Source organism: Megascapheus bottae, chromosome X (assembly GCF_031878675.1).
Source record: "Megascapheus bottae isolate mThoBot1 chromosome X, mThoBot2.hap1, whole genome shotgun sequence".
In the NCBI taxonomy this organism is placed as follows: Eukaryota; Metazoa; Chordata; class Mammalia; order Rodentia; family Geomyidae; genus Megascapheus; species Megascapheus bottae.
In genome coordinates this window covers 94,274,046-94,346,134 of record NC_143547.1, presented here as the reverse complement: position 1 = coordinate 94,346,134, position 72,089 = coordinate 94,274,046, and the positions used below count along the sequence as shown (strand labels likewise).

Genomic DNA, 72,089 nt, shown 5'->3' with positions numbered 1-72,089 from the left:
CAAGCTGGGATGCATTGTGAACTCATGTCTTCCAAACGATTCATTGAAGGTAAGGGATTGTAGGCTGTACATTGGAGCCTGTCTAAAATTGGACCAGCATCATATATTTTCTTCCACTTGCAGACAAAAATAAAACGTCAGTAATTGAGAAGAAAACTATTTTTGAGCATAGAAAGTCATTTTTCCAGCTGATTTTAAGTAGTCTAAAACAAGTGATCATTTCTCCCAGATTGTGTTGAATAAACAGAAAGCAGTAATGATGGCAATATAAGGCTGGCTAACCAATCATCAGTTAGGAACTCATTCACAGAAAATTTACACGCGCACGCACACATACACACACACATATACAGAGAGAATAAGAATATTTCACACGAGCATTTATATTATGCCTAGGTATGTTTTCTAGGGTAAGGAAATAGAGAAGAGAAAAAATTAAAGGAATTTCAGCAGAGCAGATACACAAGAAGATAATATTCTTTCAAGAAATTTTACTGAAAAACAACAATTATCCAGGAAGGAAAGGCCAGGCACCCCCTGAAGTCTACAGGACCATTTTATAAGACAGAAGCATAACTGAAAAATGTAAATGCCTCTGTGTGAATTCTCAGAAAAATGATACAACATTTTCCAAGGGGGATAAGCTAGGGAAGACCATATTTCATTGAAATTGACACTAAACACAATCAAAATGTCTAATAACAATTTGTAGATTAAAAACAAAACAACCAAGTGCAGTGGCTCTTGCCTGTAAACTTAGCTACTCAGGACTGAGATCTAAGGTTCGAGATTCAAAGCCAGCAGCAGCACTAAAGAGCATAAGTCTATTACCTCCAATTAACCACTAGAAAAAATGGGAAGTGATACTGTGGCTCCAGGGATAGGATGGTAGCCTTGAGCTGAAGAGTTCAGGGAGAGCTCCCTGGCCTAGAGTTCAACCCCACAACCAACAAAATAAAAATCACTATTTTGGCTCGTTCTGCACTACATGTGTTCATTTTAAAAAATACCATTTAGCCAGGCTCTTGTGGCCCATTCCTGTAATTCTACCTACTTGGGAAGGTGAGATCTGAGGATTGTGGTTCAAAGCCAGCCATGGCAGGAACATCCCACAGACTCATCTTCAATTAACCAGAAGAAAAAAAAAAGAGGCGAAGTAAAGCTGTGGCTCAAACTGGTAGAGCACAAGACTCTAGCAAAAGAAGCTCAGGGACAGTGCCCAGGCCCTGAGTTCAAACCCCAAGACCAAAACAAAAAAAAAAAAAAGAAAATGAAATTTCACCTGCATGTCAACAGATAACAGAAAGGTGAAAAACCAAAGGTTCCTAATTTCAACAAACTCACTAGATGAATGTGGTAAAGATTTCATCACGCCCAGTGTTATTTGGTCAAAGCACCTACATGACTAAAGAATCATCCACCACCAGCTACTATGTTTCTAAGTAAATTAACTACAACTGAGACATGAGAAAGGAGAAGAAAAATTTAAGAAAGGTAACAAAGCTAGATGATCACTGCTGGTACATATGGAAGAACGGACTGTGCATAATATCTAGTGTAAATGTGCCTGGATCTGGTTTTGAATATTTCTTTATGAAAGTGTGTTTGTGCCTGTACAAATGTTTAAAAATTTCTTCCAGGAATGTATACTTCTGAAACTACCTAAGCAAAACAAGGAAAAGTGAAAAGTAAACCACTTGAAACCCCTGTACATGTGGAATGCGGTTCCAGACTGTATCTCTGAATATACTAAATGATCGCTCTATTCATCTTCCTGCCTCAGCCACACTGGTATTTCAGTATCCTGGGAGACCCCAGCCCTTCTTTGACAGACTCCTTGCAAAGAATAGAAATCCACATGAAAATATAAAAAGCCACCTATTTTTAAATGATATATTCCCAAGCATAGCCACAAAGAATAAAATAGTGCCCTGCTTAAAGAAAACAATATGAATAAAAGGAATTACCTAAAATAGGCAACTATCCAAAGAAAAAAATATGGTGGTTGTCAAGGCCCTTCTAAGTCAACATCTCTTTCCAGGGAACTAATCCATTTTTGTGCCTGAGCTGCTTTATAGTGTATGTCCTGAATTTCACTTTTATTTGGTGGTTGCCTGGTTATGTGTTGTAAAGATATAGATAAATGAGCATATATTGAAAACACCTCCAGAAAAATCATCAAATGGCTAGCTCAATTGAGTACACAAGCATTGTACACTTTAGATGAAGGCTCACAATGACAATGAAGCCAGAATCTTGAGAGTTGGATGTGAGAAATCTACAGCACAAAAGAAAAAGGCATTGAGAGGGTGTAGGGGGAGGGAAATGGGGACAAAAACATGAGAAGGGGTATCAATGTGTGAGAAGTAATGCACCTACTACCTGACGAATGTAACTGTAACCTCTCTATACATTATCCCAACAATAAAAAGAAAAAAGAAAAAAAAGAGCCAAGTGTGCCTGTTAAACCTGAATTTTGCTGCATTGACTTTTTCTAGAAATAACTGGATCATTGGCTGTACTTTAGGTATATTTTAAATGTGTTATTACATAAAGGGTTTCCTTAGAAAGGCATTTCTTTTTTTTTTTTTTTCCAGTCCTGGGCTTGAGCTCAGGGCCTGAGCACTGTCCTTGGACTTTCTCAAGGCTAGAGCTCTACCACTTGAGCCTCAGCACCACTTCTGGCTTTTTTCTATGTATGTGGTACCGAGGAATCGAACCCGGGTCTTCATGCATGCTAGGCAAGCACTTTAACCACTAGGCCAAACTCCCGGCCCCAGAAAGGCATTTCTGTAATAGAATTTAATGGCAAGAATAAAATGGGTACATGTCCAATCGTATATTAAAAGCTGACGTATTTCTCAGTGCATGTGTTATTTGAACTATTCAATAAGATAAGAATATCTTTGGTTGCATATGGTTAAACTGTATACAAATTGTGCAGCTTAAGAAAATTACAAATATATAGCAGCTGTCCAAACTTAATTATAGTGGTGTTTCTTAAACCTAGTGAGGAATTCTATACAGTCTGTGTTCCAGGGTTAAAATTTAGATGTATATACTTGTTATAGTCTGAAATTTTTCACATAAAATCTAAGCTTTGGGAGACTTTCATGTATATGTATGAGTGCTAAATTTCTTTAAAATTACTGCTTATAATTTTAGACTACAGAGCCCAAAACATTTAAATTCCTTTTTTTAACTATTCCAATTTACAGCAGAGTAAAGAGAGAATTTAACACCAACATATAATATCACATACTGATGGTCTTATGTTCAGTCGTTTTTCTTTTTGTACTTGTTGACTTGATCTTTATTCATCATTACAGTATAATTTAAACATGGAAGTTTTTGACTAGTGATAATTATATTTCTTAGAAAAGTGTGGGCACTCAAGAAGGAAAAGCAAAAGGATTGAAAGCTCAATCCTACTCGGAGCTATATGCCAAGTTCCAGGCCAGTCTAGGCTACATAATGAGACCCAATCTTTAAATAAATAAATATGAAGTCAGCCAAGCCACACCCATGAAAAGATAAGAGCATGTTTTTACTCATATGCTTAACTAGACCTAAAGTATAATATTCACAAGACTGTAAAAGGGATAGTTCTTGGGGTGGGGATATGTGGAGGGTGGAGGAGGAAGGAAAATAATTAAATGTGATTAAAGTATATTACATATATATAATAAAATCTACTAAAAACTTTTTTAAAGGGACAAGTGAGTGAGCAGAAATTAAAAAAAATAATAGGATGAATTTGACCAAACTACATTATATAAATTATGGAAATTATCATCCTGAAATCCACTTATACAATTAATGTACAAGAATAAAAACTGATATCTTCAAACTACAGATTCATAGGTGCAATATTTTTTTAAGATGATAATCAACAAGGCATTGTTACTATGTCTTCTGGTGTAAACATCCATCAGTCATTCACAGTATCCTATGCATTCCTGAAAGAAATACAAACAGGTCACTGATTTTTAACTTTGTAATTCAAAATTTTCTCACAAAAAGTTCTTAGATTTCTTTTCTTTTTTCAATAACCACTTAGCACAATCAAGTTAAAGATATAGTCCCAGTATATGATTCAGTGCTAAATTTGCACAAGCTACTGTCTTCTTTCCCTAAGTTCAACTCTAAGGTGATACTGAAGTGTGTATATGTTGAAAGGAGTTTGGGATCTAAGAATTCAAAATGAAAAGATTAGGGCATCTCTAGGGACAGAAAAAATGATTGAATCCCACTATTGAGCCTTGACTCGAGAGCCTTAGATTACAGAGACAGGATGACTGGAAGTAAACTTACCAATTATACTTTCCTGATGGAGGCGCATTCTTTTTTAATATTTGACTGATGGTGACACCTATATAGGAGGTCTAATGCAATATTGTAACACGTGTGTAATATCTATGGATTAAATGAGAGAAATTGAAATTTCCTTCAAAGGATTTGTGATAAAGAAGAAAAACCCATATGATAATGAATTAGAGTTAGAGTAATCAGAATAGTTGCATGTGTAACTTACTATAGATATACATACATAAATATAGAATTATATATAGATGTATGGGTTGGTATACATATAATTCATTTCCTTGCTCTTTAACTGAGTGAGGCTAGAAGAAAAGATACCCAACTAGCAACAATTATACCTAGATTCAAAGTATTTCTTCAGATACCATTCGTCATTAAGAGTCACGATTCCTTTAGTAAAAGGCAAAAGATTTATACGATCTGAAGAGAAACCAGAGTATCTTCATGATTCCTTTAGACAAATGACTGATTGCTGGATGAGATAAATTATGTAAGATGAGGCTGGCAAATCATAGAGCTACAAAAGTAAGGAAATGGTCACAAATATATACAAAACGTCCAAAGGACACGGTAACCAAAGAACTCCCCTAGGACAAAGTGTAACAATTTGAATAACAAAATTATGCATGAATAAAACATTTATGTGAAAGGTGGCTATTATAATACATTTTTATTAAAGAATTTATTAACATTGATTTTTGCATCATTTTTCAAATGACATATTTAACAAACAAATATTCAAGAAGGGAATCTCTATATACAATCACTGGCACTTAGATTTTAGAACATAATGAAAATTGAGCTGAGGGATTGTATGTCATAGATACATATTAATCTATGTAATAAAACATTATGTTTATAGAGTCATAAATTTCTATGTCTGTGTAGTTGTGTTTATATTTCCAATACCATGTCCATAGCATTGGATATGCAAATATTGAGTCCTCGCTCTTGTACAATTTGGATCTAATAGCCACATATTAAGGATACCATGCGCTTTTGTTCCTTTGGTCTTGAATTGTCTTACTCAGCATGATTTGCTCTAAATTCATCGACTTCCTTGCAAATGCCATTATTTTATCTTGTCTGTTAGTTACGTAGCAATCCATTGTGTGTGTGTGTGTGTGTGTGTGTGTGTGTGTGTGTGTGTATATATATATATATATATATATATCACATTTTCTGTATCCATTCATCTGCAGTAGGGCATCTGGATTGTTTCCATTGCCTGGCTATTGTGAATAGTGCAGAGATGAACATAGCTAAGCAAGTGTCCTTCTCATGTCCTGGGTTATGATGTTCAGAATAGATGCCCAGGAGCGGTATGGCGGGATCATAGGGAAGGTCTATTTTCAGTTCTTTAAGAAACCTCCACACTGCTTTCCAGAGTGGCTGAACTAGTCTACATTCCCACCAGCAGTATAGTAGGGTTCCTTTTTCTCCACAACCTGTCACCAACTGTCACTGTCTGAGTTCAAAATCTTGGCCATTCTTGTTGGGGTAAGGTGGTATCTTAGGGTTGTTTTTATTTGCATTTCCTTTATGACCATGGATGATGAGCATTTTCTCATATGCTTTTCTGCCATTTTAATCTCTTCTTTTGATAAGTCTCTCTTTAGTTCCCTTGTTCATTTGATGATTGGTTTGTTGAGTTTGGGGGAATTAGTTTCTTGAATTCCCTATAGATATTGGATATTAAGCATTTGTCTGATGTATTATTGGTAAATATCTTTTCCCAGTTGGCTGTCTTTCTTCTTTAGGTTATTTACATGCTCTTCTGTCTTTTAATATGGGCGCCTAGTGTGATAAATTTGCCCCTTAGAACTGCCTTTACTGTGTCCCATAAGTTCCTTTGTAATGTATCTTCATTGTCATTGCATTCAAGAAAGTTTTGAATTTCTTTTTTGATTTGTTCTGTAACCCAGGAGTTATTCAGAAGTGTGTTGTTCAGCTCCTAAGTGTTTGAATGTTTTTTTGCCTGCTGAGAAAAATGTATAAAGTTTTGCCACTGGATGGAAGACTCTGTGTATATCTGTTAAGCCCAGCTGGGCTATGGTATCATTTAAGTCGGGGGTGTCTTTGCTTATCTTTTGTTGAGTTGACCTGCCATTTGGTGTGAGTGGTGAATTGAAGTCTCCCACTATGAGTGTGTTTGAGTCTATTTTGTTTTGTAAATCTAAGAGAGTTTGCTTGACGAATTTAGGTGTTGGGGAAGTAAATATTTATAACTGTAATATTCTGAGTATGAATTGTGCCCTTTACTCATATGTAATGGAGATCTTTATCTTTATGTACCAATTTTACTGAGAAGTTAATATTGCACAGTGCATTGGAGTGGAAAACTCTTTTCCATCCTTTCACTTGGAGTTTCTTTCTATCTTTGGCAGTGAGGTGGGTCTCTTGGAGGCAACATATTGATTGGGTTTTGTTTCTTAATTCAATCTGCTGTTCGGTGTATTTTGATTGGATTCTTTATCCTGTTCACATTTAGGGAAATTATGGAGAAGTGGTTAGTGTCCTTTGTCATTATTTATTTTTACTTCTGAGTTTCTTTCTCTCTCCTTTTCCCCCCTTTGTGTTTAGTGATTTATAGGTAATAGCTCCTTGATGGAAGTTCTTGCTGTTATACAATTTGTTCTTGATTATTTAATATTTTTTGTAACGCTGGGTTAGTGTGCACATATTCATAAAGCTTCTCTTTGGAATGAAATATTCTTGTTTCACGTTAAAATGTAAATGCTAGTTTTGCTGGGTATATCAGTCTGGGTTGGCAGTTGTTGGTCTTCAGGGCATGAATGATATTTTTCCAAGGTTTTCTTGCATTTAGGGTTTGCAGGGAGAGGTCTTCAGTTATTCTAATTTTTTGCATTTATTACAATAAATTTTAATGTGACAGTACAGTTTTATTGAGATAGTTTTAAAGTATACATTACAATCTTATTTTAAGAAACTAACCTTATCAAATTTTAGTGTCATATTAAAATTGTACTATTATATAAAATAGCTAAAAATAAATCCTTCTTTTCAACTTCATGTATATTACTCTGATAATATACCTGAACTAAGCCACTTAGTGTAGCAGATTGAGTACAGAAGCTACACTATAGCTATGCAATTTGCAGCCAAACCACTCAGAGCATATCTAATCTCAAAAACTAAGCAGTGTTGGGCTGGGTTAGTATTAGGATGTGGATTTGTTGGCTGTCTAGGATTAAGCTAAATATTTAAAAATCCGCAAGTATGTAAATGCCACTTGTTTCACTAAATTGCTCTAATTGAAAAATGGAGTTATTCTATTTAAAATCTGTTGCTTTGTTCATGTCTAACGGATTATAGTAATTATATTTATAATATGTAGCATAGTTGGTTGTTATTATATATTTTGTAGTGAATTTCTTTTTTTTCTTTTATGCTTGTCTTGAGACTTGAACCCAGAATCTAGTTGCTGCCCCCCAGCTTTTGTGTATTTTGTTTTGTTTTTTTGCTCAAGGTTAACATTCTACTACCTGAGACATTGTTCCACTTCCAACTTTTCTACGATTAATTGGAGATAACAACATCAAGGGCTTGCCATCTGTAATCCTAGCTACTCAGGAGGCTAAGATCTGAGGATCAAGGTTCAAAGCCAACCCTGGCACAAAAGGACCTGAGACTCTTATCTCCAATTAACCTCTAGAAAATGGGAAGTGGGGCTTGGCTCAAGGGTAGGGTGGTAGCCTTGAGCTAAAGAGCTCAGGGACATCACCCAGGCCTAGTTCAAGGTCCATTACCCACCAAAAAAAAAAGAATCTCATGGACTTTCCTTCCCCAATTAGCTTTGAATCATGATTCTGATATCTCAAGGTTCCTGAGTAGTTAGGATTATAGGAAGGTTAAAATTTTTTGTTATTACTATAAGCTAATTGTACAATAGGCAGCATGCATATAATGTAACTTGATGAAATGCATTCTGCTTATTTTATACTTTTTAATCTCTGTGCCTTTTTCCCTCCTATTTAACAGATTTGGGTAGTTTTGACCACACTATTTCTTACATTCCATATATATTCGTATATAATGCATATATTTAATGGACTTTTATAACAGTTTCCCCCATCAATCTCTGCTTACCTATTCTCTCCCATTTGCTGATATCCCCACACACACATGTCTCCCTTTCATAATCATGTCATATTATTATTCTGCTTGCACCTGAGAACATGTTTTCTTTTGTAGCTTTGTGGGTTGTTGATAGTGCTCACTGTTGATGAGTCTACCCTTGCTGAATTGATGTCTCATTTTATTCATTATCGAAAATTAAATGTAACCTCACAATTCTTGTTTTTGGAAGGATCTAGATTTAACTGATACATGAAATAAAAATGCTGCATAAGAAAACTAGAAATGATTGAAAACAGAATTAAAATAGGACTATCAAACCTGATTTTTAGGTGATAGTTCTAATATACACACATCGATCCATTTGTCATAGTTTTAATCCTTATATCAAGATTGCTGATCTTGTTTTCCCCTGGCAAAGTTAGGGATTTTTTGTAGTTGAGTGTGTGTGTGTGTGTGTGTGTGTGTGTGTGTGTGTGTATACCAGATCTGGAGCTAGAACTCAGCACCTGGTTTTCTGGTGTTAAATGAGTCTCATGGACTTTTCCTGCCTGAGCTGATATGGAATACTTATTCTCAGATTTCAAACTTTTTATATCTTTTTATTATAATTAATATTCACCAGATAGAAGGTGCATTACTTCACAAACATCAATAGCCTTTCTCATGTCTTGGTCCCCATTTCCCTTCCCCCACCCCCCATCCCATTTCAAACTTTTATAACTTTTTTTTCCCCAGAGCTGAGGACCAAACTCAGGGCCTTGTACTTGCCAGGCAAGGGCTCTTTCGCTGAGCTAAATCCCCAACCCCTCTGATTCCAAACTTTTAAGTATCTAGGACTATAGGCATGAATGAGCCAGTTAAATCAGCTTATTTACTTTTTTGACACAACAGATTTTTGTTGACTGTGTACAATACACTGGGAAGGCACTATATAGATTGCTTCAGAAAACACTGATATGTTCAAACCTAGTCCTCCCTTCAATGTGTTTACTGGGAACAGATAGGACCACAGGATGAATATAAAAATGGCTATAAAACTAAAGTGTTTCCAGGTATCAATGGCTCATGCCTGTAATCTAGCAACTCAGGAGGATTCAACTATAATAGGGTTTGAACAAGGATATCTTGAGTCGCAGTCAGATGCTGTGGTCCTAACCAATTTGCTGTACTTACAATCAGAGTCTATCTTTGAAGGAAATAACTTTAGAAGTCAAGCAAAATAACATACACTAGCTAGACACCTGTGGCTCATGCCTATAATCTCAACTACTCAGGAGTCTGAGATCTGAGCATCATGGTTCAAAGCCAACCCAGTCAGGAAAGTCTGTGAGACTCTTATCTCCAATTAACCACCAAGAAACTGTAAAAATGGTGCTATGGCACAGAGGGGTAGAGTGTTAGCCTTGAGATAAAAATCTCAGGGGAATATGACCCAGCAATTGCACTACTTGGCATTTACCCAACCATCCAGAAACAAGGGCATACTAAATCCACTAGCACAATGATGTTCATTGCAGCACTATTTACCATAGCAAAGATACATGGAACCAACCCAGATGTCCCTCAGTTGATGAGTGGATCAACAAGATATGGTATTTATACACAATGGAATTCTATATTGCCATCCGAAAGAATAACATCGCCCCATTTGTAAGGAAATGGAAAGACTTAGAAAAAATCATATTAAGTGAAGTAAGCCAGACTCAAAGGAACATAGGCTCAATGGTTTCCCTCATTTGTCATAATCAGTAGAAACCTTGGGCTCGCCTAGCAGAGATTTGCAATACAGCAAAACCTAGATACACAAGGCCATACAATATGACACTAAATGAAAGGACCTCTAGGATATAAAAACAAAAGCCATATAATGAGTGATTGTTGTACTTAATGTACTATGTTATCTCTTAACTCTTTTCCTGTCCCTTGGTTATCTCATATTGTTATAGTATTTCACTTTGTTATCTGATATATTGGAAAAATGTGTATTTGGTTATTTGAAATTGGATAGGGAAGTGGGGTGAAACAAGATGAGGAGTGGGGATGGGAGGGAGGGAAATGGGGACCAAGACATGGGAAAGGGTATCTATGTATGTGAAGTAATGCACCTTCTATCTGGTGAATGTAATGTAACCCTTCTATTAATTACAATAAAAATATATGAAAAAATAAAATAAATATATGAAAAAATAAAATAAAAAAAACTAGGTCTATGGCCATCTAAAATAAAAACAGAAAAGATAACAAAGAACATATGGGGAAAATCCATTCCTTTCAAATCCAATAAGACCCAGAATTTCATCATATCAACATCCATCATGTTCAAGATGCAATCCAAAATGAATCAAGATATGAAAAACAAGAACTTGAACCTGCCTACCACCAGGCCTGTAATTCTAGCTACTAACGTGGCTGAGATATGAAGATTGAAATCTGAAGCCTGTCGGAGCAGGAAAGTCTGAGACATCTTAGCTCCAATTAACCACTACAAAAACAGCAACAGAAAGGGAGGTAGAGTATGAATCTTGAGCACAAAAGCTCAGGATCAATGTCCAAACTGATTTCAAGCCCCAGAACTGGCATACAAAAAAAAAAGTTTCAATTTGTTAAATACTCACTAGTAGGAAAAACACATTTCCTCCTCATTGATTACCGCCGTGCGCCACCACGGCGGGTGGAAAAACACATTTCCTTAACACATACATTTGTTTGAGAGTGTCATGAGTTGTATTAAACCATAATAATGGTACAAACAGGAACACCATTTGGCATTTGGCAGAGAGGAAACGGGTAAGCACTGTGAAGTGGTTATTTCCAATCAGCCATGCATCCATGGATGGTTTTTGAACCATGGTTAATTTAATATCCACACATGCTTATTAGAAGTATTTAGTCTCTTGCTATAATCAACTTGTTTATATATTTACAAATAATGACTTCGTGTTTATTTTAATTAAGAAGCCCTTCATTCATTAGGATCTGTTGACTAATATAATCCCTTCCAATGGTACAAACTAGTATTTATTGCACTTTTAGGAAGAGCAGGTTGACAAATTGCCACAGACATCTACAAAGAGGTCTCCATTAACCTGTTAGTGGAAGAATTAAAACAGATAAACAGTTTGGAGGGTAATTTTGCAATGAACAACAAAGGAGGTGTGTCATTTAGCAAAATTTATATTTGTTCTTTGACTTAGAAATTTATCTTCCAGGAATTTATCCTACAATAACTGCCCAAGTATATGAACATAGTATAAATTGAAGTATTGATTATAAGAAGATATATTTAAAAACAATATAAATAAATGTGTATCAGTGGAGTACTGGTAAAATAAATGATGGCACAACCATCTAGTGGACTGCTACATAACTGTTAAAAATGTTGAGAAAAAAGTCAGGCATGAGGGCTCATGCCTATAATTCTACCTACTCAGGAGGCTGAGATCTGAGGATTGCGGTTCAAAGCCAGCCCAGGCACTAAAGTCCATGAGACTTATCTCTAGAAAACCAGAAGTGGCTCTGTAGCTCAAGGGGTAGGGCGGTAGCCTACAGCTGACAAGGACAAAGCCCATGACCAAAAAAAAAAACTGTTGAGGACATTAGTGGCCCATGTCTATAATCCTATCTACTCAGAAGGTTGAGATCTGAGGTTCATGGTTCAAAACCATCCTGGGCAGGAAAATCCATGAGACTCTTATCTACAATTAGTTGCCAGAAAGCCTGTAATAAAACCTGGCTCAAAATTTGGTTATTTGAAATTGGATAGGGAAGGGGGGGGAAACAAGATGAGAGGAGTAGTGGGGGGAAGGGAAATGGGGACCAAGACATGAGAAAGGGTATCAATGTATGTGAAGTAATGTACCTTTATCTGTGAATATAATGTAAGCCTTCTATTAATTACAATAAAAAATATATGAAAAAACCAAACACACACACACACACACACACACACACACACACGCACAAAAGAAACGTGGCTCAAAGTGATAGAGTGCTATCACTAAGCAAAAGAGCACACACAGGGCCAGTGCCCAGGCCCTAAGTTTAAGTCCCACAACCAACAACAACAACAAAAGAAGAAAATGTATGCATAAGGACACTTTTTTAATTAATTAATTTTGGTCGCAAAAGTGATATACAGGGAAGCTACAGTTACATAAGTCAGGCGATGTGTACATTTCTTTTTGAACAGTGTCACCTCTTCTCTCATTTTTTCCCAGCTTTTTCTTGTCAAGCTACTACCACACACGTTGTATAGCTCATTGGTTCATGTGTTCACCCTTTGTCTTACCATTTTTCTGTTCTCCTTTACCCTTCTGCAAATAGATAAACATGCGTACAAGACAAAGGTACAGGCTCAAGTGATAGAGAGCTAGCCTTGAGCAAAAGGAGTTTAGGACAGCACCTACGGAAGAGTTTAAAAAAAAAAGTCCATAATATATTGTTCATCAAAGTAAGGTGCTACAGCATTTGTATTTCATACTTGTTTCTGTTAAAAATGAAAACACAAGGGGGCAGGACTTTGGCCTAGTGGTAGAGTGCTTACCTAGCATGCACAAAGACTCAGGTTTGATTCCTTGGTACCACATACATAGAAAAACGCCAGAAGTGGTGCTGAGACTCAGGTGGTAGTGTTCTAGACTTGAGAAAATCCAAGGACAGTGCTCAGGCCCTGAGCTCAAGCCCAGGACTGGCAAAAAAATGAAAACACCAATATATGTTTGTAACAACTCATAGAAATTTAATAATGACTTGAGCTGTATCGTGCTGGAGGGATGGGAGAAACATGGAAAACGAAAGAGATGACTGTTTCAGTAATTTTTTTTCCCAGTCCTGGTGCTTAAACTAGGGCCTGAGCACTGTCTCTGAGCCTTTTTGTGCCCAACGCTATCATTCTATCACTTGAGCCATGTGTCCCTTCTGCCTTTTTCTGAGCAGTTTATTGGAGGTAAGAGTCTCATCAACTGTTCTGCCTGGACTGGCTTTGACGTTCAATCCTCAGATCTCAGCCTCCTAAGTAGCTAGGACTATAACAAAATATGTTGTCAGTGTTACTTGAAAATATAATTCCAATGCTAAGGAGTGCCTTGTTTTTCTTGTCAATCTGTCTTACAGTTAATCAAGATCAAAATCTCCATTCTGTTGAGCTCTGAGCCAGTTCAAAACTATCAGCCAGTACTACCGTTCCTATGTCCCTGGGTTTATTTCTTCCTTTCTTTTCACTTCCACTGTGTATCCTGTGTGTGTTGGTGATGTTTGTGTGTATGTATTTGGAATGTAGGGCTTTGCACATGGCCCTAACCACTGATCTGCATCCTCTACCCTTCCAGGTTCTTTATCTGGTTGTCTAGCCCTTAAGCATCCAGCCATTCCTTATTCCTCAATTGCTGACCATTTCGTGGCTCTCTCAGTCCCCAGTTTTTCCTCCTGTCCCACAAGCTCTTCTTCTGTTCTAGGCAGGTACAAAACTTTCAACATTTTCCTTTCTACAGTATTTATTCCAGCTATTTTGGAGGCAGGCTGGACAGACTTCCTCTCTCCCCATAGCCTAGTCCAGTATATAGTTTCAGAGGCAACTCCCAAGACCCTACCTGGTAGCCCTTTCTGCCTCCAAGCTCAAAGCACACTGCTCAGTCTTCACATCTATCTGCACAGCTAATAGATGCCCCTTATTTCCACAGCCTTCCACAAAGCTTTGACATGAAACTCCTCCAACTCTTTCCTTGTCTGTCCCTTTTCGGACCCATTTGAATTGCCATGTGTGCAAGTCCCTCAGATGTTTGTGGAAGCTCTTCTAAGAGTATAACTTATAGAATGGAAATTTCCTCTGGCTTTGCCATCCTGTGTGTGTCCAATAGAGTCACAGGTCTACATGCCTGACTTTTGTCTCATCTGTGCCTAAAAGACCCTGTCTTCTTGCGAAGTCTTTCTGGCAGGCTCCAAATAGCACCTCACTAGTGTTTATGCTCTCACCCTGTCAGCTGTCCAGTTCTGCTACCATGTGGCATACACCATTTCTTCCTCATTCCCTGTTCTCACCCCCTGCCATGCACCAATGCCCCCCACTGGGTACCACTGCTGCTTCCACTGGATACCACCGTGTTCACCAGGCACCAGCCTCCTGCAGGCACCACTACAATTATATTTCTTTGTGCTTGCCACACTGCTGTGAACCTAACAGTCTTTCACAGACATTAGCTGTTGAATGAAGGATGATATTCACTAGGCCATGCTTTGATTTGCTTTTTCAGTGGTGGAGATAGGTTGCACTGATTTATCCTCACGCTCACTCCAGTTTCCCTTGGGACACACAGCAGATATTTGTGAAGGGTTTGCAGGGATCAAGGTTCACCATCCTGAAGCGTTGAGTAAAGTTATTCTTAACCTGCCTCACTTGTCAGCCCAAATCAGTGGGTTGGACTTTTATGTGTTTTGAACCTTTTATGGAAATTTCCTAGTTTGGGTCTTCAAAGTTCAAATCCAAGTAGGAGTGGATCTCAAATTTCAGAAAAGTTCAACTCACACCACAGACAAAGTGGCTTTGTGCTCATCTGCTAGGCCAAAGGCACAGTTCTCCAATGTCGTTTCTCACTAGGGGACAATTGAGGAAGTAAAATAATCAAGAAAATACTTTCCCTGGAAGGAGTGGCAGGGAAGTGCAGCTAGGAATGAATGGACAAATGCACAGAGATCATTTGTGTGGGGGAAGGATGGGCAGAAGTCACTTTATGATTGTTTGTTTCTTAGACCTTGTACGTAACCATATTACCATGCAAATGGTCCCCCCCCCAAGCTTTGAAGTTAACAGCTCCCGGGAAAGAGAAGTAAGTGTTCACACTTGAGGGCTCTAATCCACTACATCCAAGGTCAAGTAAACCTGGTGGTGGGAAAGGCTTATAATAAGAGGCTCAAATGGTAGGAAATCTATCCTTGGGTTTCTTTTACTATATCTGAAAGATATTTAAAAAGTAATACTGCATATTGTTTGAGAATCCTCATAAAATAGATACCTTCAAGTCATAGAAATTAAGGTAGCAGTTTACTGTGACATGTCCTCATTCACAAGATGTGACATAAACAAGAAGCTGCTAGGATGAAACATACAGTATCTTACTGACAGCCACAATTCTAGAATTATCCAAGTGGTAGAAGCTGAATATCTACAGTCGGTCGTGGGGCTTGAAATACGGGCCTGGGAGCTGTCCCTGAGGTCTTCAAGTTGAGGCTAGCACTCTACCACTTGAGCCACAGGACCACATCCGTTTCCTTCTGGTGGTTATTTGGAGATAAGAGTCTCACTGATTTTAGTGCCCTGACTGGCTTTGAACCACGCTCACAATATTTTTCAAATTCTACTTTAATACCACGTTATTTTTTTTAACGTTTTAAGGCATAATCTGTTACAAGACATATTTTCACAAACCGTAAATTCGTAAAATAAGGCTATAGCTATACAAAGGAGATCTGTACAAAAAGAACTTTTTCCTTAAAACATTTTCTGTAGAGTATATAATGTATGAGAGCCAATTTACACCAAGTATTTTATTATCACTTTCTCTGTTTTTTCTTTGTTTGTCTATTAGACCAGTATTGGAGCTTGAAGACAGAGCCTTCAGCTTTCTCTTCACTTTTTCTACCACTTGATCCACAATTCCACTTCTTGGATATTAGTAGTTAATTGAAGATGAGAGTAGCATGGACTTTTCTGCCAAGGCTAATAATGAACTGTGATCTTCACAGTAGCTTGCTGAGTAGCTAGGACGACAGGTGGTACCACCAGTGTCTGGCTCTGTTTTATTTTGAATTTTATTTATTTATCTATTTTGTACTGCAGGGAGGGGGTCGTGGTGTGAAACCCAGAGCATCATACGTGGTAGGCAAGTGCTCTACCACTGAGATATATCCCCAACCAAGGCTACATGCAGTTTTTAAGGAACCCTAACAGAATACATGGTGGGTACAATGAAGACAACAGAGGTAGTAGCTTTACATAACTACTAGCTTGCAATTTACATTTATTTCCAGACTAGCTACTGGCAGCATGCTAACAGGCAGGTACCAGGTCAAAACACACACAGATAGAAGTCAGGCATTTTCATGCCTGAGATTCCAGATCCAACTCCCAGTGGCTGCAAAAAAAGAGGAGGAAGTCTTCCCTTTCTGCCAATCAAAAAGATGTTGAAGCTGGGGCCAGATGTTTGACCTAGTGGTATAGTGCTTGCCTAGCATGCACAAAGACCCAGGTTCGAATCCTCGGTACCACATACATAGAAAAAAGCCAGAGTGGTGCTGAGGCTCAAGTGGTAGAGCTCGAGCCTTGAGAAAGTGCTCAGGCCCTGAGTTCAAGCGCCAGGACTGCCCCCCCCCCAAAAAAAATGTTGACGCTGTGAGTCAGTGACTCATTACTGCAATCCTAGATATTCAGGAGACTGAGATCTGAGGAGTGGAGTTCAAAGCCAGCCAAAGCAGGAGAGTCTGTGAGACTTTTACCTCCAAATAATCAGTAAAAAGCTGGACTGGTGCTGTGGCTAAAGTAGTAGAGTGTTAATGTTGAGCAAAGAAAGAGAGAGGGGGGAGGTGGGGAGAAGAGAGAGAGAGACAGAGACAGAGAGACAGAGAGAGAGAGAGAGGAAAAAGCAGCACAGGGACAGTGCCCAGGTCCTCAGTTCAAGCTCCAGGATCAGCATACACACACACACACACACACACACACACACACACACACACACACACACACACACACGCATGCACATGGTTGGCTTCGTTTCTCCACCCCTGAGAGATTGACACTGAGATCCTCCATTTCCTTCTTGGGAAATCCCACTTCTCAACTCCAGATAACATTAAGCCAGACATGAAATCGCAAGAGTCCACAGTCCATTTCCCAAAAGCTGACTTATTTAATCTCACATGATACTGAGAGTGCCTTTCATCCAGTCTAGACAGCACTCAACCAGGTCCAGCCCAGTTCCTTGTCACAACCTTTCTATCAACTCAAAACAGCCCTCCCTCTTACTTTTCAATACTGAGTCTAGTCAAGAAAAAGAAAAAAGAAACCTGTGCCAGTAGCTTCATCTGCCTAAATCCAAGCTTAATCCATCTTTAGAAAAAGGAAAGTTCTGTACACCCTATTTACATCAACAAACAGATGAAATAAAATTTTCTAATGATAAAAAGCTAAGTGCTTTCGGGACAGGAGTTTGGCCTAGTGGTAGAGTGCTTGCCTAGCATGCATGAAGACTGGAGTTCGATTCCTTGGTACCACATACATTAAAAAAAAAAAAAACAGGAAATGGTCTGTGGCTCAAGTGGTAGACCTCTAGCCTTGAGAAAGTCCGAAGATAATGCTCAGGTCCTGAGTTTAAGCCCAGGACTGGCAAAAAAGAAAAAAAAAAGATTTGAGAAGAAATACAAGCATGATTGTCCTAAGACAATGGTAAAACAAAACAAAACAAAAAATACAAGAACAAACAATCTCTATAAAAAATGAACATACTGCCCAGACACTAAAGTCTCTGAGACTCTCATCTCCAGTTAACCACTAGAAAACCGGAAGTGGTGCTGTTACTCAAGGGGTCTTCAGCCTTGAGCTGAAGAACTCAGGGACAACGCCCAGGCCCAGAGTACAAGCCCCACCACCGACAAAAAAAAGAACAGCCTTTGCTACATTTTTGTGTCTTCTAATTCTTATTTTCTCTACTCGGTGATGACCTACAGTCATGTTGGCACATGAGGCTTTTCTATTAGGTCTTTAAACTTTTTTCTTTAAAAAAAAATCAGACGGGCCTGGAGTTTAGCCTAGTAGTTAGAGTGCTCGCCTAGCATGCACAGGAACTAGGGTTCAATTCCTCGGTACCACATACATAGAAAAGCTGGAAGTGGTGGTGTGGCTCAAGTGGTAGATCACTAGCCCTGAGGAAAAGCCCAAGGACAGTGCTCATACCCTGAGTTCAGTCCCCAGGACTGGTTAAAAAAAAAGGCAGGCAGTTAAAATTAGAACTAAGATCATTCTAATTAGTAATAGAACCACAGCATGTCCTTGGGATTCAAAAACTAAAATATGTGTCTTCCTGTTTCAGACACTCAGATTCAATAATGCCTAAGATAAATATATTGCAATTAGGGGCTAGGAGTGGTTGCCTGGCGTGTACAAAGCTGGGGTTAGATTCCCAGCAACACCAAGAGAAATGACAAAGTGTCAATTTGGATCTTTTTAGCCCTGGTAATCATTTTTTAAAAGCAGCATTTTTAGAAAATAATAAACAATTAACTTGAATTCAAACCAGTACTAAATTTGGAAGCTTGAACAAAGACAACTGAATTGCATGTGCTCATATATTTGTATATTTCCGTGTGTGTGTGTGTGTGTGTGTGTGTGTGTGTGTGTGTGTGCGTGCGCTAACCATAGGGCTTAAACTCGGAGCCTGGATGGTGTCCACAGTTCAACTCTGTATTTTTGCTGTTGTTTTGGTTTTTCTTTTTTTAATTTTAGTAGTTAATTGTAGATTAATGGGCCCATAGATTTTCCTTCCCGGATTGGCTTTGAACCATGATCCTCAGATCTCAGCCTCCTGAGTACGTAAGATTAGAGGTGTAAGCCACCAGATCCTCCCTAGCACATGTATTTTTTTAATGAAGTGTTAGGCATTAATTTTAAACTATCTATACATCTCTACTAAAAATTTTTGAAACCTGATACAAGCAAGAATCTTCTTTTCTCCTACTTATTCCTTTACCTTTCCTGTCAGCGTCCTCCAGCTGAATTTTCTAAAGCACTTTGGTTATTTTTATACGTCCAGAAGTTTGATAAGTTACTATTGATATAAATTTCTCCTATACCTACTCTCCCCCGTCCTCCCTCAGCCCAATAATAAAGATTCACATCAAATGTCTTTCAAGAACTGCAAATATTTGGTCTCTTAAGATTACTAATGTTCCAATAATGCATTGAGCACATGCATTGGGGGTATTGAAACCACAACAAAGGGATATGACTTTATTAATGTAGGGTTGACTATGTGCTCTTCTCTTGAGGGAAGGAAATGCAGGCATTAAAAGCACACATGTGCTACTGCCTTCTCTGATAGCAGGGAATCTTAACAAGCTTCTTCACTCATGATTACTGCAGGCTCTGCCTCCACAGCAAGCCCGTGGAACTAACTCTCCCTAAGGTCTTTGCTATTCCAAGATAAAATTCCTAGGCCCAAAAACATTCACACTCAAACCGGAAGTTCTCTGGTTTTACTGCATTCTGGAAGCCCTACTGTACTCTGCCTCTGTTTAGTGTGCATATTATAATCAAATCCATGTGTGAATATTTATATTTTAAAGATGTGGTACACCAATATGTTCTGAGTTAAGACTTTTGGGAAATACTGTGGCAATTGGATACAAACATCACTGAAAGGCTAATGTGTGTATTGTTACACTTTAATTCGTGAAATCTGTCATTTCAACTTTTTAGGATGGAAAATATCAGGTCTTTTACTTTTAAGTCCTATTCTGAAAACAGCAGAAAAGGAACTGAGAATACAAAGGAAATTGCATTTCATGTAACCACAAGGAAATGCTTTAAAAACCTGGGCAAGTTCACAAACTGCCAAGGAAAACTATGTGAAGACAGTTCCAGTAAGAAGGGGGCCAATTTACAATATTAGCAATTACCTACCCACCTCCCATCCTAATCCACTCCAGAATCCAGGAGACAAGATTACAAGACTCAGCCTACAAAGATGACTTTTCAACTGAATCTCTTAGCACTTACGAATGTGGAAATGAGTACCTAAACTACTGAAAATGTTCTGATTTGTCATATTTGTAGTCTCCTAAATATCAGGTTGGAGTAGAGCAGCAAACGCTATAATTTATTGCAAATGTTCTGTATGTAATTCATTGTTTGCTTCATTAAAAATTGTTTTGAGCCAGGTTACTGTGGCTCATGTCCTTAATCTTAGGTATTGAGGAGGCTGAGATCTTAAGATCATGGTTGGAAGTCAGACTAAGCAGAAAAGTCCCTGACACTATTAAATCCAATTAACCAGCCAAAAAAAAGAGCCAAAACTGGAGATATGGCTCTATTAGTAGAGCACTAGCATTCTCTGAAAAAAGCTAATGGACAGTGCCCAGGTCCTGGGTTCAAATCCTAGTAAGAGCACACACACACAAAAAAGTTGTTTTGGAACTTTTAGTAGAAAATTTGACAATGAAAAACTTCTAAATCAATACTAAAATGGTGTAAGAAATCATTAGATTTACAGAATTAGTGTGATATTGCAATCCACAAAAGTAAGTATGTAACCAGTTGAACAACTTATAGTAGATGAGCTGGATTTAGCAAACTTGACATTAAGTAAATAATGCACTCAAAAAGTTCTCAAGGGGCCAGGAGTTTGACCTAGAGGTAGAGTGCTTGCCTAGCATGCACGAAGACCCAGGTTCGATTCCTCAGTATCACATACATAGAAAAAAACCTAGAAGGGGTGCTGAGGCTCAAGTGGTAGAGCTCTAGCCTTGAGAAAATCCAAGGACAATGCTCAGTCCCTGAGTTCAAGGACCAGGACAGGTAAAATATAAAGTTCTCATGAAATAACTTTTTAAATGCTAAAAAAGCCAGAAGCAGGCCGGGAGTTTGGCCTAGTGGTAGAGTGCTTGCCTAGCATGCACAAAGACCCGGGTTCGATTCCTTGGTACCACATACTTAGAAAAAGCCAGAAGTGGTGCTGAGGCTCAAGTGGTAGAGTTCTATCCTTGAGAGAAAAAAATCCAAGGACAGTGCTCAGGCCCTGAGGTTACGCCCAGGACTGGCAAAAAAAAAAAAAAGCCAGAAGCCACAGACTAAATAGGGCTATCTGTCTGATTTTGTACAATTCTTTTCTGCAAACTGCATTTATGTAAATATTGTCTTACTTTGTCCTCAAGATAGAAGCAGCTTGATAGGAATTAGCATGCTGTTTAAAGGAAATGTGCCTGTTTTGAGAGCAGATGAGACAAAAATACAAACATAGGGTTGAGCATAGTTTGCAGAATGAAAAAAAAAATTATTGCTTAAGGCTCAAACAAAAATGGAAAACAAAGTCAAACATACAGTTGCTTTCTCGAGGGGTGGAGAATAAAACATAATTGATTGTTAACAATACCATTTCTTCACTCTTCCATTATTTTCCTAATTATCTAACTTGGTTAGGTTTGGTTGGTTTACTTGAAAACCAGTACTTTACACTGAGATAAGAGTGAGCTTTACAAAGCAAAATAGAGAAAGATCAGGAAGGTGGGGTGTGGTTCTGAAAAGATTCTTGCCTTACAAAGGCCTACTCCTTTTATGGAGGTGGGAGGGTTGTTGGAGGTGGATCCAGAGAGGCCCTGCTCAACAAATCCTAATATATGTCCATTTGTTTCATTTCTGCCTGCAATGAGCATCTAGATCAGAGGCTTAATTTCTGGCACAGTATAATTTGACTCTGATATTGGGGATTGAACTCAAGGCCTTATGCATGCTTATTGTGAGTTCTTCCACTAAGCCACATCCCCAGCCCCAACTCTATAATTTTAGAGCTCCTCTGGCTCCATCTGAACTTCCCAAAGCTTAAGAAAGAGATACACAAGGACTGTGCCTATTTTGTCTAGACATCTGGAGAAAGAGCCAAGGTGTGCATGCCTTTGGCATCTGTAATTGGGTCATCAAACACTGTTGTGATACCATTATCTGATTACATTGTGAGTTAATTTTTTTAAACAGAAAAGAATGGAATAAACTTCTGAGAAGTTAAACAGGGAACCCTTAATTATCACTCACTCTGCAGGAAAATAAAATGGTGAGTTGGAAGTAAGCTAAAATTTGAAAAGGGAAATTTGGGACAAAAACTCATTATTAGTTGGAATTGCTGGTATTGAATAGACTCAGCAGAAAGCACTGCATTGAAATGAAGGATCTGTACTTGCTACTTTTGAACAGGTATTTTTTTAATAGAATGGAGGGAAAAAACCTTTAGAACCCATAAAGCTCAACACAAGTTAAGTTTAATATTCTTTTTCCCCCAACTAGTGCTGTTGAAATGTCTGTCTTATAGAAACATGAAAGTGAAAGAATTATTGTTCTTACTCATTACGGAAAAAGCTAGGGCATTATTTTATTTTCTGATTTGAGGAAGTGCTAGAATTTGTTAAGACAGCACAGTATTTATAATGTTACCATTCTTAATATGCCGTGATCATTGACACAGAAAGCTGCAGAAGCCTAGAGGAGGACTTTTGGCATAATGAACGGGAAATGATCAGATATATAAAAAGGCTTAGGTTTTGCATTTAAGTTAAATGTTAAATCAAACAAACACATGCTGAGGACTTCTACCCCCTGCTTGTAGATACCAATTTATTCCTAGATCTACATTTATGAATCTCTGACTAGTTGGCAAGTGACACCAGCAAAATTAAGTCGAGAGAAATGAGACAATTGTCTGCAATGGTGCAAATATTTCAAAAAAAAAGAAGTCATTTTAACGTTTATTAATTGAACAGGCTATTTCAACATGTTTAGTCTAAAAATATCACCAGTGAACAAGTGGATAGATTGTTCCAACCTATCTAAAGAGTTGTAGGAAATGTTATTATTGTCATTTCCTGTAAAAAAAGTAGTTGTAAAACTTATCGTAGACTGAATTGGAACAATTATCTGAAAGCGCCTCAGGTCTTGGAAGTGTTAAGTTTCATTTGGTTTATCTGGGCTCAGTGTGAGAATTTTTTTTTTGGTGGGTCATGGGACTTGAACTCGGCCTGCGCACTGTCCCTAAGCTCTTCAGCTCAAGCCTACCAGCCTACACTTGGGCCTGGGTACTGTCCCTGAGTTCTTCAGCTCAAGGCTACCACCTTACCCTTGAGCCAAGCCCTACTTCCCCTTTTCTGGAGGTTAATTGGAGATAAGAATCCCAGGTCCTTTTGTCCCTTTGAACCTTGATCCTCAGATCTTAGCCTCCTGAGTAGACGTAAGCCACCATGCCCAGCTAGTGTGAGAAATTTTTATACAGGTGCCCCATGCCATAGCCCACATATATCAGCCTAACTTATGACCACCATCACTCTGTAGAAATGCTTAACAAAAAAAGTGTAATTGAGGTATTCATTCAGCACTCATTTGTTAATGTAGATGGTGTAAAGTCAAACTCATAGACGGTTCAAACTTCGTATTTTCTTTAGCAACCAGCTAACTAATTTTCTTAACTCTACTTCATTTGTCCATGGAAACAGCTGACAATGGTAGAACATCCAATTTATTTAATGGTTACTCTGGTTAAATATGCACAATAATTTCATGATCAATGTTGAATGTTTTCTTCGGTTGTGTGCCATTCCTAGGGCTTGACCTGAAGAGGCCGAATTGCTGTCCTTACTTTTTTCTCCCCAAGTCCTGGGGCTTGAACTGAGGGCCTGGGTGCTGTCTCAGAGGTCTTTGTTCAAGGCTATATTCATTCTACCACTTTGAGCCACAGCTCCACTCCAAATTTTCTAGTGATTAAATGGAGATAAGAGATTTTTTTCTGCTCCAGCTGGCTTTGCATCTTGACCCACAGATCTCAACTTCCTGAGTAGCTTGGATTACAGACTTGATCCCCCAACACTTGGGTGTCCTTGCTTTTGTATGCTCATGGCTACTGGAACCACAGTTCCACTTCTAGCATTTTGGGAATTAATTAAAGATAAGTGATTAATTAAAGAGAAGAGATTAGACTCTCTCTGGGTGCTGGTGGCTCATGCCTGTAATCCTAGCTACTCTGGAGGCTAAGATCTGAAGATGGCAGTTCAAAGCCAGCCTGATCAGGAAGATCGGAGACTCTTTTCTCCAACAAACTAATTTCAAATAAACTACTTAGAAAAAAACCAGAAGGGCACCCTGGCTGAAATGGTAGAGTGATAGCTTTGAGCAAAAGAAATTATGGGACAGCACACAAATCTGGGGAGGGGAAGAAAGAGGAGGGAGGTTGGGGGGAGCGCTTCAGCAGGCAATGTTAACTTTTCTGACATGACTGATGTTTTGACTCTGGGTTTTGGATTGTCTGGTGGAAATAAAGGAGAAAGGTATCAAAAAGCCTTGGGACTTTCTTCAAAGCTTAAAGAAGTTTGGGGGGATAGTCCTTAGATTGTGCCTTGAATTTAGCTACATTAGAGCAAAGAAAAGTCTATGATAGGACAGAATAGGTCAAAGATTAACTTGAGAATCGGTGAGAATATCCATCTTTTTTATTGTAGATAGCACATTTACAAACCAGACATCATAAGCCCGGGGATAGCAGCTTGCACCAGCAGCCTTGGCACTCAGGATGCTGAGGTGGGAGCACAGTTTGGACCTAGGAGTTTAAGACCAGACTGGGGAGCAAGACAAAAAAGTTAAAACCAAAAAAAGTAGGATCAAAATGAGACACAAATATTTGTTATGCAATGCACACTTCACATAGCAGTTGCAATAGTTTTCTAACATCAAAGAAATAGCTTTTATTGTTTGCTTTGGCTAAGAAATCTTCTTTCCTGATTCGACTACAATTTAGTTTTGAATACCAGAGTACTTCATGTGCTTTGAAACTAAACCCCTGGATATGTGTACATACACAGCACTGGTCCTTTACTGTTCCAAATGTGTAGCCAAGGAAGTTTCAATTAATGCAGGCTACAGGGCGAACCGTCCCCCAACCCAACAAAAATGCCTGAAGGCATACATTTAAAGAAAGGAGTACAAATTAGAAACAAATGCACAATTACCTTTTCAGAATGATTTCATGTTAATTACCATATTTACACTGTAAATGAATGATCAATTTATAATACTTAGAAATAACCATAGAATGTAGAAAATATTTCTTGTGTATCAAGATTTGGCATTGATCAATTAGAATTTAGTTTGTAATTTAGCATTTGTGGTAATAGAAAAACGACAGGCTTATTTCTGATTCAAAAGTGTTTCTAGACTTTTGTTCCTCTTTGAAAAATGAAAGAATTGGTTACTATTCTTCATTATGAAATTCAAGTAGACATATTCCAACTATTATCTTATATAAAATGATCAGCCTTAGGGCTTATATTCAGTGTTAAAATTGGTTTGTATTAGGCAATTAGTCAATATTCAAGTAACGGAAATCTAATGGAGCCAGACACATTCAACTCAAACATTTGCAAACCAGAGACTAATACTTCCTCAATTTTATTCATATAAGAAAATTATACACTTAAGTGGGGCTCACTCAAGAATGAATTGCATCCATGTTTACCAGTTGAACCAGGTGACATTTTATTTTACCAGCTCAGAGATCCTGTAAATCTCTAAAGCTTTTATGACGTTGTGAAAATGGTGCAAAGTTGCCTAAACCCACAGCAAAGACGACAAAAAGATACACTTAATGTGTTGCCTGCATTAGTGCTCCTTCCTTCCACCTACAAAATTTTGCTCACAATATTTCTAATCAGTTGATCTTTCTGAAAATGCTTCCTTTTGTCTCTTTCACAACGTGAAAAAGAATGCCTTAGATATACAGATTGTCTTCTGTTGCTCAACTGCGAACATTGCATGGAAGAAGGTTGATTTTTCCATCTTTGAGATAACAGCAAATCAAGCTCAAAAATCATGGAAGGCTCTGAAATGATCAAGGAGTAGAGGTATAATAGAACAGATGCCCAGCTGCTATGCTAGAAAAAAAGACAAATGGTGAAGTGCCTAATGATTTTGAAAAGATTTCTTTATCAAACATGTCATGTGTTTGAAGGACCTGAGTTGTTGGCATCAGATGTAGGATATCAGCTTGTTAGGAAAGTAAAAACATGATGGCAGCTACATACTGGCGATTGACAAGTCAATTGAAATCACTGATGTTGCTTAACTGAATGTCTTTATTCAATGTGTCTTTGGTCAGAAGTTAACGAAACATCTCTGTTTTTTATTATCAACACATCCAATCAGATGTCATACTTCAATGTGGTTAAATAGTTTCTTTTGTAAAGAAGTTAGGTCTTCCAAGTAATGTTATTTACTGGCCAGCAAATTACATACTCTGTAAATGACAACTGCAAGGATTTGAATCTAGTTTCTCCCTGTGAATTCTAACTGGGCAATATTGGTGATTTTTTTGTCAGTCCTGGGGCTTGAACTCTAGGCCTGGGAGCTGTCCCTGAGCTCTTCAGCTCAAGGCTATAAACCTACCCTTGAGCCACAGCTCCACTTCCAGTTTTCTAGTGATTAACTGGAGGTAAGAGCCTCATGTTCTTTGGTGTCTGAGCTGGCTTTGAGCCGTGATCATCAGATATCAGCCTCCTGAGTAGCTAGGATTACAGATGAGAGCCACCATGGTCAGCATCAAATACTCTTTTATCATCCAAACTCCTGGCTCTGTTCCTCCAATACACTCCAAGTCAATCAAAGCTTGTGAATTCTTGCATGACCCCTCCAGCCTTTGACCTTGAGCCACTGGCTGGGTGTGAAGAACTGAGAGCTCAAAATAGTTCCTAGGGGTTTGTTTACTGGACATTTCCCCAAGTTGGTTGCCCCCTGAAAAGTCATCTATACCATAATGAAATGAACCTACAAATTTATTGATTCAACAGGCTCCTCGAGGTTATTTAGCAGCTATGGTTATATGAATAAAACAAAAAATCACAGAAATAACTTAAATGGCTTTATTTATGTGAAACTAAAATTGTAGGGATCCTTGGCATTGCGTTTTGATTACAAACATCAACTAAGAAGTATTTGTGTTTCCATGTGGAATGCAGAGATTTGAAAATGATCAGCATTAGTGCATGAGATAATGCATACTGGATTATGAATTAGTCCAGAATTCATATTCCCACTTAGAAATTCTAACTTGGATGGGGTGGGGGGAGGGAAGCTTTTTTGCTTTTCCATCTCACAAATGATTGCTCATCACAGAATGAAACACACCCAAAGAAGAAAATAGTGTTTTCATAGCTAGGGAAGAAGCTACCACTCTTAAAAATGATCACTTCAAAGGTAACAGACATCCAAATTGATGTGGTTTTCTTAGAAAACTCATCAGTAAATCATTTCTTGCACAGTAGGTTCGGCATTAGCCCTGCATTTAGGATAGATAGTGTTATGGAGGGCTGGTTGCTGCATACCAACGTCAGTGTCAAGTTCTTCATCAGGAATTAGAGACTGTCCCGGATACCATGCAGGACAACACTGGCAAAAAAACAAAAGGTGAACTGCAGATAGGTCAAAACAGGTCATATTTTCTTATAGAAAAAAAGTGCTATAAAATGTTTCTTGGTCATTTTACTTTTAAATGGCTAGTTTATAATAAAAGAAGAAAGGATTTTCTTCTATGTTGTTAGCACCTGAAGTTTAAGTGGTCTTTACATAGGTTGTATTTTCATAAAGCATACTAGATGTTATATACACCCTATTAGAGATCAAACGTTAGAAACCTGCCATCTGGTGAAAGGTATTTTTATAGTTGCTATAAAGGCTACATTGCTCTCTAGTCATCTGATTGATAAGCAGGTTGAACTGTGATCAGGATAAAAATATACAAAGTTGTCTAGTTTGTTAGATTAAAAAAAAAGAATTGTGTCATATTCTTGTCATTTATATCGATATTTGGAAGCAGAAGGGTTTGTCATTTTCAAAGTATTATCCTAGGGCAAAAGTAACATTAGTCCAAGAAGCATGAGGACTCAGCCCCCATTTTGAATGTTTCCTGAAAACTTAGTGTTTCAAGCTAAATGGTCCAATAATTATGAGAGAAACCAAACTCCAGTGAGAAAAAGCTGTGTGCCCATGGTGACTATCTTTCAAACAAATATAACAGCGCTGACAGTTAAGCACGTGCATAATTTGGTAGAAAATGTATTCACGTAGCTAACTTTTATGAAAATAAACCCGTTTTACACTACTGAGTTACCCACAGAACACTGGAGAAATGCAGGAGAAACCCTGATGAGTGCATCTTAGTTTGATTTTAAAGACACAAACCAGATTCGGCAGTTCTTAGACACAAATCCTTAAGAGCCAGCAATGGCTAAACCTTTTGTAGTGTAACACTTTTTTTTTGTTTTGTTTTTCTCTTTTCTACACATTTGGTATTTAGAGATTTAACCCCCCAAAAATCTCAAAACCTTAGAGTTCACACTACAGTACGGAAAAAATAAAGTATACAGCAGTCATCCATTTACTTCTTTTGATCTTGGAGGGGGGGGCAAAAATTGAATACACTATCCCAGTGAAGGAATGGGTAAGTATGAGGGAACTGCCCACAAGAAAGGAAAAAAAATCAGTTTGGTGGTAATTTCAAAACAAGTTTTCAAATTATCAAAGAGCTTACAGCTCCTTTGACTTGCAGAAATCACACAGAAGAAAAGAGAAGTGAAAATACTACTTGGCATGGTTATTTTAATTGCTCAGGAGTTTCCAATGGAAAGCCTAACTTAAATGCATAGTCCAAATTCTTGCTCTCGAGCTGTCTTCTTTGTGCACTGAAAAGGAGGAAAGACATCCCCATCAATTGTTCTCTGCAGATAAAGGCGCTGTTTTGTAGATTTCTCCCCGATCAGGGTCAGTCTTGCTAATGACCTGCCCACCCACCTGGGGTCCTAGTGAAGGTGGAGTCTGGAAAGTTCCCCACACCTTGGAGACAAATGATTCTGGGCAAGCCCACTACAGTCCTTTGCTTTGAAAGTTGGTCTCCATCCTGGAGCAATCTAGATAAGTAATGTGGCTCTTTTTTGCCCGGAACTGGGGGTAGGGAATGGCTATAACCTATACTTTGCGATCTCGGGTCACTAACGAAAGACAGGAGTAAATGTTCATTTGTGGTATATTTCCAGCGCAGGAAGCACAAAGTGAGTGCTCCAGCGCCACTAGAGATTTTTGCACAGGGGGAGCTTTAACATGGTTAAGCAAAGTTGAATGAAAGTTTTCGCGGTTGTGGCTGTTTTCTACCCGCCCCCACCTCCCGAATTTCAGCCCTCCAGCTTTTGTGTGGTGGTATACAAAAGCTACGACAATGGCTATTTTTTCCCCGCAGGATCACGTTTAAATGAGATGTTTAGAAAACGGCATCTGGACAACGGGTGGGGTTTGATCTTCTTGTATAGTATATATCTATTGGTCAGCTCAGGGACTTCATTTGGTCATTTTTGTCCGTTCTTGTCACGGCTCTGCTATTGTGTGTGCAGTGTCCACTCACACATTTTTATGGATTTCAACATGTTGTGGAATCCCGACAGGGGCCCACAATTGGAAATGATATGTGCCATGCCTGGGAGCCAAGGGGAAAGATTTGAAGTTGGGATTGAGGGAGTGAGTCGACTTGTGGTGGGTGGGTTTTATGTCTACATCTGGTGGGATCAGCAGTCCCCCAAAGGATACGCTAACTTCACCCCACGCCCCCTGAAAACCCTTCTGTGCCTTCGTTTATTTGATTTGCTTTAAACAATGTTACATTCGAACGTCAGCCACGATCTACATTCTCTGGCTAGGCTTGGAGACTGCGGAATAACAAGGGAATTTACACACCTCCCTAGCTCAGGTAGCCTAGACTAAGTCGATGTTCCTTTTTTTTTTTTTTTCTTTTCCCCTGAGCTACGCGGGGGTTCGTATCCGGCCGCCATGTTCCGTACTGGAAAGCCGCCCCCAAAATGCAGCCCTGTTTCCCACATCGCAGTTCTATCGCCCCCTCCCTCTCGGCTCTGATCGGAGAGGCCGACCAGACGTGGCAAAGCCAAGCCGCTTTCTACTCTTCCCCTCCACCCCCTCGCAGCGAACACCGACTCGACGGCGGCCAGCACTGCGCCTGCGCGGGGCGGCCATGGGGGGCGGGGTGGGGGAGCGGTACAGCCAAGGCTTGAAAAGGCTGGAGCCACGGGGAGTAGGGGAGGGGTTGCGGCCGGGGCCGGAGCCGCCTCTTTCCTCCCAGCGGGTCCCCGCTCAGGCTCTGGCCTGGCTCTCACACGTGCGCGCTAAAAACCCACTTCAAAGTCCGTTCCCGGCGAGAGGGAGGCCTCCTTTGGGTCGACCCTCGGGCCCTGCGCCGGCTGCCCACCAGACCTCGGGCCTTCCTGCCCCCTTTATTCCCGAAGCTGGGAAAACAATCGAGGGAGAACAGAGGAGACCAGGAGTAGCAGCGATCAGCCTTTGGGCACCCCACTAGTATCTTCCACTCCCAACCCCATCCCACCCTCCCCCTATCGCCTAAGGAACAAAATCCTACAGTTACTTTGGGGCTATGGCTAAACTATAGCGTTCGGAGCTCACCATTGTTTGGGCTCATATTGACCCCCAGGTCCGGATTAGGCAGTGGCTGATTCTTGTTTTGCAGACCCGCGAGCCTAATGAGGCCGGGAGGCGATGGGGCGCGAAGCGTCCTTGGAGCCCTGGCGACCGCGGGTTTAAGGCCGCCAAGGGCCCTGTAGGTGGAGGTCAAAGGGTCAGCGCGCAGAAACCACGAGAGAATTGACCTCAGGAAATGAGGTTCCTCCCCACACCCGAGCATCAACCGGGAGTTCCTACAATTTGCTGTGGACAGGGACCAACAAACGACCTGAAGACAGTCATACCAGACTCTCGACCTCAGAGATGTCTGGCTATGGCCCAGGCCAAAGCGAAAATGGACATTTGGGCCAGCCTACGGGCCAGAACCCAAGAACTCCCTCTTCAGGACATAAGCATACTCGCTGGTGACATTGTTTCAGAAACTTAACACATTAACATCACCTTAAAATTCTTCCCTTTTTGTTTTTCTTTTACAGAAATGAGAACTACAGAAGCACGTATGAAATAGGGAGAGACAGACAGAAGCAGGAAGAAAAATCCAGTAGTTAGAAAGGGGAGGGCAGGATACTCAATGGAAGACAAGTGGAGAACATAACGAACTTTCCTGGAAGGCTTTGTGAACTTAAAGCTCAACCACAACTCCCCACCATCCTTTTTCTTACCTAACACCAACTGCCCTGGCTACCCTGCTTGATCTTTAATCTTCCAAACAGGATGAGGACACTTATATCTGGACCTGAACAGCTACCTCCCCTTTTTCCACCTAACACTAGGAATTAATGCAAAGTCACTCATTTTGAAAATAATATTAATGGACCTCAACAAAGCTTTTACCAGGTGCAGAAATGAAAATAAAGAATAAATTATTAAGAGGCCACCCTGGAATTTCAGTTTCACATTTATGACTGAGGAATGATTGCTTATTTATTGAAAATTCCAATTAAGAATGTGCACTCCCAGAGCCAGATTATGGGAAAAGAAAATTTGTGACTTTAAAAAAAACTAAAATCAATAGTTTTGTTGGTCAAAAAACGACAAGAGCATAGGACATAATTTTAGGAACTGTGTTGTACCCAAAATAGAAATAATCCAGAAGAAAGGCAAAACATTGTTGCCATTTAATTGGCATCTTAGGGCATTCTCAATTCTTTCCTGTAAAACTTTTGTTCATTTCAAACAACTACGAAACAATGAAATTTTTCTTCGTTCCTGAAGGATATTTCACATTTTAAATAGGGCAGGCAAGTTTCTGAGTGAATCTTGCACCTAACCATTAAAGGTTCAATTGGACTGTAGCCAGAGTACAGAACTACTGGTGAGAACAGTAAATTGCCAAAGTTCATTTCATAAGTTAAAAGAAATGCACACAATTTAAATTTCACTGTGGCACACATGTAAAGCCACTATTATGAATATACACTTGCTGAATACCTGAGCATTTGAAATGGTCTCTGACTTGAAGTGAAGGGACAGTCTTGAAAAATAATCTATTCTAGCAACCTCAATGTCAAGTTCAAATCTGCAATATATGGGAGAGTGATAGACTGACCAGGTTACCTCCTCAATATCCCCCAATTTCTATAATCATTTCTGTAATCATCCCACCCTCAGTTCATGGCACTCAGGCTTTGATATTGGTGGAGTAAAGTGCAAAGGACACCATTCTTTACTAATAGAAAAAATGCCTCCAAACCAATTTACAATTAGAAACTGTTAATAATTATCTATTGACAAAGATCAGTAGATAACAAAAAAAGATTGCTTCAATTGTATTCTGGAAATAGAACTTCCTTTGAATCTTTGTAAATTCCCTATACATTTCCATTTTTTGATTTATTTGACATGGGAAAAAATCAGGCACCAAAATACGAAAATCTTATAAATAGTATGTGCCAAGACTTTATTTCTTCCAAAAGAATAGTCAACAAAATTCTAGAATTTTAAAATGAATATATACATATCCATCAAAATTGACTGACACCAAAACTCAGAGCATTGCCCCTTAAATAGCAAGAGGTACTTAAGTCTATTCATCACATTTCTAAATACTTTACAATTCCTTATCTCCACCTTGCAGTTATTCATGCAAATTGGTATCTCAATAACCAACAGCATCCTAATAAAAAGTCTCAATACTCGACCCATTTCAAACCCCCCAGTTTCTTTTCCAAAGAACCATTGTAAAAAGAACTGTCTGTCCAAACAGTTGCTTCACTGAAGATTAAATGGATTGTTAACATTTTATCAAAAAGCAAACAACCATTTTTCATTGTTATTGATTTTAATGGAAACAATACGCTTAACATCTTTGCCTACAAATAATGAACTTTAAAAATAACATATTTTGCAAATGATTTTTTTTCTTTCCACAGTATGATTTTGGATCTGCTGCAGTTAATACACAGCTATATAAATATTATGAATAATTGTCATATTATGAATTTAACTATATACAGCAAACAAATCAGCCTTTGCCATTCCAGAATTTAAATGGACTATGTTACTTTTAAGAAGCACTTTAACCACAAATAAGCACTACTCGACTGGCCTGGCTCATCACCTCAATTTCAGAGATATGCTATCTTTTGAAAATATAGAGTGAGATAGATTTGGTAGGCAGATTAGATAAGTCATAGATACAAACATATATAGGTATATGGGTGATCTCTAGATAGAACAGACATGCATCCTGCCGCAATTTTCATTTCTATGTAAGGTAATAAAAAACTAAGGGACATAAAGCTAATTAGGTTACCTTATGTTTCTATATGTAGGGCAGGGATGATTAAATCCAGCTTCTCAATCTTTGAAGTATAAGATTGAGATGTCATGGCCACTAACTGAATTGATCAGTAATATTTGATTTGCATGCCGAAAATCCAGGACAAACACATTTAAACTCGCAGTTAAACAACTATCTGAGCTAGAAATTAAAAAAGGGGGGGTCTTTCCAGATGGAAACTGACACTGTAAGGGATCTTTACGGCAATAGAAAAATAATTTAACAATTAAAAAAGGGATCTGAGTGAGTTATAAATACCAACAAACAAAATTCATTATGCTCATGTCTCCTCTTTGGAGAAGGAGGCTGTTACAAAACAAGAGAAAAAGTCAGTGGTTCAAAAATTGTAAATTGTGTTCTTTCAAAACAATAAAATTTTAATGCTAAAGCAGTTATAATCAAAAGCTGTACAGAATTTGTTAGAAAACATTTATCCATAAATATTGTTCAGTTCCCGGCACTTGCAGCAATAATTAAATTACAAACGATAAATATGGCATCAACGGATATGTATTTACAAAAAAAAGTTATTACAAAAGGCAACTGTATACTAAACGTCACAATCTGTGTAGTCACATCATATCCTCAGCCTGAAAAATTACTGAACAACAGTTTCGACCCCATTAGACAAAGATACATTCACAAGAGTAATGCTTGGAAGAAAAGTTCAAGACATAACAGGACTTTGGCATGGTTTAAGACTGTGAGAGTTTCAACAATCACCACTAAGGCGAAGAAGAATTTCCATCAGTTTAACATCACCACCACCAAGCCTTCTATAACTTCCTCAAGAAACAGGACATGTGTCAAAACGAACTGAAGGAGTTTCAGAATGGGGTGTACGAAGAGCAAGAGGAAGGGGCAGAAAAAAAAAAGCTGTGAAAAGATTTTGTTTAAAAAAATCCTTTGAATGCCAAACATATTTTCTAATCCTGAGAAAAGGGTATGGCTACTTTTGGATCTTGCCCCCAAACCTTCCTGGACCATTGCAATGAACAGCAGGTAGCCCTCTATATGGCCTCTTGCTTTCAAACTCCATTTCCATCTGATTGGTCTCAGTTTTCTTTTGAAAATGCATTTTGGTTGTCCTCAGACGTACCATTCGTTAAAATTGGGAGGAAGTCCAGGGTTGTGGCTGGTGCTAGTTTGAACTGCAGAAGGGGTTTTAGTGGTATCTTTACTGTTTGCAGAAGCTATAGCGGGTGGAGTGGAAGATTCATAGCCTGAACTGGCAGCAGGGGAGGAATCTGACCCTTGAGATTCATGAACCTAAAATTAACATGTATATATTATAATGAATATAATTCCAACTGGCAATGTGCAAGCAAAAACAAGTGCCCAATATTGAGCCCTATAAGAGCAAGACGGCCCAGTGACCCACTTAAAGAGAGAAACACGGTGATCATTTACATTTCTCCATGACTGGTGCTAGAACCCACCTCCCCCCATCTACCCCCTAGCCCAGCATTTTCAACAAACACTAGATTTGATCCTAAGACTGGTACTATAAATGAAATAATTATAATAATGCATTGGTTGCCTTTCAGTCATGCTATTTAGAACAGGCTTTTTCCGTTCATGGAGAGAATAAGCAGTTACTCTTTGGGGGCCCAGATTTCACCAGACTGCTTTCGGGGTAGGAAAGCAGGTACAGAGAAGAGTGGAACTGGGACCCAGGCTGTGGGGGGCGGGGGGGCCTTGGAATGCCAGATAAATGTGTGGGAAATCAGATCCTGATCCTCCGGCCTATTGTTTTATGAGAAGGCTGGGACCAAATCAATGACCCTACCCCGGGTTCGGCGCGGCCACTCTACATTCCCAGGGCAGGCTGAGCGAGCCAGGAAGAAGCAGTCACGGAAGCCTTCAGCCCTGGCGAGCTCCACTTGAGCTTTCTAGTAAATGACTGATTGATAATTCCTCCAGTGATCTCTCCCCCCTCCCAATTCTACTCTCTTCTCCTCCACCCCACCCCCACCCCCAAAATGGGTCCAAGGTGTCACCGCTGGAGCAAATCGGATTTAACGTGGAGGACAGAGGGTTGGCAGCGCGGGCGCTTCCGTTCCGCGGCCTGGTGTAGGGTCGAGTGTTTACAAACCGCCGAGCGCTAATAAAGAGGTAATTACCTTCATGTGTTTGCGCAGGGAACTGGGGTGAGTGTAGGACTTGTCGCACACTTTGCAGATATAGGGCTTATCCGAGGTATGCACATGCATGTGCTTCTTGCGGTCGCTGCTGTTGGCAAAGCGTCTGTCACAGCCTTCAAATTCGCATTTGAAAGGTTTCTCACCTGCAAAAGGCAATAAGCGCAAAACGGGGGAAATGCGATGAGGGTCTCAATCTTCCCAAAGTCCATCAGCCCAAGACTGAGTTCCAGGCGGAGCGCCTACAGGGGAAGGCTGTGGGCAGATCTTTTCACTGGAGAAAAAGAGTGTTGTTTGAGCCCGCTGGGCTGGGAACCAGTGGTCCCGGGGTGGGGTGGGGCAGGGCCCGCTCGAACGAACGTGATTATCCCTTTGTTCTCCCTGGTCTAGAAAGCTGCATTCTTCTAAGAAGTTTTCCCTAAGTTGTGGCTCCTCCCTAACAGGCTCGGGGCTCCCCCAAACTGGAACATTCTGCAACCATCAAGCCAATACAACCAGCCCAGCGGGACAATGGGCAGGGCTAGGAAGATCCCGTACTTTCCCTTCTTTGTACCTTTTAATTTGCCTCTTTCAAATGTAGAGGCTTTGGTAATCCCAGTATTTAATAGGCCTGGTAGTCCTATTTAATGTAAGGAAAAAGAAAACCCATATAAACCCGGGGGCTACAGTTTCACTAGAGGTTCTGTACTGGCTACAAAACTGTAGTGCCTTTTCTACTTTAGCTTTCCACCGAGAGGACTAAACTGAAGCTGGACTTCCAAATAAAAATCGTTCAACAAAAGTAGCCGTCATTTAATTAGGAGATGTGCCAATCAAGTGTAAAAAAGAGCGGAAGTAGCCAAAAGTTAGTTTTCATTAGCATTTCTATGGTTGCCTTCCCGAAATGTGTGCTTGCAGAGGGGAGCTAAGTCGCTTGTAAGCAATCTGCTCTCAACACATTCGCAGTCCCTTCACAGCAACCAAGAAAGGGACACAAAAAGAGGCGGCCCCAGTTTGTTCCTGGGCGCGAGAAGGTTCTAATTAGTTTCTGAGACTACAGAGCCCTCAGCCCGGGAAGTTAGAAGTGGGCAAAAAAAAAAAAAAAAAAAAAGAGTCCCAGGGCGGGGAGGGTGAGGGGTGGACAGACCAGGACTGCGCTTCTTGTCGGAGCGGCCTCGGGTGAAGCGCTGCGGTCTCTGGGGCTTTCCACCCCTCTCCCTCGCTTTCCAAGTCGGCTCCGTGGCAGGATGCACTCGCGGAACGCCACGCACACCTGTCTCCCCACCCCGCCCCTTACCTGTGTGAGTCCTCTTGTGGATCTTGAGATTCTCCGAGCGGGCAAAAATCTTCCCGCAGCCTGGGAAAGGGCATGGGAAGGGCTTCTCGCCCGTGTGCACTCGGATATGGTTGACCAGTTTGTACTTCGCTTTGAAGGACTTGCCCTCGCGGGGGCACTCCTCCCAATAGCAGACGTGGTTGTTTTGCTCCGGGCCCCCCACATGCTCCATGGTGACATGAGTCACCAATTCGTGCATGGTGCTGAAGGTCCGATCACAGCTCTTCTTGGGCCGGCTCATCTGAGCTTCATCGATCCACTTGCAGGACAGTTCCTGCTTGATGGGCTGCCGCATGTAACGGAAAAAGGCGCCCGGCCCGTGGTGGGCCGCCACGTTCACGCCCATGTTCATGTTCATGGGGCTGTAGTTAGGGAACTGGGCGCCGGCTGCATAAGGGTCCGTGCGCGGGCTAGCCACCGGGCGGTAGGGGTCAGCGCGGCCGAATAGCTCCCCACGCAGCCCCAGATGGACTTGGTTGTTGTCCACGTGCCCGGTGGGCGACGGGTGGCCAGCGCCCTGCTCATGAAGCCCGGGAAAGAGCAAGTAGCCCGGAGGCTCCGGTATACCGGCTGGAGCATGTAGACTGCTGGCTGAGCCGGCAAACAGCCCGTGCTGCCCGCCCCCTGAGGCTGCCTCGCTGAGCCCGGAGCCGCGCTGGCGGAATAGAAAGTCGCGCGTGGAGTTGAAGGCGGCCGAGGCAGAGCCGCCGTATGTGGGCACCTGGCTGGCGTGATGATGATGGTGGTGGTGGTGATGGTGGCTCAGGGCGTTGGCGTAGCCTGAACCTTGCGGCGTGAAAGCCGAGCTCTGGCCCGAAGACAGATCGTGAGCCGTTGCTGGGCTCAGCTTGAAGGCGGCGGCGGCTGCAGCAGCGGCCGCAGCGTGGGTAGAATCCCCGAAGGGATTCAGCCCCATGCCCGCCGGGTCGCGGTTGGGCATCTCGTGGTGGCGCGGCGCGCCAAAGCTGCCCACTCCCAGCCCGGGAAACTGTGGGCCTCCGTCCAGGAGCATCGTCATAGATGGGGATTTGTGGACGCCAAAAATTCAACCGAAGTGACGGAGGGTTCAGGCGAAGATCTCCAAAGTGCCGTAGTTGAAGAGGGATGGCGGCTGTTGGACACTGCCGGGAGACCCCCTCGGCGATACCGAGCTGCAACTTTCCGTCGCTGAAGAGTCTCCTGCAGGGGGGAAAGGAGGGAGGAGGGGAAGAAAAAGAAGTGGGGGGAGGGTGGGGAAAAAGGAGGAGGGAGGAGAAAAGAGTCTGGGACTAGATCTGCTTTAACAAACTAACAGAAGCGCACAAAGAAAATAAGGAAAATAATAAACGGAGGGCGGGGTTTGCCAATCCTGTCCCGGGTACAGCTCCTCTATCCCCGAGCGCGGAACTGCGGGACCCAGAGGCTCCCAGGGTCCCGGCCTCCCTGCTGCACTACGCCAAGCGGGGGAGGCCGACCGTGGCCACCGGGTAGTAGCCAAGCTCGAACCTAGCCGCTCGCCTAGCGAGTATCAGCCTCTTCGCCTCTAGAGTATGTCCTTGGACTGATAAAGTCAATCACTCACTCTTCGCACATAAACCGAGCGGGAGGCCCGGCGGCGCGCGCCAATGAGAAACCATCTGGCCTACAGTCACATGACCCCCGGCCCGTCCGCTCATTGGTTACCAACTGAGTGATTGGCAGCGCGGAGCTGAGAACATGGCAGCCGCAGCGGAGCGACCGCAGCTGATTGGGCAGCTGCCTGCCGCCTGGCAGGTGAGGCAGCGGCTGCTGGGCGTCTGCGACTGGGCTCTGCGGGGTTTGCCAGGCTGGAGGGAACTAGGGAGATCAGGCTTTACGCAGCAAGCAGCGGGGCAAAGGTGGGCTGCTTTATAGCTTGCTCCTGGCTCTAAGCGAGTCCGACCGACTACCCCTCGCACAGTCTTTATCCACCTTGACTAAAGAAACTGCCCGGCAAGGACCCTTTCTCACTGAGATGGCACCTCATTTCGGTGCGGTGCTCACTGCCCTGTCCCGCTCGGGTCTTCTCCGCCTCACCACCTGCAGATGTTCTGCTTAGGTAGTATCACCGTGCAGACCCCTGCGTGAGCACAGCCCTTCCCCTATTTTAGACATAGCCGCTGCTTCCACTCCGTACGCCATTGCCAGTTCTTATGGCCCTAAGATCCCACATCCAGCCTGGGTCAACCCGCTGCCGGTGCCAGAGTTGTCGGCAACCCTCAGAAGCCCAAACTAGGAGAAACGATTACAATTAGAGCCGGTCTCCTACACTTCCGTCCGGCTCCAGCCGACTCTTCTAGTTTGAGTACCGGTTGCAATCGCGGCTGTTACCCATTCGCCCTGTGACACACCAGACATGTACAACACAATCTAAGCGCACAGCAGGAAACATGATCGTTACACCATAAACACAGCACCCTACATGAAACACGCACAACACGCCGAACCCGCACACAACAATAAGCACACACGACACCAACAGCGCTATACACAACACCAACAGGCACACAACCAGACACAATAGGGTAAACGCCCACATACAACAACAAGCACGCATACAAAACATCCTGTGATCCTAAAACATGCACACAGCACACTAAACTGTCTACACACTAGACATACAGTGACAATGAGGTTTCCCGATCGCTGCACAGATCATCTGTGAATTGTCAACATTTTTCAAACGTAGAAGTGGCGGAGCGGGGAAGGGAAGAGAACGGCCCAGTTTGCTCTCTTCTAACTCCAACCCTGTGAAGCACAGTGACCTACAGAACTACTTGCCCTTTAAGGAGTTACTTTCCATGGGCGTGTATTGGAGTCTCCTCCTCCCTCCTCTACCCTCTGGTGCTGCGAGGTCTTTCTGGACAAAATGAGCAGGTTCAGGCAGGGTTATAAATCCACTCATGTTTTGTCGGGCAAGACACTTGTAAAGAAAGCAGACTGTGAAAGTGGGAAGAAAAGACCGAGGAAAGAAAAGAAAGAAAGAAAAAAAAAGATGGCTGCAATTGTCAAATCCCAACCAGGGCAGAACCCCAAAGTCTACGCCTTGAGGCAACCTCACAGTCTGGCCGCCATCTCTCTGTAGGAAACAGAACATCTGATCAAGTTCAGAGGCGCCAGGAGAGAGCGCCTCAAGCAGAGCTTTATAACTGCAGCCTTTCACTTCCTGCCCCCCAATCTGCCTGGCCTGGCCAACACCTCACCTTCTTTCTTTCCCTGTTTGCTGGGGAAAAACCGTGCCGACACCACATCCTACCGTAATCACCCCTGCCCATCAAGTTCGCCCCAAACCTCCCTTCACATCCAGAGCTCTCACCCCAGATTGGAAGGTGAGTTCACTGCGGACTTAAATTATTTCATCTACTGAAAACTAGACTCTCCAAGAATGGTTTCATTCTCTCTCAGCTGAGGGTTTCTTGGCGGGGGTAGGGATATTTCAAAGAAGAAGAAATATGCTTAAAATTATGCAAATGAATTCCCTGAAGTCAGGTTAACAAAAAGGAAGGATTGCTTTTCTTATCTTTTCCCCCTTCCTCTTTATTTCCTTCTTTTTCTATTTCCACCTCTCATTACCTTCCCATCAAACCCCAGAGCCTCTGGGCATGTAACTGATTTGAAAAAGTTTGAATTTCCACACTGAGAGCCAATCCTGAGGTTTGGGGACCGACAAGGGGCAGCTAGTTCGGCCAGAGATGCTGCAAGACTTTCTGGGATGTCTAGGCGAATGCCCTGTTAAGGGAAGACTTGGGGTGATTGGGATTCTCGGAGGACAATCCCAAATGGGACTACGGAATTGGGGCGGGAACACAGGAAACTCCTTTTTGAGGAAGAATCTCGAAGGCAAGGCTGGAGGATGTTGCCACCGGTGACCTACCGAGAGCCCAGTGTCCGTTTTGATGCGGTCACATTCCGATAATTAATTGCCTCCAGCACGTGCTCTGTAGTCCCTGGAACAAAAAGGCATAATTCAATTAGATCATCAACCGAGAAGTGAGAAGGTGGGGGAAATGCTTGTTAAGGGGCCGACCAGAGGCGGTTCAGTTAGGCCAAAACCCCAGCGGCGGTGGCGGCGGCGGCGGCGGAGCACTTCCCTAAACAGCCAGGCCCAACCCAGAGTGCGTGGCTGAGAGGGGGTGTCGCTGCTCTGCGAGGCGCAGGGGTCCCAGATCCCCCCCTCTCCCACCCCGAATGAGGCTGGCAACTTTGTGAACAACAATACAGGACGTGAACAGTCTATTTCGAATTCCATTTCAATTGATTTGGATAGAGATTGCCTTCCGTGGGGACGAAGAAGCCTGAGTCTTCACAACATAGTAGGCAAACCTCTCAAGACGTATAGCAAATCACCACAGCGTGAGAAAACAAAGCTCCCCACTCCTCACAAAGCAAGTCACAGCTGTTAGGAAACGGAGGGAAAAAGTTAAGTTTTTCTTATAACTTGCTGATTTCCTTCCTCCCCATAATTGGGTTCTAGGGAACAGCTTGAGAAGAGGAGTTTGAGAGAAATGAGTCCGAAAGCACACTGGTAGCATAGGAATCAAGCACACAAAAAAAGTTTTCCCTGTACACCGGCTAGCATCAGGAGGTGAGGGGGTGGGGAGACATAGTTTCAATCTTTTCGGGGGGTGTTGTTTGTTTTTGTTGTTGTTGTTTATGTTGTTTTTCACGTTGAGAAAGGAGTCAGTTACAGCGCTAGGCGGAGTCGGACCCCTTGAATCCGGGTCAAGATTCTTATTTTACTCTAACCAACACTCCCTCTGCAGCTTTAGCTTACTGGGGTTTACATGTGTATTAGGCATCCTAAATTAACCAATAAATCTCTTTTATGTGTCCCCCATTTGTATGTGGTCTGGTCTAAATATTCACATGTCTGTATGGATAGGAAATATAATGGGATCCTTTCCCTCACACTGAGTTCAAACAGTAAGTAGGGAAAAGATTTATTTTTACGTCCAAATCTGAAGCAATAAATAAAATCACAGAAACTGATCGTTGTCAAACCAGCAGATCTTTCAGTCACAATGTGATTTTTGGGTGAAAGATCTAGTTTAGAAGAACTGGAAGGAAAGAGGACACCCTGAAGAGTGGTACCTCGAATAACCAACCCAAAGCTTCCTTCCATCCAGCACCCTAAAAATCAAACAAACAAAAAAATCCCCAAAAACATAGAAGCACATTATATTATCAAGAAGGATTTCTTTCTAAACGCATTTTCTGTGTTGGAGATGAAAGTATTTTATGTCAGAAATCTAGCAATTTTCTTTAAATCCAAGGGAAACACTGCCTTCTTTTCTTCTGTTTTGTATTTAGAAAAGACTTGCAATCTAACACTCGCAACATTTTAAAGACCCTTTAAACCCAGCAAGCGGATTTCCGTTCTGCCAATGCTTCCTGATTTATTTCAATAAATGAATCTTTGAATCCAGGAAGGGAATTATTCCGAGAGGCTGAATTTGGTACCCCTGCCTCTCCCCAGTGCAGTACAAAGTGTTTCCCATGGAAAAGTGTCCTTGAAACTCACCATTATTTGAAAATTTTCCTGGTAAACAGCATTTTTTTTTTATAAATCCCCATCTTCTGTTCAGAGTCCCAGATCTTTTTAAACGAAAATCTGCAAACTGTGATTTTTTTAAAAAAATGAGGAGGAAGAAAGCTGGGATAACATTGCATTTTTAACTCTTTATTTATAAGCTAAGATAAAAAAAAATCCCTTAATTGGCTTCAGAGACTGAACTGACCGATTTAACCCGGGACCTGCAGACATATTTGGCAATCTCTCACTGAGCTTCACATTTTATTGGCTACATCAGAGCTTTCATTACAGTTCCATCATTTCACAAACATTTTATAACCTGAAAATACCTTTAAAGTTTTAATAAATTCAACAAATACATAAATACATATTGTTAATCAATCTTTTTTTTTAAACAAATCTATTTTTGCCTTTGTCCTCTGCAGTGCAAGGCATATTGTTACTCAATGTAATGAAATGCAAACCAGACGGGAATGAGACATTTTCATTGTACTTGTCAATCAGGGCTGTGAGGACAGATATATACACTTGAACTTCAGAGACACAGGCTGAAGTAAATAGGGCTGAACTTGGAGAATGGACTCAGGCAGTTGAACTAAAGCTATCACAATCTAGTTTGGGATGATGAAGGGAGTCCTTAAAATGCAAGAATCTAAGTGAAATCTAGGTAGTAGGCAATGAGCTGTGATCCTGGCTCTTCTTGTCTTGCCACAGAACAGTGTGTGTGTGTGTGTGTGTGTTGTTGGACTTTTTGTTTTGTTTTGTTTCTGTTTTTGTTTTAGGTTAAGGTACCTAGCAGTTAGGATTAGTTTCCTGTAGCACTGTTCCTCTGGGGGACCAGAAGGTGCCAGAAGGGCAAGTTTCATTGGAAGAGGACTTCCCCTTTCTAGATGAAAACACCTTATAAGACCAGAGTATACATTAAGAGGCAGAACTAGACATTACTGAAATACACAATAGTATATTTGATTTTTTTTTTTGGTCTACAAATCTCTTCCCAGAGACAGAAGAAAGAAAAAAGATATAGGGTACCAAGCTTGCCTGATGCTTTATAACACACATTTACCTATGACTCCACATTTATTGTAAGCTGCTAAATTTTTGATTGATTCTAAAATGTAAATCATCTTAGCTTTGAGAGTAGTAGAGAGATGCTTTAAATAATCTTGATAAATTTGGTCATTTGTTTTTCTGCTTTGAAACTAAATCCTGCACCCAAAGTATTGGAAAAGACATCTCTGGACCATATCATAGTATCTAGCAGCGACTCCAGCTTTGGTATCTGGGTTTGGAACCCTAATTTCCATGATCCATCCTGGTTACAACATTCCATCTTTCTCCTTTCCTCTTTGCTGAAAGGCAGAAGCTGAATTATCTTTTATTTTGCCCAAGCTGAGAGCATACATTCCTGCCTCCTGAAAAACAATGTTCTTCAAGACCCCTAAGGAACTTCATATACTTCAAGAATGGCATTTTGTAAAATAAAATTGCCTGTTGTTGTTGCACTTGGTTTGGGGTCATTCACTCATCTAATCCTTTCCTAGTGAGAGGAGGGGAGGAAGGGATTTTGATATTAAAACAAAGCATGGGGCCTTCTTTTCTTCCTCTTTCTCCCTTACCTCCAGAACAGGACAAAGTGGGGGTGAATTACACTAAGGCCTGGGGGGTGTGAATTAGATTTATGTCTGGTTTGGACTTGAATGGCAAAATATGGCTTGTAAAGTAAGGGCTAAGTCTGGCATATAGCTTATATTTATGTAGCTCCAGGAGCCAAGATTGGTTTCAAAATCACCTTTCCTACTTGTAAGGGTGCAGAGGACATTATGCTACTTGGCCCTTTACAGCAAAATTTGCTGACCCCTGACCTAGGTGTGGAACGCTAGTGATAAATATTTTTAACTGGTAGATTTTTATCTATTACTAGCCTTCCTAATAGTCAAGATTTGTTTTGACCTCACACTTCGATCCTTTCCTAGGATAACATTAGCTGTGGAGAAAGATTAAAAATAGTCAAGGCAGGAAGACTCCTGGCGGGGAAAGAGAGGATGAGAGAAGAGAAGTGAGGAAAAGTAGTTGTGAATATCTCAATCAGTGACTAGGTGACCTATGACCCTGAGGGTGGTTTTATTGTCTTTCTTCTTTGGCTAGAGATAGATAGTTTATTGACCCTTTCTGCGTGATTGAACCCTGAGGGGCAACCAGGGCCACCAAACCAAGCAAGGCATGTGAGTCCTGGCTGAGGTCACTAAGCAGTCTGTCTTCAGGAAGCCAGAGGGAAGTGACCCCAGTTCCCTAGACCTGAAGGGCTTTCAGGAATGAAGAGGTGGGATGTCTTTCCCTTCTTGCTCAACTGCCTCTTGATCAAGGCCTGGAGTTCACCCTAATTGCCTCAGTCTTTGTCCCATAGACAGATACTTGTCACCAGTACATTTTAGGTCTACTTCTAGCCCTTTCCCTCTCTTCAAACTAGGTTGAACTGTTGATGTACCTCAGTGGTAAAGCACCCATTTAGCATGCACGAGGCCCAGCACCACAAATACAAACAGGTTCATTAAAAGACACTCAACTGCTTCCAACAACCCAGTGTGCCAATTGCTGCATTATCTCATTCATTTAGGTATATCTTCCCTAGTCTTTATTTACCTTCCCTTTTCTCAACCCCATCAGATTCTATCAGACATTTTTCTTTCAAGCTGTATCTCACTTTCTACCCCAACCCTTGCCACTCACACTAAGCATTATTAGCTTATGCTTCACTTTTTCAGTCTGGCTTAAGCTAGCCAAGAGTTTCTCCTTTAGGTAGCTACTCCAATCAAGCAGTTGCCAAGTTTGGAACATATGTCACTCAGTTTAATTTGAATTTCAAATAACCAACTCTATTTTCCCTTTTTTTATAATTTAACTATATCACACATCTGGCATCTTATATTAAGAGTCTCAATTCTTTATCAGATCTTCAAATTTTATTGGACATTTGTTGCTGATCTAGCAACCTGACCCTCAAGACTATGTTCTTGATGAGCTGAATTATTATTATTATTATTATTATTATTATTATTATTACTCTAGCCTAAATGTGGCCTGGGTCAGATGACATTTGCAGAAGAGAGAAGAGGCACACTGCACCTAAGAATTTCCAAAGGTTCCATTTGCAGAGAAAGTAACATGAGGAAAGGGTGGCTTAAAGGGCCAAGAAGACCAAGTGAGAAATTCCTAATCTATCTTAGTGGAGATGCTCTTTCTTTTTCAGAAGCCCAGGAGTCATCTGGAGAGATGATTGAGATTGGGTTAGCAGGTGGTGTGAGATCAGCCTCTATGGCCCTGAGAGAGAAGCCAAGTGTACTAGCTGTCAGGATGTATGCTGGACATGGAGGCCTCGTACACTGAGGATCTTGAACCCCCAAGCACTTCGTGCTTCTGATTGCAGTGCATTGACCTGACTCTTCTTGCCATCCCTTCATAATTTGAAGCCCAGGTCTTCCCTGTGCCTTCTTTCCCAATGTGCTCTCACTGTGTGCATCCAAGACTTTCTTCTCTTTGTCCTACAGGATTGACAGTTTCATGCTGACCTGACTCTCTAAGTCTTCTGTCCCACCCACCTCTGTCTTCTCCAGCTATAGAAGGGAAGTGCCTGATTTCATGAGAACCCACAGATGGACCTTGGAGGATGATCCACAGCCTGTGCTCTCGCCACCTCCATGCATTTCTGTCAGTCCACATATGTAGACACTGCTCTGAAGTCATCCAGGGCTAAAGGTCAAGTTTCCCTGAGGACTCAGAAGAGAGTGAAACAAGTTTTATCAGCAGACAACATTCTTCCCCTTCTCTGCTCCCTATCCCCTGTCTAGATTCCAGTATCTATCTCTTGTTAAATGAAAGGGAAAAAAACATGGACTCAAACTATTATTTCCCACCCAGCTGTAATGGTTCAGTCCTGTAATCCTAGCTGCTCAAGAAGCTGAGATCCTCAGGTCTCCGCTCAAAAGTATTCTGGACAATAATGTCTGTGAAATTTTTTTTGCCCCAGTTGTGGGACTTGAACTCCGGGTCTGGGTGTTGTTGAGTTCTTCAGCTCAAGGCTATCTCCCTTCCCCTTGAGCCACAGCACCACTTCCCATTTTCTGGTGGTTAATTGGAGATAAGAGTTCCCCATTGTTTAGTGTCCAGGCTGGCTTTGAACTGTGATCTTCTGCTCTCAGCCTCCTGAGTAGCTAGGATTATAGGCATGAGCCACTGCATCTGGCTCTCTGTGAAACTTCAATTAACTATTAAAAACCTGGCAATGGAACTGTGCCTCAAAATGGTAGAGTGCAAGCCTCAAACACAAATGCTCAGGGACAGCATTCAGGTTCTAGATGAGCACGCATGCACATGCGCGCGCACACACACCCACACACACACCCACACAGAAGTTCTTCCCCCCCTACTACTTAGCTCTAATTTCAAGGGCAGTTCAGTAACTTTAAAACATTCCAAAAGATCCCTCTTCATCCTACTACTTAAACAAAACTATCCTCCTGCTACCTTAGGAAAGTTTACTCTTTCCTCTTTCTTCCTTCTCCCTGAAGTGATTTGAACATTTAAGATGTTTTAGAGCCAAGGGCATGACCACTGCCAGCGGACACTAACTGGACTTCTTGATGCTTATGTGCTCCATAACCACTGTGACATTTGCAGCATACCAACTAATAACATGTCTCCTCGGAGGAAAGAGGTCCCATACACTTGCTGTACCTACTTAAAAAGTCTACCTCCAGGGCCGGGAGTTTGAACTAGTGGTAGAGTGTCTGTCTAGCATGCGCAAAGGCTTGGGTTTGATTCCTCGCTACCACATAAATAGAAAAAAGCCAGAAGTGGTGCTGAGGCTCAAGTGGTAGAGCTTCTGCCTTGAGAAAGTCCAAGGACAGTGCTCAGGCCCTGAGTTCAAGCCCAGGACTGGAAAAAAAATCTACCTCTGGGGCCAGGAGTGTAGCTTAGTGCTAGAGTGCTGGCCTAGCATGCATGAAGTCTTGGGTTCAATACCTCAGTACCATATGAATAGAAAAAGCCAGAAGTGATGCTATGGCTCAAGTGATAGAGTGCCATCCTTGAACAAAAGAAGCTCAGAGATAGTGCCCAGGACCTGAGTTCCAGCCCCAGGACTGGTAAAAAGAAAAAGCAAACAAACAAAAAACCCTCTATCTCCCACACAACCTGTTAGGTTCTGATAGTTTTGCAGTTTTCAATTAGGTAGTGATAGTGAATGTCTAGTATTCTTTTTTCTAAGTTTTATACTCAATTATCAACATGAAGTTGGGAGGAGAGATGGTCTGACTTCTGCTCTGGAAGAAATAGAGTGCCTTAGAGTAAATAGCCACCAAAGCCCCTTTGCTTCTGCCCTCTTGGCCTTTCTAGACATATCCTTGTCTCGGGCAACAACCGTTCATGTCTGAAGTGCTCCCAGTAGATATGCTTTGTAAATAAACTTGGTATCCCCACTCTGGACTACTATCCTTATTTGTTCCCTTTACTCACTCAGCATTTCAATGGTTTGGTTTGAAAAAAAAAGCACATCTTCAAAATCTCTCTCAGTCTCTCTCTCTCTCTCTCTCCTTGTCCTTGTGAAAAAATGGAAAAAAATCAAGGAATTCGAGTCAAGAAATGGTTTGATTGTAGCTCTGAACACATATTTGATTTTGTAACAGGATAAAACTTCCACTGGAAGATAGTAACAGACAGAACTCTTTCAGAACAGGACTATTCTCACAATCCAGCAGATCCAATCTTGACCTCCATTTAGAGGAAAGGGAAAGGGATGGGGATGGGTGGGGGATAGGGGAGGTTCTTAGCTAGAATTGTTCCCCAGTGATATTTTTTGATGTTGGTATTTCTTTCCTTCCTGTCCTAGGTAAACTCAAAGACTTGGTGGTAGGAACATATGCTTCTCAATTTGTAGCAACTGAAAGGGACAGAGCTGTTTATGTGTCCTGCAGTTTAATTCAATCTACTGGGACCTCTCAAGGTTATGAAATTCTAAGAAGGATAGGGGCAAAAGTAGTTGCAGTTCCAGTTGCAGAATGACTTGAAACTGAGTCATTTGCTCTACAGAACTTTTTTTTTTGCCAGTCTTGGGCTTGAGCTGAGGGCCTGAGCACTGTCCTTGGACTTTGTCAAGGCTAGAGCTCTACCACTTGAGCCTCAGCACCACTTCCGGCTTTTTTCTATGTATGTGCTACTGAGGAATCAAACCCAGGTCTTCATGCATGCTAGGCAAGCACTCTACCACGAGGCCAAACTCCCGACCCCATCTACAGAACACTCTTTTTTTGATATAAGCAATACTTCAGTAACTGACTTCATTGTTCAAATGATAACTTTTATGCTACATATGAGATACACTAGGGTACCATGCAGAGGAAAATAATGTCAGACTGAGCCTTGCATATAGTTCAGCAAATCATTTTAGCAACTAGAAAACAAATGTGATTGTGAAATTTTTAAACAAATACTTTATACATGGCATGCTTGAGAGTTTGAGTTTATACATACCAAAACATGTTTGTTTTCATTTGAGACTCCTCTTTTTGGTTATGCCTTGTCTAATCCAGATGTATTACTGGTACTTGATGGGACGAATACTCAAATGGAATAGCTATACAAGAGTCTGTCTTCTGAGGAAATAAAAGAACCAGCTCAAGTTTATTTTTATTATTTTTAATTTTGGGAATGACTTCTTCCATTCATATTTTACTTTTGTTCTATTTTGCAATATATACTCTTCAAAATCCATAATTCAATTAAATATTCCTTTTATTCTGGCCCTTTTAAAACAACTTTAGAGATCACTCGGTAGCAATTTGACGTTTATTATTATTATTATTCCCACAAGTCCACAGCTCTCCACAGTGCAGAGAGAGAGAGAAAAAAACACAAGCAAGCTGTGGATGCATGTTTCCTAGCTCCATATTCCCATATGTGAGTATCATTTCTTGAATTATATTGTCATTCTCCAGCAGCTGTGGTGGGTTCAAATTATTACATTGGGTGTAAGGCTTGAATGGGCTGGGAAGCAAACTGCTCTGGGAGATTGCTTGGCATTGCTTTGTTCATCACACATGTCATTTAATTTTCAGTCATTGTTATTATAATGTAGGCACCTCACAAATAATTTAATGAAAGAAAAAGAGCCCTCTGAGATTAGCACAATAGAGAAAATTCATATGCATATGCGGTGTAACACTGAATTTTCTGATTTAGAGAGACCAAATGCTAAATGAATTATTTAGACTATTATCAAGTGGTTTTGCTGTTGTTTTAACTGGTCCACTCAGTGATGTCATATTACTAATATGAAGACTGAGTACAATGAGAAACATGGCCCTAGATCCAGAAGAGCATACATTTCAGACATTTACAACAATCTCAATATTCAAACTTAATTGTTTCAAAATAGGTGATGAGAAAAGTGATAGACCTTTCTTTGCTCAAAGAAAAACAGCACTTCTTTGGTAGCTGAAGGGGTCACTGGAGCATCCGGCTCCTCACCTTCTTTTATGTATCATTTTCCTCAACAGGAAAACTCAGAAGGAAACTTTCATCTGAGCAAAAGGTGAAAAAGTAGTATTCCAGCAAGGGGATAGCAGTACTCGAGTGCATTCTCAAACTCCTCACCTCCAGGCTGTAAATCTTGACTCTATCCCTTTCATTCTCAGTTTCAGTTTAAAACAAGAAAAGACTACATTTAAGCAGCAAAGGAGAGCCCTTACTGCCGGTCCATCCATTTATTGGGCTGTACTCTGGGATTTGCAGTTGGTTTAGGAGGCTACATCTGGGTCATTCATCTCCCCCTCCTTCCTGTCTCACCACAATCGTCAGATATTTAGTTTGAGTTTTTAGTTCTCAGCAGCAGAACTAACAAAAATGACACTCAGATTTTAAGGCCACAGACTCACCCACAATTCTTCCCTATGGGCTTAGGTCACAAATATTACTGAGAGAGTTACATTCATCCGGCTGACTATGAGCTCAAGGATTGGAGAGGGTGGGGTGGCTCAAGGTAGGGTGTTGGGACTAGAAGGCTGAAGAGTGCAGAACTTCCTAAGAGGCACTCTTTCTACTGAGTGTGTGATATAAGAACAGGCCTTGATAAGTTCTCAGTGCAAGCCCGGTTAGGTTCTCCCTCCTTTTTCTTGGACGAGGTGTGGGGCACTTTCGATGAGTGGATGCTTGGTCAGTCTCCTCTTCCTGCTGGACTGCAGTCAGAGGGTCTGCTACTGTGAGATCCAGGAATAGTGGGATATTAGAATGGAAAAAGCTGGGTGATGGCAGCCAGCCCAGAGATGGATCGTGATGTCGGGCCCTGCCTTGGTACCCAGCAGCCCCACGAAGACGGGGGCGGAAGGCAAAGGTTTTTGTTTTTGTTTTGGGCGGGGTGGGGGTGGGGTTGGACTCTGGCGCGGCGCCTGGGCTTCGCCGAAGGCTTTTGGTCAATTCGATTCCCAGTGGGGAACCGTCCCTGCTTTCTCTGCTTCTCTTCCCCCTCCTTCTCCGCGGCTCCTTGGGGGCGCTGGGGTCCGACAGCTTTCCCAAAGCAGCCTCTGCTTGTCCTGGCCGGGAGGGCACCAGGCCTGCGAGCCGGGCTCTGGGGCCTTGCAGCCCTTCCGTCCGCTTTTTTTCGGAAAGGAAGGAAAAGAGCGCAGTTCCCCATCTCCCTTCTCAGCCCGCCCCTGCTCCCGAGGAGCTGTTTAATTAAAAGGGAACCCGCAATGTATACGTCAGATAAAAGCATCGCGCAGAATAAACTAATTAAAACATTGTGTTTGCAACACATTTTATTTCTCCCTCTCCCCTTTTTGATCTTCGCTGTGTTTTAAAGAAATGTCATCGCACCATAAAGCGAGCCGTGAAACGCTATTTCCTTATAGTGTGCGGCGCTTTTCAAAGGCTAGTGTGATATATTTTAGAAAAGAAATCCCGCTGTGAAAGCTTGCGTGTCTTCCCTTTACCAAACTAAGCTCTTGTCAATCACTCCGAGCCTGGTCCAATCACCGAGATGCTTTTTGGAAAGCAGCTCATCCCGCTGTGCTTTTATACCGCGATCCGCAGCCTGTTTTGATGCATTTTTACCAGCACGTCCAGGAAAATAAATGATGAGGCCTCGGACAGTGCAGGCCTGGCTCCTCGAGTGCCCGCCTGGTCCTAACGAGGCGCCAGGGCTTTGTGAGCCTCCCAAATTTTCTCACGTGCCGGTCATTTCGTGAGGTTACTCCGACGTCAACAGGGGTGAAAGCTTGGGATCCGGCTTCTCGGGACCTCGCAATCGCCTGTACTTGGCTACAGCAAGCCTGGATCGTCTCTGTTCAAATAGCTGCCCTCCTGGCGAGTCTGCCCAAGAAGGCTTAACACTGCGCCTCCTCATCCGAGGGGGAGTGGGAGGTCCCTGAAGCTCTTGTTAAAAATGCACTTGTCCAGAGCCTTTGGGTGGATCTGAAGGCTTCCGGGTCTCCTGTTCCCCAATGTGACAGGTCTCACTGTGTCCTAGCTCAGATGAGGGCATTGGTTTTCAACCAGCCGTTTAGTCCCTTCTCTCGACTCCATCTTGCTCGGAGTTTGGGAGAAACTCCCCAGTTTTCCTTGAAAGCCTATCTCAGTGGGATTATGAAACGACCCGAATGCCGGCGCTGTTCGCAAAATGCTCAACTAGATGCCCACCCACAGATCTACATAGGTAGCATCGAACTGATGGACCTGAGGGGATCTAGGCCTACAAGTCCCCATTTGGGACGCTTACCTGCCCAGGGGGAGCATGGAGCCACAAGGCAGTCGCGGCTGGTGTGGAATGGCCACATAGAACCTAGTAAAGCTCTGTAAAGAAGCCCACGAGTGAAAGGGCCTATTTCGCGTGTTCCCTGGATGCAAGGTTAGATGAGCAATACGTGTCACACTTACAACACTTCCACGCGTCCCACCCCACCTCCCTGCCCCAGTTCAGTCTGTCCCTGCCAGGGGTGCGGGGGGAGCACCACCCGGGGACCATGGACGCTTTTGATCCTCACATTGGCTTCCAGGCTTCTGGGGGAGAGACAGAGGAGAAGGAGGCTTTGTGGTCTTCCTTTCAGGCAGCGTTGGAATTTTTGCTTGCTTTTGTTTCCATTTCTACTGCGAACTTGAACCACGACAATCCAAAGCGCTATGTCAAGACGATGAGCCAGCGAAAGATTTGTGACATTTCTGTGTTTGTAAAAATAAACTAAAAAAAAAATTTTTAGCCTTTGGACATACTCACCCAGTGCAATTCATTTATCCATTCGGCTTCTCGCTGAGTTTCCTATCTCCGTTGCTGCTCTGACTTTACACGCTAACATATACATTCCTTAGACTCAGGTTTCTAGCGCCCTCCACGAACACGTTATTTCGAAGAAACCACAACCCCATCCCCCACCTCCAGTGGCCGAATTCCTCAAAGCACTTACTGTTTGGCTTGTTGGTAAGAGCTTGAGAGGATTCAGAAGCCCATGGAAAGAGGATGAGAGTCCTTAGCTCCTCCGAATTAGTGTTCATGGCACTGGCAGGGAAGTAAACTGCTCACTACATTTCCTTCCGAAGCGTGTTCAAATTGGCTACCTCTTCAGTCTGACCCTAAACGGAAGGAAGGAGAAGAAATCTGGTCCTTTTTATACCCTACTACTTGCCCCATGTCCACGCAGTAGAAGAGAACTTGAAATCTCCACCCCCATCCTACCAGTTCGGCTAGGCTGCAGGGTGGCCCTCGGTCTCCAGGGGCTCTTCATCTTTATTCACCACCATCCTGCCCCAAGCAGAGCAGGCCTCGGGCTCTGGACTCCTTTGGTGACCCCTGTGGGATCGCAGCAGGGTATGAATTAGGTGCTCCTATTACTGCTAAGGAAGAAATTTGTTCAGCCTGTTGCACGTGGAATGAGCGAGCCATCTCTTCTGAGCCTTGGGGAGAGGGCTGGGAAGTCTGTCTTGTGCCATAACTCCCCTTTGCAGTGGTCTCTACACAAAGGATGGGTTTTTGTTGCAGCTTTTTATTGAATATTACAAGCCTGTAACCAGGTGCCTCGGGAGTCTATGCACTCGAGAATGTAGGCAGGAAGGATTTCTTTTGCCTCAGTTTAGCCACCTAACAGCATCTAGAATTTTGCTGTGACTCCCACACTACCACCCCAGTGAGTGACAGATCCTGGAAATTTTTGAATTGCTGGATGTACTGTGTAGTGGGATGAATGTGTGGTTTCTATTTATGCTTTTAAAAAAAATCCTAAAAATACTCGCTTGTTTTGATGCGGGGAATTATGTCTTGCTTCCGGCAGGACATTATCCTCTTCGATTTGCGGCGGCTCTCGGGATCAGGAGTGAGCGTTCTGGTTTCTCTATCCACCTGTAAAGTAGTTCAAGTGTACCAATACTCATGGCTAGGAGAAATGTTACACACACACACACACACACACACACACACACACACACACACTTGTGCCACGAGCTGAGGGCCTCGGAGAAGAGTGTGGTCCCCAGAACCCTGTTGGTGGGCTTAACCGTGAGCCAGATTTGACTCCAATCCATAATGGACGCAGGTGGCTGGGGTTGAGACTATGGCACATGCACTTCCTGAGCTTTTTCGATGGCTTAAATATTCGTCCGTCTTTGTCGTGGGCTCCAGGGCTAAACTAAAAAGCCCAGATCAAATCTAAACCCTGTCCAAATGGCTGTCAATTAGCTTTTCCCTGGACAGCAGCGCACTCTCCGGCTTGCAGAACCTGCCTTTGCCATTCCCAGCTGGGAACCCGCTGCTCTTGAGCCAAATCCAGTGAAGGCCAAAGACACCGGAACTGAGAAGCTATATTACTGGCAGAACTGGCTAAACGGCCACTGCTTTTTAATCTAACTTTTTTCTGGGAGGTGGGAAACCCCGTGGGTATAAAATAGGGTATGTGCTTTCATTGACAGATGAGACCTAGTCTCCTATCCTTCATATAGGACTCAAGAAGCTGGCTTCCAATATAACATCTATATTAACTGACCCACATGGAGCCAGGTCTGCCTCCTAGTCAGAACTCACTTTTCAAGAACTCTTCTACTTCTTAGACGTGGATTCAGTCTGTTGGCAAATGAATGGTTTCTTCCCCTTGTCCCATATGTTTTTCCTCAAAATTTCTTTCACTCCGTCTTGAAAACGACTTTCTCTACTCTTGTCCCTAGAGCTACACTAACGACGAAAGTTTCCTGCAGTAAAAATCAGAGGTCGGTGGGATCTTGAAGGGGCAGCACCCCTCCTCATCTCATCCTCCAGTACTTGAACTCAGCGATCCCCAGTGCCAGGAATGATTTCTCAGGAGCTGTTAGCCCCGTGGGGTGGGGATTCACCCTTCCTTTGCTAGGCCTTTCTTGGGCTTTGCCTTAAACGGATACATCGCGCCCCCTCTCTAAGATACCGAAAATTTGCTTTGTTTCTGGACCGCCTCTGCAAAAATCGCAGCCTAAACATTTTAGTTTAGAAACGGACAAACAAAAAAGCGGTCCATCTTAATGCGAAGAAACCAAGGCAGATTCCAGCCAGCATCCAGAGGCGTCAGGGCGACCACCCTTCCCCCCTCTCTCTTTCTCTTTCTTTCCCCCCTCCTTCCCTCCCTCCCTCCCCCCACCTCCGTGCCAGAGATCGCTATCTGGTTGTGAAATTGCATGGCTCCAAAGCACCAGACATAAGTAGCTTCTTTCCCGCTCGGCAAAACCATTTCCTCAATGGAGCGTCTTCTGTTACGCATGTCAGATGGAGAGGTGAAGATTCCAGCGATCTGCTAAACCCCGCTGGGTGCCACACTCCACTGAGGCGCAGTGTCCATCACTCGTGGTGGTTTGGCCGCTGTTCCCGGCGCTACTTTCCTGTCTGCACTTTCTCCATTGCACTTCTCCCTTGGCTCTGACCACCACAACCCAGGCCAAGAGGAAAGTGGCGCCTGCCCTCCCTGGAGTAGAGGATCCGGACGATCACGCGGGAGGTAAACATATCTAGGCACAGAAGGCCATCTGACCCTGAAGGACCCCCGGCACGCCCCTCTCCCGCCCCCAATCCAGAGCTTCAAAGTCGGGCCCACAAAAAGCCAAACACTCGCTCAGTTCTGTTTGTCCAATGCCTGGGCTGGCCCTTTTGCCCTTTGTGCTTGTAACTTTTCTAGACTTCCCTGTTCAACGAGTCTCTCCCCAACCCCTGCCTGTGAACATCTGCTTCCACTCACATCCAAGTCCCCTCCCACCTGGCTCCCCACAACCTCCCGGACGTTCTTGGTACTGAAAACCAAGAAAATACCATTTACTTCTCACCTACTGTGTGAATGTAAAGCATTTTCAAAAATTCCCCTCACACACCTTTACATACACAGAAACTCAGGCTCTGAACTGAATGACTTGGTTCCTTGTGTTCTGGAATTCAGGTGACCTCGAACCCACGAAAACTCTATCCAATTGTGACTGGTCCTCTGGTAGTTTCCCTCCTGAAGCTGGAAGGGAAGGAGCAGCTTTGAGTAGGAGACCTGTGGGACAGACTCTGATTTTCAACAAATACTGTTTGGGGGACAGAAATGTCACCTCACATAGTTTCCTTTTCTTTCTTTTTTTCTTCATCTTTAAACTGCGAGTAATAGCAATTACCTATCTCTTTATTGACTCAAACTCAGAATTGGGAGCTAGAAATGTTCATTAGTGTCACTACAATAGAGTATTGAAGAACAATTTGTTTATTTGTTTCATTTTGTGCCAGTACTGGGGCTCAAACTCAGAGCCAGAGTGTTGTCCCTTAGCATTTTCATGCAATCCTTGTGCTTCACCATTTGAGCTATAACATCAATTATGGTTTCTTGGTGGTTAATCAGAGATGAGAGACTCAAGGACTTTTCTATGCAGACTGGCTTCAAATAGCACTCCTTAGATCTCAGCCTCTGGAGTAGCTAGACTTACCAGCCCAATTCACTGTAAATTGAACTGATCCTCAGTGCTAAAGAATTCCAGGGTTTCTTGTCAGCTGGGGTACTGGATATGATTCCTGTTGTCTCTGCAATAAAGATGGTGATAGGGGTGGGAAAACTCTCAGGGAAGTTGCTTGGCTTCCCAAAGAGCTTCCTCTGAAGCACAAACCTATCCTGTCCTGAAGCCTGAGATATTTAATAAGTCTGCTGGAAAGTTACAGTGAACTCCTAGCAGCCCGTAAATCACAGAATTGGCGATCTCAGATTGCTTTGAATTGTCTTGTTCCAGAACAGCTGGAAATCCTGAATGCTATATGCTTGTTGCTTATGTCCTCATGTAATTTGCATCTTTAAAACATAGTTAGGCTGGCCCAGCTGCCTCATGCTTGTGATCCTAGCTGCTAAGAATGCTGACATCTTGAGATTATGGTTCATAGCCAGATGGAGCAGAAAGTTTCACCAAAAAGCCAGAAGTGGAGCTGTGACTCAAGTCACAGAGCCCTAGCCTTGAGTAAATGAGCTAAAAGATACTGTCCAGGCCCAGAATTCAAGCCCCAGTACCAAAAAATGTGTTGTCAATTGAGTATGAGTATAAGACGTAGCATATTACTGGAGTCTCATTTGGCTTTCTAGAGGACCTAAGCACAGGTAGCTAATGACAGACAATTGTAACTGTATATACCTCCTGCCCACACTAAATCTAACCTTAGGAGTGCCTAGCTTATGTTCTACTGTGTTTGTTTAGGAAAAGTCAAGACACCTTTTCCATCACTGGTGCTCTCAGGACAAGGTGTCCAGGAGCAAGTTACTGAGTAATACCTGCTCTCGTACTGGTATACTTGCCTGTTGATGGTCTTGGATGTCTTAATAGTCTCAGGGACAAGAACTCAATTGCACTCTTCAGTAGGCCAAGCTATTAGGGCACTGGGCCTGGGGAAAGGTAGTCTTTTGTGGCCCTACCTCAAAACGCACCAATTCTTACAAAGTTTTAACTGATTTCCATTCTCGGTGCCATCTTCGACTACAGTGAATCCTATCCGATTTCCCCATTTTGACATAAATATCTCTCCAGAAAATTCCCTACAGTTGAATTATGTCTTTAGTCCCTCCATTTCTTTATCGCACACATTTAATTCTTGCCTTCAACTAACTATTCAAGCACTCATTTTCTTCTTTTCTCAAATAACTTTTGGTCAGGCACAGGATGTGATTTCCAATTACTTATTTAGGGTTGAACCCCTATATCTTGTCACTAGCTGCCTTGTTGGCCTGGGACAAGTAATGTGAGAACTTGCTGGGCACCTGGGGTTCCTATCTGTAACTAGCTATTCAGCAGGCTGAGATTCGAGGATCACAGTTTGAAGCGAGCCTGAGCAAAAAAGTCCATGACACTCTTTTTTTTCCCCCAGTCCTGGGGCTCAAACTTAGGGCCTTGCCACTGTCCTTGAGCTTTCTCAAGACTAGCCTTCTACTACTTGAGCTATGGCAACACTCTCGGCTTTTTCTGTATATGCCATTCCAAGGAATTGAACTCAGGGCTTCATGCATACTAGGCAAGCACTCTACTACTAGGCCCAAGAGACTTTTATCTCCAATTAACCATTAGAAAACGGGAAGTGGAACGGTGGTTGAAAGTGGTAGAGCACTAACCTTGAACAGAAAAAGCTCAGAGTCAGTGCCCAGGCCTTGAGTTCAAGTTCCATGACTGATTAAAAAAAATCAAATTTCAGTTTTTGTATTTGTAGAACTACCTGTTATTAGGAATTTCAGGTCAATTAAATGAAACAGGATTTGTGGAACTCAATTGTGCTTATTCATATGACTAAAGAAATCTTGAATAAAGTGGCTTCCTCTATAACATGTCAAAACAAGAAAAATGGCTCAAAGAAACGTGTATTTTACTTTGCTTCTGAAGTGTTGGAGAATGTATAGAATGAAGGTACTTGTAAAATCTTATAATCAGGAATCCGTGACTATGATACTATATTCCACCTGACATTATACCAGCTGATGATGTATTCTTTTCCCCCAAGTTACTCCTAAAGCAACTTGAAGTAGCAGTTTGTTACTTGGAAATATCTGAATTGATCTCTGTCAATACAGTTCTACCAGGACCAACTCCTTCCCCTACAGAATAAGGTAAGCTTTCCCTTATTCAGTGGTCCATAATTATAAGGACAGTCAAAACGCTGCACCACAAGACCAGTAGAATAACTCTTCCCTTCCCTTCATTTCCATTCCAATCTATTCTTTGCAAAGTGAAGCAAAGGTGGGGGTATTATGAACAGCAGCCCCATTTGGGGTGAGAAAAGCTAAAGAGATACCCTAAGAACTGAAAGTAGACTGTGGGGTGAGAGGACTCATGGAACTACATTTGAGTTACTTACATGACAGGGGGTGGGGAAAATGTATAGAGCCATTGCAACTCCATTAATTTTCCCTTCCTTAATTATTGTCTAATTCTTAATAACTCAATTCACACCTTTAACAAGGTACTAAGAAACATGATAATGTTTCACAATCCCTAGAGTTACTCTGGATCAGAATCCTGCCAGTAGAAGAGACCTAGAAATGTGATCTCAAGGCACAGAGGTAAGGGCACAGAGATAAAACTAGACACTTAAATGTACGCTCTAAGCAGAAATTTAAGCTATCTAGATTTCTGTTGAACTCATGTGCAAATCTGACACAATGGGACTGGATATCCCCAATAAGCCCATTTTCGTGAGGATTTCTGACCTCAAAGTCAAGATCCATTTTGAGAGCATAGTGATAATAGTTTGAGACAGAGGTGAAAATTAACATGGGGAAGGGAAGAATGGTCATGGCATTTACAGATATTTTATATTATTTCTGGGAAGATGTTTATTCCTAGGAAAGGAATAGGCAAGAAATCCCCATAATTCATTTTGTTAAGCATTCAGATCAAGGGGAAATATAGCCTAACAGAGAAAACAGAAGTCCGTGTCAGCGGTCTGGTGAAGATGACCTTACTTCTTTTTTAGCTTAATCTGTCAATCACTATTGACCTATCTAGAAAATTTAACTTTCATTTCACAATGCTTCATGCCTCTGGAGAATTATTCTAAAGTGTCTGGTTTTACTTGATCTTGATTAGCCTCATTACATAGAATTCTTTCAGTTTTGTTTTGTTTGTATTTTCAGAAAATCACTGGAAAAAATCATGTGGGATTATTTTATCTTTCTCTTTTTCAAGAAATAGTACACCTATTTCCTCAGAACTTCCAGAGTTACCCACAGGTTAGCAACTGTAGCCAACTTTAATCTCTGGCAGCATGGATTGTGGTAGAAGTACCACTAGTCCCCAAATCCCTACCAACATAACTAAGTACATCAAATACAAAGAATCATCTCATGATTAATGATCATGTTTTAAAATACAACTACATCAAGCTGGGTGCTGGTGGCTCAAACCTGTAATCCTAGCTATTCAGGAGTCTGAGATCTGAGGTTCATTTTTCAGAGCTAGCCTGGGTAAGAAAGTCCATGGGATTCTAATCTCCAATTAATCACCAGAAAACTGGAAGTGATGTTGTGGCTCAAGAACAGTGTTCAAGCCGTGAGTTCAAGTCCCATGACTGATAAAAAAAATAAACAAACACCAAATAAAATACAAGCATGTGACTCACATAAAATCTTTCTTAAAGAAGAAACATATTTCAACAAGCTCCTTATATTTAGATGTAGTTTTAGCATTTAAATATTTATTAAATGTCTATAATATGTACTTTAAATAGCTCATTTTGATATCAGTAAATTCCATATTTTAAGAAATCCTCATTTGAGTCTCAGCATGCTTTTAACTTTTGACAGCTACTATATTTCTTCCTCGTCATCTTCTTCTCATTCTTATTTTTCCTCCTCCTCCTCCTCCTCCTCCTCCTCCTCCTCCTCCTCCTCCTCCTTCTCCTCTTCCCTTTCCTCTTCCCTTTTTCCTTCTCCTTCTCCTTCTTCTCCCTCTTCACCATTCCTGGGGGTTGAACTCTGGGCCTGGGTGTTGTCCCTGAGCTTCTTTTGCTCAAGGCTAGCACTCTACCACTTGAGCCCAGCTTCACTTCAGGCTTTTATTGAGTAGTTTATTGACAATAAAAGTCTGGTGGACTGGGGCCGAGAGTTTGGCCTAGTGGTTAAAGTGCTTGCCTAGCATGCATGAAGACCCGGGTTCGAGTCCTCAGTACCACATACATAGAAAAAAGCTGGAAGTGGTGCTGAGGCTCAAGTGGTAGAGCTCTAGCCTTGAGAAAGTCCAAGGACAGTGCTCAGGCCCTGAGCTCAAGCCCAGGACTGGCCAAAAAAAAAAAAAAAGTCTGGTGGACTTTGCTGCCCAGATTGGCTTCAAATTGTGACTCCTCAGATCTCAGCCTCCTGAGTAGCTAGGATTACAGCTGGTAGCCACACACAAGTGACTTACTATATTCTCTTTTTGTCTAAAAGCCTGAAAATGGGAAGAAAGGAAAGAGAATTGTAAACCATTTTGGCATTTGATGACAATAGTTTGGCCTATATTTAAGTCTACACAGTTGAGTATTTGACTAGGTACCTCAGGGGGAATATAATCACATTTAGTTTTTTTTTTCTACTTCAGATTTTGGAAGAAAATACACAGCATAGTCAGGATAAATGGTTCTAAAAATACCACAGTTTGCCCTGTTAAGGAAGTGAATTTATGTTGTTTTGGCCATGTGAGTTTAGTGTCCTTCGTTTTGCATAATATGTTCTCAGATAAATGCTTTGCATATAATTTTGAAGAAATGACATTTTCCTGTTAACAGTCTTTCTGTCTAGCCCAGAGAGATAACAGTCTTTTTCACGTTCCCGGGATCTGTATTTTATTTATTTTATTTTTAAATATAAAAACTTCAATTTTAAGACAAATTTAAGGTGTTAGTTTTCACATTGACATATTCGATTTTTAAATGTTAGTTAGCAAGTTAGTAAGGAAACTATATTTTAATTATCTTGGCTTGGTGTGTATCCACATGGTTGTATGGTTCCTCTCATTCAGTGGCTTCTTAGTTGGCCTTTACTCTGTGACATCCTTTCTGCATTATTCTCCACATCATTTTAATTGTACACAAGTATCAGCTATAGTATATTTCCTTAAGTTAAATGCATTTCAAATACCAGTCTCAAAGGTGCATGGTATTCTTAATATGTGGCAATTAGATCCAAACAGTACAAGAGTGAGGACTCAATATTTGCATATCCAATGCTATGGAGATGGTATTGGAAATATAAACATAACTATATAGACATAAAAACCTATGACTCTATAGACACAGTTTTATTTCATAAATTAATATGTATCTATGATATACAAACCCTTAGCCTAATTTTGATTATGTTCTAAAAACTAAGTGCCAGTGATTGTATATAGAGATTCTCTTCTTGAACACTCGTTTGTAAACATGTCATTTGAAATATGATGTAAAATCAATGTTAATAAATTCTTTAATAAAAAAATACCAGTCTCAGATTTCCTCTCTAATGGGAGGAAAAATATATTTGTTTTTTTGGTACAGGCTTGAATTCAGGACCTAGTTTCTGTTCCTTTGCTTTTTTGCTTAAGGCTGGCAGTTGTACCACTTTAGACACAATTTTACGTCTAGCTTTCTGATGGTTATTTGGGGAATAAGAGTCTCTTAGACTTTCCTGCCCAGCCCAGCTTCAAACCACAATCTTCAGATTTTGGCCTTCTCAGTAGCTAGCATCACTTAGAGTCACTGGCACTTGGCCTGGAGGAGAAATACTGATTTATAACCCTGTTAACTCAACATTTACATAGAAGAGGTAGCCATTTTCACAAGAAGTGAATAATCCTTACCCAAATCTCAGTCCTACCATTTACTGGCAATGTGACCTTGGTGACTTATTTAATTTGCCTGAAGCTTGACTTTTCCCTTTTGTACAAAAACTTAGGTTGACTGGTAAAGAATCCATATAGAGAAATTCCTAGTATAATGTCACCTTAAGTAAAGGCCTAACTTTCTCTTAAAAAATCTGTCTTTAAGAGAAATCCTCAGACATTTGAAATTGGAACCTAAAATAACAGGGGATTCAGCCAGGCACAGTGGCTCATGCCTGTAATCCTAGCTACTCAGGAGGCTAAGATCTGAGGATCAAGGTTCAAAGCCAGTGGGGCACAAAAGGACCTGAGACTCTTATCTCCAATTAACCACTAGAAAATGGGAAGTGGGGCTTGGCTCCAGGGTAAGATGGTAGCCTTGAGCTGAAGAGCTCAGAGACAGTGTGCAGGCCCCGAGTCCAAGCCCCATGACCCACAAAAGAAAAAAAAGTATTATTGTTGTAACATCAGATTATTTTTAGGTATCCAGTGGCACAGAAAAGATGAAGTTTAGTACATGTTAATTCTGAACACAGTGATAACAGGCTCAGATGGTTCAAGAAGACTATATGGATTGGCATATTTGGATATTTGGAAGAAATTTCAAACTGCCAAGATGAGGGTGTACAATGGGATAAAAAGGTCTGTTATCTGTATAGTTCCTAAACCTCTCCAGAGTTTTAACATCATTGTCTTACTACAAGGCATAATTCCCCATTTGAAGATATCATTGTTTTAAATGAAAATAGAGACTTTACACTTTTGTGTTTCTTCATCTTGCCTCTGATAACCAACTGGGTTTTTTTTTTTTCTGCCAGTCCTGGGCTTGAACTCAGGGCCTGAGCACTGTCCTTGGACTTTCTCAAGGCTAGAGCTCTACCACTTGAGCCTCAGCACCACTTCCAGCTTTTTTCTATATGTCGTACGGAGGAATCAATCCCGGGTCTTCATGCATGCTAAGCAAGCACTCTAACCACTAGGCCAAACTCCTGGCCCCACAACTGGGTTTTTTCTTGTTGTTGTTATTGTTTGTTTTGCCATCCTAGAGCTTGAACTCAGGGCCTCAGGGCCTAGGCACTGTCCTTGAACACTTTTTGCTCAAGGCCAACACTTTGCCAACTTGAGCCACCGCACCACTGCTGGCTTTTTCTATATATGTGGTACCGAGGACTCGGATTCAGGGCTTCGTGCATGCGAGGCAAGCACTCTATCACTAAGCAACACTCTCAGACCCTAACCAACTGTTTTAAAACTGAAGGATAAGCTGGGCATGGTGGTTCAAGCCTGTCATCCTACCTACTCAGGAAGCTGAGGTCTGAGGATCAAGGTTCAAAGCCAGCCCGGGCACAAAAGAACTTTAGACCCTTATCTCCAATTAACCTCTAGAAAACGGGAAGTGGGGCTTGGCTCAAGGGTAGGGCCATAGCCTTGAGCTGAAGAGCTCGGGAACAATGCCCGGGCCTAGGGGTAGGGCCTTATCCTTGAGCTGAAGACCTCAAGGACAGCACCCAGGCCTAATTCAAGCACCATGCCCCACAAAAAAAACAAAAAAGCACTGAAGGATACATTGAGAGGCAGTAGCCAGAGTAACAACACATCTTCAGATATTTAGACTCCAAAAGGAAGCAAGGTAACAGCTGAAGTGGTTTAGATAACTTGTTTTAGAAGAAATACCATCACACCAAATTCCTTATGGTAGGAAGTTCAATTGGTAACACATTTCAAGAACTATTTGTTACAGTGGAGTTCCTGCACTGCAAAAAAAAATTGGCATCAGACCACAGTTTGTTCTAACATGATTTGACTTGGAATTGGAGTTAATTCCTGAGACTCCCCAGCACTGGTGACTCATGCCTATAATCCTAGCTACTCAGAAGACTGATGTGTGAGGATCAGGATTCAAAGCCAGGCCAGACATGAAAATCTGTGAGACTCTTCTCCAATTTAGCCACCAGAAAAGCAGAAGTTCAAATTTATAGAACCCTCGCCTTGCTCAAAAGAGTTCAGGGATGCATCCAGGCCCGGAATTCAAGCCCCATGACCAACAACAAAAACGAAAGAGGTATTCAATAAAAAGTGATTTGCTACCTCTTTCTTCTCTGGGAGTACTCATACCTAACACTGAACATCTGTAAATGGTATAAGACTTACTCATTCAAGAATGTCCATCAAATCCCTACTCAGTCAAGCACTGGGTCATCACACTCCACTACGTAAGTATCTTGTCTGAAAGTAAAATGTCAACATAACATCCAATTCTATTCCTATCTTCTATATTACTAAACGTGCACCATCAACATCTAAAGATGCTGGTTGGCATAGGTAAATGAAGGACAGAAACTTCTGTTCTGGAGCTCACAGTTTAGAGGAGAGAGGCAAACAAAAGGAATAGTGAAATCCAAGACAACTTTCTGTGTTACTATATTCCAATTCTGAAGCCTGGATAGAAAATGCCATTTCCTACATGAGACCTCCTAAGTCTTTAGGAGGCTGTAGGAAAAGTTCCAGATTAGTTGCAATGGCCACACCAGCTGACTGTATCTCCTTCTTCCTTTCTCCTCAACTTTTGGGGAGTTTCTCATGTGAGTTCCCAATATCACTATTTCCCAATTATTTGTTTGTTTGTCTAATTGTTTGTTTTGTCAGTTGTGAGGTTTGAAGTCTGGGCCTGAGAGTTGTTCCTGAGTGATTCAGCTCAAGGCTACCGTCCTACCCCTTGAACCACAGAGCCACTTCCGGTTTTCTGCTGGTTAATTGGAGATAAGAGTCTTACAGATTTCAGTGCCTGGATTAGCTTTGAACCATGATCCTCATATCTCAGCCTCCTAAGTAGCTAGGATAATAGGCATGAGCCAGCGCATCCAGCCAATAATTTATTTTTTTAATCACTTCCCATGGGTAGAGTTTCTTCTGTAAGCTAGTTGTTATACCTGATGGTTAGCTACTAAGATACTATTTCATCTTTCAATGAACAACCAATATAGTGAGGAAGAAAGTCAATTAAAATTGGCAATTACAATATGGTAAATGCATACATGCTGTGCAACCTACCAGCTACTACACAGTTATTATGTGTGAGATGATGAATGTGCTAATTATATCAGATCATTGTGTTTGTTAAATTCACTATCATACATTGGAATCATTTCATCTTTATAATTAACTGTATTATAATGATTATAACTAAGATTAAAAATACTTATGAGTCCAGACATGTGACATATACTATCTCATTTAAAACATTGCTTAGATTTCAGGTAGGGAAAGTCACAAAGAGATTCAGCTATTTTCTTCAAGTTCCCTGGCTAGCCAGCAGAAGATTTAGAGGTAAGCTCTAAGACCTATGTGTTTTCCACAATCCGCTCTATTATCATAAACAATAGCCTGTGTCCTCGAGATGCTCATTGCAGTAGGGAAGACAGAAAAGGAAACGGATAATTAGAACACCATGGGATACTAGGATGCAAGTGGAGAAGTATGTCTTTGCTGTGGGTATTAATTAGAAATGGCATAAAGGAGGTCTCTGGCTTTTTTAAAGATCGAGTGCACAAAATTATTGTGTTTGTGTGTGTGTGTGTGTGTGTGTGTTTCATGGCAAAAATGCATAACTTAATACATTATAACTATTTTAAGTGTACAATTTAGATACGAAATAAATTCATCTCAAACAGAAAATCTGTACCCATTACATAACAGCCACCTAACATTTCCCTCTCCTTCAGCTTCCTCCAACCACTCTTCTATCGTTAAGCTGTATTCTGGTTATTCTAGGTATATCATAAAGGGGAAATTATACAGTATCAGCTTATTTTCCTTGCTATAAAAGTTTAATGCTTCAAATTTCATCCATAGTTTAGTGTATATCAAAACTTATTTGTTTAAGAAAGCAAAATGAAGTTCTGTTTTACTATTTATGACATTGCATATATGTTTTAATTGGCCAATGGATACTTGGGCAATTTGCACTTTTTGGCTAAGGTAAATGATGCCATTATGTGAAAATATCTTTATGAGTTCCTACTTCAAAGTCTTTTGGGTATATACTTAGGAGTGGAATTATTAGGCTATCCGATAGTTTGGGGTTAATTGTGAAGTGTGTGTCTGCATGTGTGTGCTCATACATACCATGGAACTAAGGCTTGAAATCAGTGAGTTGAGCTCTTGATTGTGGATGGTACCCTACCACTTGAAATACATCTGCAATTCAGCTTCTTTCTTTAATTGAAAATAAGGATCTAGAACATTTGTCTTCTCCAGGTTGACTTCAAACTGCAGTCTTCAGATTTCAATCTCTTTAGTAGCTGGGATTATAAATATGAGTTGTAGGTTCCTGGCTGGGTTTAATCATTTGAGCAGTTACCTATTTTCACAGTAGCTACAGCACTTGATATTCTAGCTGGCAGTGAAAAAGTTTTGTACTGTTCCTGTAAAATTTCTCTGAAGAACTTTTCATCTCCTTGCCATTAGTTGTCCTTTCCTTCTCTAGAAAAATTTATCCAGGCACCAGTGGCTCATGACTGTAATCCTAGCTATTCAGGAGGCTGAGATCTGGGGATGACAGTTCAAAGCCAGCCTGTGTATTAAAGTCTGAGACACTTTTATCTCCAATTAACCACCACAAAATCAGACGTGACACTGTGGCTCAAGTGGTAGAGCACAAGCCTTGAGCTGAAGAACTCAGGGACAGGGCCCAGGCCAAGAATTCAAGACACATGACTGAAAAAAAATATGATCAGTGTGTGAAGTGGTATCTTATTATGGTTTGAATTTGCATTTCTAAATAAATAATGATATTAAGTATCATTTCATAGTTCATTGTCTTTTGTATTTTTTTTTAATTTTATTTTTTCCAGTCTTGGGCTTGAGCTCAGAACCTGAGCACTGTCCTTGGACTTTCTTAAGGCTAGAGCTCTACCACTTGAGCTTAGCACCACTTCCAGCTTTTTTTTTTCTATGTATGTGGTACTGAGGAATCAAACCCGATTCTTTGTGCATGCTAGCCAAGCACTTTATCACTAGGCCAAACTCCCGGCCCCTGTATCTTTTGGGCAGAAATATTAGTTTTTGACCTTAGCCTGTCTACTTGTTACTTTATTTTTTGTTGGTTATAGGGCTTGAACTTGGGCTTTGGCACTATCAGTAAACTTTTTTTCGTTCACTTCCGTTTTTCTGTTGGTTATTTGGAGATACGGATCTCGTTGACTTTCCTGCCCAAGTTGGCTTTGAACCTCAACCCTCAGATCTCAGTCTCTGAGTAGGTAAGATTATAGGTGTGAGCCATCAGCACTCAGCTTTACATTATACTTCAATTGTATTGTTCAGTTTTGGTTATTGAATCCCTGTATTTTTGTTTGTTTGTTCATTTGTGATAGGATTTGGCTATATGGCCCAGGCTAGCCTGAGACTCTTCTGTCCTTTTTCACCTTCCAACTCGTTAGGATTATAGGCTTATGCCACACATCCAGCTTAAGACTTCTTTACATTGTGAATTGTATTATAAGATACCTAATTTTCAAACATTTTCTCCTTCTTAGCAGATGTTCTTTTTTGCATGATAAAATCTTGTGATGCACAGTGATTCTTAAGTTTGGTGAATTCCAATTTCAATATTTTATGTTGCCTTGTATTTGGCATTACATTCATGAGGTTTCTGACAAATCAGATATCATGAAGAGTTTGTTCAATGTTTTCTTTCAAGAGGTTTGTACTTCTAGCAGTTCCATTTAGGTCACTGAACCTTTTTATTATTTTGTATCTTGTTTTGTTGTAATAGTCTAGCAATATTCCTCAAGATAACCTTGAACTTACTATATAGTTCAGGTTGTACTCAAACTCTCTCTCCTCCTGTCTCAGCCTCCCCTGGGCTAGAAATACAGGTATGCACAGCCATACCATCTTTTGATCCATTATTAAAGATATTAATGTATAATATGTTTATAACGATAAAGAGATTTACCTGCTTAAAGTATACTGCTATGTACAAAAAGTAAATTATAAGACTGACAGACTCTACAATTTTATTTTATACATACATTCATTTTATACATGCATATATACATTTATGATTTTTATTGCATATAATAATTAAATGTGAGAAACTTGGAATAGAATGGTGGTTTCCAAAAAGCAAGAGGGGAGGAAATGTGTATTGATCAAATCATACAAAGTTTATATCAAATAAATATGTCTAGAGATCTAATAAAGAACATAAGGATTATAGCTAATCTTAGAGTTATATTAGTGCATTATACATGGTTTTTCTAATGTAATATTAAACTATATAATTAACCATGAAATAATAATTTCATAGTTGTTAATATTGTATTGCATACTAGAAGTCTCTTAAGAGAGTGCAATGGGGATTTTCTATTTATTTGTTTGTTTGTTTGTTTGTTGTTGGTTGTGGGGCTTGAACTCTGGGCCTGGGCACTGTCCCTCAGCTTTCAGCTCAAGGCTAGTGCTCTACCACTTGATTCACAGTACTACTTCCCATTTCCTGGTGGTTAATTGGAGATAAAAGTCTCATGGACTTTAGTGCCTGGGCTGCCTTTGAACCCCAAACCTTAGATCTCAGCCTTTTGATTAGCTAGGATTATAGACATGAGCCACCAGTGCCAACTCAGTGGGGATTTCTACAACAAAAACAAAATAACAGAAGGAAACTAGGCAATAGTGGCTCACACATGGAATTATAGCTACTCAAGAGGCTGATATCTGAGGATCATGGTTCAATGCCAGCCTGGGCAAGAAATTCTGTGAGACTCTTATCTCCAATTAACCACCAGAAAACCAGAAGTGGTACTGTCTCAAAATGGTAGAGCATTAGCAGTGAGAAAAAAAAAAGACCACGGACAGACCCAGCCTCTGAGTTGGAGCCTCACAATGGACCAAAACAAAACAAAACTAACCGCCAGAAGGCCTGTGAGGGGGGCTGGGTATATATCTATATAGCTCAGTAGTAGAGTATATGAGAGGATCTGGGTTCAATTCATAACACTAGAGGAAAAACAAAGAAAAAGATGGTGAACATGTTAGTTTGGCTGACTATAATAAACATTTTAGGTATATCTATATTGATACAAAATTTTGTACATTATTGATCCATTTTGAGTTTGACTATGACATGAAATAAGATTCTAATTCCACTCTTTTGCAGATGGGTAATTTCCTCTCCACCATTTACTTACATGACTCTCATTTCCCCCACTGAATGGTTTTGCCACCTTTGTGAAAAAGATGTAGTCACCTTTGTGACTAGATGTAAAGGTGTATACCTGTAATACCAGAATTTGGGAAATTGATTCAGGAGGACAGAGAGATAGGCCAGCCAAGACTATAAAGCAAAACTTTGTCTCAGAGAATAACACCAATGAATTAATTGACTTATACATGAGAGCTAGTTCTGTTTTGAAGGTGGACACCCTTTAACCACTGTGACCTGGTTCTTGAGTGTCTTGCCTGGGTAAAAACAGATGATGTACACAAGGCTCAAAGACTGCTGTTGAATATGGGTCCAGGATAAGTTTATCTCAATGATAGATGAACGATGTGTGAGTTGAAAATCGTTTCTGTGTGCAGCACTTAATTTCTGAGCTCTGTTAGGTACATTCTGAGTGCTCCAGAATGTATTTCTTGAGAAAATATTAAAAGCACTTTATGCACTTGTAAGAATATGGGAAAACAAAATTTCTCCGTTTGATGTCTCCATTCGAATAAAAGCAAATGGAATTCCTCAAATTAAAATCGGTGACATTTTCAAATATTCTGATAACTTTCTAACTTTAAAGGAATTTTTAGAATTTCATAAAGTTCAAAGAGTTCTTTGATTATGATCCTCTCCCCTCCCTCTTTTTCCTTTAGCCTTCATGCTATACAACTACTACAGACCCAGATCACTCTTTGATAAAACTGCTATTAATCTTTCTCACACTTATGAAGTGGCTACATAATGACACAGAGTAAACAAATTTCTTGCATTTACACTTCGTAAACATGATACAGTAATAGATTAAGTTCATTCTTTTTCGGTCTCTATAATATGCCAAATATTACACAAAAAGAAGGCAATAAAATAGTGTGTGTGTGTGAGTGTGCATGCACGCACACACATGCATGCTCACACTAGTTCTAGGGCTTGAACTCAGAGGTTGAGCACAGTTTCTTAGCTTCATTTGGCACTCTACCACTTAAGCTCCACCTCCACAGCTCCACTGCCAGCATTTTGAGTGGTTAATGGGAGCTAAAGAATCTCATGAACTTTCCTGCCTGGGCTGGGTTCAAATCACAATCGTCAGGTCTTAGCCTCCTGAGTAACTAGAATTCTAGGTGTGAGCTACTAGTGCCCGGCAAATGTTGTATTTTAATAAGGTTTCATTCCATACCTGGCTATATAACAAGATTCTTACAGGTTTAATGGACTGGCTGTTGCTCACAGAATGAGGAGATGCAGTCTTTGCTGTAAATAGTAATAGGCTAATTCTTTCCGATGTGAACCTCAAGCCATTCTTCAGGAACTCATTTGAGGATGAAGGCCCAGTTGTTTCCTATGGGCCAACAGTAGGGCCTACCTAACAGGGACCATTTTGTGCATTTTGTGATTGACAGCCTAGTGGAAGATCGATAGTTGGCATGGCAACAAGTTTGTTGCTCCAGAAATGAATTCCCTTTATTAAAGTTTGCCAGCAATGGATCAATTCCGGATCCACATATCAAAACATGACAGACAGGGAGTTAATGAATCACATATCTGGCTGAATTAAAGAACAAAAAAATTCGAGAGAATTAAGGCTGCATCTTTTTCTGAGCTTAGTTTAACGTGTCTGGGATAGTTTAAATCCATGCAAATGTACCCAGACTGGAAAATGGAATAAATAAAGCACACATTCCCAGTAAGTGTAAGATAATAACTTTTTTACAAATTCTTTTCTTTTGCTATTTTAAGCAAAGCTATTCTTCATATCAACTCATTCTCTTATTTTCCAAGTTTTATTCTGAAAGATAGAGTACCTGGCTAATCTGGCAGCAGGCCTGGATATTTTTTTTTCCTTTAGCTGCTAATGGTATCACCACTCTTCTCCCTGTAATTTTAAGCTCTCAGGCTCTGTACATGAAAGAATGAGGTTGGAGAAGAGAAAGGTTCCCATTGTGAAGACCATGGAGATGGCTTTGACTCATTCTCTTCCCATTTTCCTTTCTTCAACTTCCTTTCCATTTCCTGGCCACTCAGCATCTCTCTTCAGCTGATTTTCACCAGCCCAAATAGAAGACTGATTTCTCCTATAAGTAATGCTTTTAGTTGAGGATCCTCAGGGGTTCATCTTTTTTCTTCCATTAAACAAGCTCATGTCACTTTAAAGAGTGAAAATAGCTTAACTCTCCAGTATCCAAACTGTAGATTAAAACCACACATGGACTTAATGATGTCACACAAATCACATAGTCCATCACAATAAAAGGTATCCTTTCAAAAAAGAAAAAAAAGCAGTGCTAGGGAATTGTAAGCCCTTTGTATAGCTATTTAAAAATAAACCTTATAAATGCAAAAAAGATGTGTTCTAACCTCTACTTACATGAGCTATAATAACAGTTCTGACCATGCAGTTTGTTCATCTTGGATTTAGTAAGATTTCATTTAATATAAAACCTAAAGGGCTAGATATGTAGCTCAGCATGTTTTGAGGCTCTGTGGAAGAAGTAAAATGAAGGAATAAAATTTTAGTAAAATGACATATTTCCAAAAATCCAAGAGAAACTTTCATAATTGCTATGAATGAACTTGGTACGGTTCAAAAATTGTCAGATTTTGATTT

The 72,089-nt window shown here is 41.2% G+C and overlaps 1 protein-coding gene across 2 annotated transcripts; it reads right to left on the bottom strand.

Moving 5' to 3' along the window:
• Window positions 1-27,448: 27,448 nt before the first annotated feature.
• Window positions 27,449-38,448, bottom strand: Zic3 (Zic family zinc finger 3). Of its 2 annotated transcripts, none has more exons than XM_090327030.1 (3): window positions 36,888-38,448; window positions 35,594-35,757; window positions 27,449-27,598 (listed from the first exon to the last, which is right to left on the bottom strand). In XM_090327030.1, the coding sequence occupies exons 1-3, from the start codon at window positions 37,942-37,944 to the stop codon at window positions 27,449-27,451; spliced, it is 1,371 nt and encodes a 456-aa protein (XP_090183156.1). In that variant the 5' UTR covers window positions 37,945-38,448. The 2 variants fall into 2 exon arrangements, with proteins under 2 accessions (XP_090183156.1, XP_090183155.1); XM_090327029.1 differs by lacking the exon at window positions 27,449-27,598 and adding an exon at window positions 32,597-34,739.
• Between the last annotated feature and the right edge of the window lie 33,641 nt (window positions 38,449-72,089).

Bases quoted from the DNA above. Each gene is read 5' to 3' on its own strand.
- Zic3 (XM_090327029.1), bottom strand. From the start codon at position 37,944: ATGACGATGCTCCTGGACGGAGGCCCACAGTTTCCCGGGCTGGGAGTG. The intron at 35,758-36,887 runs GTAAGGGGCGGG...TGCCTTTTGCAG, and splicing joins CCACAAGAGGACTCACACAG to GTGAGAAACCTTTCAAATGC. The intron at 34,740-35,593 runs GTAATTACCTCT...TGTTAATTTTAG, and splicing joins CCCTGCGCAAACACATGAAG to GTTCATGAATCTCAAGGGTC.